Source organism: Dipteris shenzhenensis, chromosome 8 (genome assembly GCF_047967505.1).
Source record: "Dipteris shenzhenensis isolate YYH24624 ecotype China chromosome 8, Dip_SZ_1.0, whole genome shotgun sequence".
NCBI classification, from domain to species: Eukaryota; Viridiplantae; Streptophyta; class Polypodiopsida; order Gleicheniales; family Dipteridaceae; genus Dipteris; species Dipteris shenzhenensis.
Window position 1 is genome coordinate 58,170,260 of NC_141603.1, and position 72,089 is coordinate 58,242,348.

General features: G+C 43.5%; 1 protein-coding gene across 7 annotated transcripts; it reads left to right on the forward strand.

Moving 5' to 3' along the window:
* Nucleotides 1-3,337: 3,337 nt before the first annotated feature.
* Nucleotides 3,338-36,498, forward strand: LOC147899744 (uncharacterized). 7 transcript variants are annotated; one of them, XM_087377815.1, is made up of 4 exons: nucleotides 3,338-3,622; nucleotides 3,802-3,963; nucleotides 4,106-4,178; nucleotides 34,774-36,498. In XM_087377815.1, the coding sequence occupies exons 2-4, from the start codon at nucleotides 3,916-3,918 to the stop codon at nucleotides 35,331-35,333; spliced, it is 681 nt and encodes a 226-aa protein (XP_087233941.1). In that variant the 5' UTR covers nucleotides 3,338-3,622; nucleotides 3,802-3,915; the 3' UTR covers nucleotides 35,334-36,498. The 7 variants fall into 7 exon arrangements, with proteins under 7 accessions (XP_087233941.1, XP_087233940.1, XP_087233938.1 ...); XM_087377814.1 differs by having other exon boundaries at nucleotides 3,339-3,622; nucleotides 3,773-3,974; nucleotides 34,758-36,498; XM_087377812.1 differs by having other exon boundaries at nucleotides 3,339-3,622; nucleotides 3,802-3,974; nucleotides 34,758-36,498.
* The last annotated feature ends 35,591 nt before the right edge of the window (nucleotides 36,499-72,089 follow it).

A 72,089-nucleotide genomic window follows, 5' to 3' on the forward strand; every position in this document is an offset into this window, starting at 1 on the left:
TTGATGGAGAAGGATAGCTTATATAGTTTTCAGTTAGATTTTATCATAGGAACAATCCCAAGAAGTCATAATGAAGAGTGTGGGCAAAAAGCGAGTTTTTTATTCCTGCCACCTAATTGCTAGTCCACTTAGCTCTCTCTCACTCACTCACTCACACTCTCTCTCTCTCTCTCTCTCTCTCTCTCTCTCTCACGTGCATATCCATGTTACTTGGTTTCAAACAAAAAAGTAGTCTTTTGAATCCACGTACAACAAAATTTACATTCATGTTAAAAAAGTTTCAGTATATTTTGTTTATTTCTTCCATGTGTGGCACATGGAAGGGGCTTTGGGATACAAAATCTGAGACGAGTCCTAGATAAAAGTAATTGAATGTATACATTAATCACTATGATTGATCAAAACCCCTTCTTCTACTAAAAATTTGGGATGGTCCTAGATAAAAACAATTAATTGTATACATTAATCAGTATGATTGATCAAAATACCTTCTCCTAGTGAAAACCCACTCCCAAAAATTTAACTTTTACATACTTCACTTTTTGAAAAAACTCACGGTGCAAAAATAAACTTCCTTTTTAAGAGCAAAAATAACTATAAAAGAGTCCTATCATTTTTGTTTGTACAACTTTTTGCCTACTTTTGTCACTTTTTAATGTTAGCTTTTTGTTACTTTTGTTACATGTTAAATACAAGCTTCGAAATACTTCACTCTCAATTTGTAGTCAATTTTGAATATATGTCTCTCTCTTTCTCATTCTCTCTCTCTTTTTGTTGTTATTTTCACTCTCGTTTTCTCCATCTGACAACCTCCCCTTAATGTACTCTCTCTATCTCTCTCACTGTCTCTAACCCATTACCAAATTGTTACATATTGAGAGCTTGCACAGGGCATTTAGAGAAAAACCAGCATGCACAAAATTACATCAAAGATTGAATTTCATAAAAGCTATCACTAGCAATGAGCTCATTTGATATATGCTTATTTGGACATTTCTAGCTAAAGTTGGGATTTTTTCTTCAAAAATTTGGCAAAAAGAGGGGGGCACCGGTGCACACCTTTTTTTGCGAAATCTTTAAAAAATAATTTCTTATTTTCTTAAGAAAATGTAATTTGTACTTCCTTATAAGCATGTTCAGGTCCATACATCATTTTTAAGAGCAGAAACAAGTATGTAAGGGCCCTAGAAAAGCTTCATAACAAAAAGCCATACAACTATCTCATAGGAGTACTTTAAAGATTATATATATATATATACAGAGAGAGAGAGAGAGAGAGAGAGAGAGAGAGAGAGAGAGAGAGATTTAAAAAAATAATCTTTAAAAAAATTTATGGTAAAAAATGGTGCTAAGAAGGGGGGTGCTAGTGCACCCCTTCTTGGTGGTGCCATTTTTGGGGAAAAAAAATGCAACTTTTGGTAGAAGTATCAAAATATGGTCATATTTGGTATATCAAAATGATCAAGATACATCAAATGAGCTCATTTCTATTGATAGTTTTATGAAATTCCATCTCTAGTGTGATTCAGTGCATGCTAGTTTTCCTCTAGATGCCCTATGCATCATTTTTAAGAGCAAAAACAAATATGTAAGGACTCTAGAAAAGCTTAGTTACAAAAAGCCATACGACTATCTCGTGTATAGAGAGAGAGAGAGAGAGAGAGAGAGAGAGAGAGAGAGTGCAATGTATGATCCATTACATATGACATAAATAAATTATTGTTGATCAAGATGATAGATGCTCTTTGGATACTTATATAGAGCAAGAACTAAGAATATATTAAAGAGGAAGTGATATAAAAAAGGCGATGGAAAAGTGTTTTTTAAAATAATATTCAAAAAATTTTATGGCAAAAAATGGCGCCAAGAAGGGGGGGGCCGACGCACCACTTCCTTGCACCATTTTTGGGGAAAAAAACAAAATATGGTAATTTTTGGTATCAAAACGATCGAGATACATCAAATGAGCTCATTTCTATTGATAGCTTTATAAAATTCCAGCTCTAGTTTTCCTTAAGATGCCTTGGGCATCATTTTTAAGAGCAAAAACAAGTATGTAAGGACCCTAGAAAAGCTTAATAACAAAAAGCCATACGACTATCTCGTAGAGAGAGAGAGAGAGAGAGAGAGAGAGAGAGAGAGAGAGAGAGAGAGAGAGAAAGAGAGAGTACAATGTATGATCCATTACATATGACATGAATGAAATAGTGTTGATCAAGATGATAGATGCCTAGATCAAAGTGCTCTTTTGGATACCTATATAGAGCAGGAACTAATGATATTCAAGATAAAATGATATAAAAAAGGGAAGGGGATAATGATTTAAAAACTAGGGAAGGGGAAAAGGGTTAAAAAAGTAAGTATCACTTCCTCTTGACCAATCATACTAATTAATGTATGCATTCAATTATTTTTATCTAAGATTTTCCCAGATTTTGTATCCCAAAGTCCCTTCCATGTGCTACACATGGAAGTATAAACAGAATATACTGAAAGTTTTGAAATGTGAATGTAACGTTTATTGTACGTGGATTCAAAAGACCACTTTTATGTTTTAAACCAAGTAGCATGGATATGTATGCAGTACTTGCAAGTAGAGAGAGAGAGAGAGAGAGAGAGAGAGAGGAATAGCAATTAGGTGGTTGCAAAAAAAAACTCGCCTAAAAGCTGGATCTTTGCCCATCCCCATTAATGCCTCATTTGATGCGATGCAGAAGATTGAACCCACACCCCCAAAAGCGTAAGTCAAAGCATTAACACTTGTCTTGTAATTGATCCACAAAAGTGGCTTTGAGTGGCTTGTGGAGTGTCTTTGGCATTTTCGTAAATTTCATTACTAGATGCTGATATTGTTAAAACTCCATTAAAATTCACAAGATTGAAGTAGACACACTAAAGAAGCTGCACTTAAAGTTTCTAGCCAAAATGTTATTCCATTTGAAAATGGCGAATCTTACAATTCAAGCTAAAATAGAAAGTATGTGGGAAGAATGTTTAGAGAATGTTTGGATTTTGAGGAGGGGAACTTTTACCTTGAAACTAAAAGTTCACATGAAGGGTAGTCTAATCAGCTTAGAGGACAATCTAGGGCGAATCTCACACATTGGGGGACATGTTTGGGAGGGAGTGGCATTAGAGTGCATTCCCCCGGTGTACATCAGGGTGTTTACACACTATGGACACCCAACATGTAATAAATGCATTTGGATCGTGGGCGGGATGTACGGGCAATCTTGCTTGTCCATGAGCCTTGGGCGTGCCCAAGGGCAGGCTGGGGGACATGGTAGAGAGATGGTCAGAATTTAGAAAATGCTTCTTGTTCCCATGCAAGGCTTTTTGACAGCCTTTGTTTTAGCCACGACTAGTTTGTGACAATCGATGGATGCTAAAGACAACTCTGGAAGAACTCAAAACCATAAACTCATTCGTAGAAAATACAAGAGATGCTACTTTTCAGCCGAACGACTACTTTCATCCTGCCAACCTGAAAAGTAGACGCTGCTGATCAGGGTGGAGTTTTCAAACATTAGCACTTTTTAGACAACGTTTGCGAAAACCTAGATTTGCTAAAGATAGTCATCGACCTTCTTTAGCCAAGAGATTCATGGCACCACCATCTAGGGTTTGTACCCTACCCCCTCTATTTCGCTGCATTTTTGTTCCTTTTGCGTCATTTATACACACACACACACACACACACGATCTTGTAGGGAGCTGCAACATTGTTTTATATTGAAGTGATTGCTTGTAGGGCCCTGACTTGTGATTTCAGCAATGATTTGTTGCCTTGTTTTGGATTAGAGAACATCGTCATCTCAACTTTTGTAAGGAACCTGCGACATCCGAACTTTTGTAAGGAACCCTGTGTGCTCACGCAATCAGATGCGTTGTCAAACTTTTCTTTGCAGCTGAAGAATGATGTGTCTGGTGCTTGCGACTATTGTTTTGCGTAGCCTTTGGGAGGTTGGATATTTGTACTGGCCACACATACCTTTCTTCTGTTTGGAATTTTTACCAAGCATTACTCTGAATTAATCAAGAATGGTGTATTTTTGTTGTATATTTGTTGCTGGATGGGTGCTAGATGCTTACAGTGTTGTTGCAGGTTGGACGTGCCTTATCTTGCGAACTCCACCAGAAATCTTGTTGTAGTTCTCTATCTGTTCAAAAACGTGGAGGTATTTCCTTGCTTCTTCTTCTACGATTCTTAGATGATTGGTTTTTGACTCCATTGACAATATGTACAGGCCGTTTATCTACAAAGCAGCAAGATCATTCTATTGTATCTGTAAACTTTCCAAATAACATGATTCAGTTCATGGGATCTTCATGGTCCCGAAAGTAAAACCTTGCTTTAGTTTGGGGCTTTTAGAACTAGTATGCTTGATAGAGCTTGACAGCTTGATATTCAAATGCTCAAGGGATTGAATGGCTATGTTATTATGGGTCCTTCCTGTTTGTTAGCACTTGTATTTTCATGGATATCATTGCAAAGTTGGCCTGTATCTAAAAAGTACCGTTATACAGAAGATTGATCAAACTCTACAAGGCACATTGTGTAAAATGTTTGTTTGTGGCTAGAAAGTGAAATGTTTTGCTAGTACCGTGCCTTGCAAAACGTTTTGTGGCTAGAAAGCAAGAGAAGCACAGTTTGAAACCTTTGTTCAAATGGTTCTTCTTGGATGAGAAAACTATGTGTAGTCATGGTATGTGACTGAACAAGAGTGTAGTTGTTCATTTCATCCCACTATGACGCATATCTAACTAGATCTAGGCACGCATGTGTGTTTAGAAAGAATAGAGAATTGCATGAAGGAAGTTATCAATACTTATACATGCATATTATTCTCATATTAGTGAATTGAAAAAGGTCCATTGGAAGAAATTTCCATGTAAATGTTAAAGGTATTGCTTTATTATTCATTTCATCCTAGTTCAAGATTAGAATTCTAACATAGTAAATGTTGGTAAGTTTGTGTATATGGGGCATGATGATTAGATTATGGATCATACCTTTGACGAGGTTGGCGTGATGGAAGAGTGGTAAGAGGTGGAAGCATGTACAATCAACAATGAGAGGTTGAAGCATGTGGACCATGCAATGTATCTCTTGTATCTCCAACCTATTCAAGATGCATTTTATGACCTCATTTTGTCAACATCCACTCCCTTGATTTCACCTATGTTCATGTTTCATCCTCACTTGTTTTACCTCTCTCCATGTGTCTCTCAATTCTTGCCCATGATCACGTTCTAACATGGAGGTACAATAGAATTTCCCTCTTGTTCATCATCTGCCTCTTGAACTCTTTCTACAAGCTCATTTGGAGATTCGTGGGCATTCTTTGATCGTGTTATCAACGATAAAGGTTGATTGCACCTCACCCCGTCATAATTGCAATGTGAGCCTTTTGGGTCCTAAAAATTTTGGGGGAAAAAAAAACGATTTTCGCTACATCTGGGAAATTGACACATTGATACTCATTTTGACGTTTTCCTTCAATTGAGCTATATCTTGGAAGCAAGTTGAGAAATCCTCTCCCGTGGAATGAGAGAGAGGAGGGGGTAGAAGGAATTCTTATATAGTTTTTTCCAATTTGAATTTCCCACCCTCTTCCTCTTCCTCCTCCTCTACCCTCATCGCTCCACCTCTCCTCCTCCCCCACCTCCATCTCATGCTTCCTCCACCTCCTACTCCTCCACATCGTCCACCTCCATCTCATGCTTTCCTCCACCTCTTTCTCGTTCTCCACATCCTCCACCTCCCACATTTAGTCTTTCTTGATCGCTCCACCAAATTTTTAGAACATATATATAGATTTTTGCTTTTTCAACCAATTAGAGGTCAATAACTTAAGGACTTTCAAAATACATTTCCATATTTACATTTTCTTTGTTTAATACCAAAATTTGAGGTTTAGGGTTTAGATCCTTAACTATTGTTGTTATTTCAATACTAAAATTAGGGTCAATAAATTAGGTTTTTTCATAGCATTTTACCGAATCTATACTTTTTCTTAGTTTGATACTAAGATTTGAGGGTTTATGGTTTAGGGTATTGACCATCAACCATTGTTGTAAATTCAAGCCATTAACAAAGTCGATATCAAAGAAAATAAAATCTTGTTTTTCATTTGGAAATCCTTTTTTATTTCACTCGAAAAGGGAGTTTAGAAAAGGCAGTTGGAAAAGTTAAGGGCTATGTTCATAGTACACATTGTATGCATGAGTCGTCATAATAGCAGTAGTAGCAGCATGGGCCTTGGACCGTTTCAGGCGGTGGTGAGGACAATTACGCCAATAAAGACCTTCGTCACCACAATGATTATAGGTGCCTTTGACAAGATTGGATTCCTTGGAGTCAGGGGAGGGAAACGAGGATTCTTTGGTGTTGGGGGCTCCCTTGGGGCGAGGTTTGGTTTTTTGGGCAGCCAACGATTCAAAGGCCCCAGTAGATGGTTTGAGAAACGGTTCTTCCTGATCTAGGATCATTGGAATCCCAAGTGATGGTGATGAGACATCCTGAAGTGATGAGGGAAGAGTAGAACATAGAGAAACGGGAGTCCGAGATTACCTGATTGATAAGGGTGATGGCCATGTCTTCGGAAGAGATCTCTTTCCCTGCGTGGAGGATATCTTGTTGGAAATTCTGCATTTTGATGATGTGTTCGCGTATGGATGGAGAGGTAGTAGGATCCAGGCGACGAAGTTGGACTTCTAGGGAGATACGCTTCATCAGGGTGACACAGAGATACATCGCATCCAAGAACTCCCAGATAGCACGGGTAGAACTAATCTGCTTGATGTGGTTCATGACGGGGGGCTGACAGTTGAGGAAAATCAAAGAGTAGACCTTGGCATTGAGCTTGTCCCACATAAGGGCTATCATCCTCAGGAATAATTCGTGCCATCAAGTTGGTGAAATTCTGGGAAGGTGGGAAGAGTGGGTGAAACCGGAGTGTGTGTTCGGTTTACAAGAGTATTTTATCCGTAGTAGTCAAATCCTATCTCACTTTCTCACAAATAAAATTCAACCAACAACTTACTCCATAATATCCACAGATTGCATTGAAAACTTAAAAACACAGGTGAGGCTAGATTGCCCCTGCTCAACAAAACACATCACACTAGATTGGCCCCACAATTCCTGTTGGCGCCCCTTTCGGTATTTCTTTTTATTTAATTGGGCAGTTCAATACACAGAACACTACCCGCAGGTAAATTCCAATAACCTCGGATCCAGCCTAGATTCGGAAACAAACTTGTTGCGCGAACTGGGCCCTGTGGGTGCCAAAACTAGTGCAATCAATCAGTCCTCATCATAGGACAGGCCAAGCATAGCCAATACAGCATCCAAGAACCAATTTCCTTGGTTAACAACATGAACCAATCCCAGCACAGGAACAATCCACCTCAACCAGAGGGACAAATCCACAACAGAATCCAATCTGTATCCATGAAATAGCATGCATATACACAATCCACACTGCTAGACCAGCAGCTATGATCACAAACCAGCCCGGCTACCTCTAGAAGTGAACTCAAAATCAATTCTGTAGCCCACAGATGAAATCACCTATTCCAGAGTGCTCCTAGACTGAGAAAATCAGCGTAAATTTGAAGTCGCCCTGCTGAAATCTGCCCAGAAACTCTGCAAGGTGATGTGCCCAGCTGCTTTTTACTGCTACCTGCTCTCCCAGATGCGAAATACAGCAGCACACTGCCCTAGCAACTTGCCCTGCACTCAGAACTGCCTGGGTGTTGACAAATATGCGAAACTCTGCCTGGAAGTGATGAAACACAACAAACAGGGTGCGAATTTCAGCAAAATCACTGTGTGGCAGCCACCAGTAGATGCAATCGAACCTCCCTCAGCCTGTAATCAGCAGCAAACTGGCGTGGAGCAGCCCGGAGAAGCTTTGGGAATGAAATCGCACCTCCTTCCTGCTGAAAACTGACAAAAATCTGCATACTGGCTGGCTGAAAAGCGTGGGCACCTATCTGTAGCACGAGCTCTTCTATTTTGGGTTCCTGACTGCCAATAAATAGCATTTTTAATTCATAGAGAGCAAGTGACATTAAACCACTCTTTTGTGTCACATATTAAATGCTTGGGCCTAGTCCTTGACCCCCAATTAATTGCACTAGCACATGGCACCCTGCACATTTAATTTTCATGCACTTGTTGATGGAATTTCACCACCAAATTTAATTTCCCTATATTAAATGTGATCCTGCTCAGTATTATCACGTCCTTGTGACATACCCCCCTCTTGAAACAGCAAACCACTGGTTGCTGCCTCAAAAGTTCAAAAGAAAAGGAAAATAAACAAAAAGAAAAAGAAACATAAATATTAAACATGTGTATGGCAAAAAACACACCATACTGAATCATATTTATTTAACCAGTTCATGGAAGAACCATGAAGAAACCTGTGTATGGCCAATAACTCACCATACTATAACACATCATGGAAAAAAAAACCATGAATAAACCTGTGTATGGCCTAATACTTACCATACTGTATGGCCTAATACTCACCATACCATACCATACAGACTGAGTAATGGGTAAGGCTGTAGCTCCATCCCCATATCAGAATGTAGAACTCAAGTGGAGCGACCACTCGACATGTGTCAAGAGATCTTATAGGTAGAAGTACTGTCAGCTCAGTATCCCGGATCAAAACCAATCTCATGACTAAAACCTGTGGAAATTGCTTGAACCCAGGGGTATGGAAGAACCCCCCTCTTAAGCATCCAATACTGCTTATGACAGTTTCTCCGCTGAACTGGAACTAGCCTGTGAAGTAGGCTGAAGGTTAAAAGCCTCAAGGTAGAGTTGCAACACCTGTGGAGAGTCTGCCAGCTCTTCCTCTTCCATCCATTGCGCATCAAGAGCTGAATAGTTCTTGAATTTTACCATGTAGCGCCTTTCCACTCTACCTTTAACCTTCCTTTCATGATGTGAAATTATCTGTTCAGGAACAAGGACTTCCTCCTGTTCCTTAACCTCTGGTTGCTCTACATCCTGAAGTTCTTCTGGTACCTCACCATAAAAATGCTTAAGCAAGCTCACATGAAAAGCATTGTGAATAGTCCATGTGGGAACTAGTTTTAACCTGTTAGCAATGCCATTGATCTTTTCCTGTACCTGAAAGGGCCCATAATATCTCATATTCAGCTTGGTATACAAGCGGACCTTGCCCTTTTTCGTACACAGCCTTGCCTTATTAAAACGTAGCAATACCTAGTCTCCTTCCTTAAAGACCAATCCCCGTCTGCGCTGATCAGCTGCTTTCTTTTGCTTTACTTGGCTGCGTTGGAGTGCATACTTAATCTTTTCATATGCTGTTTTCAGATCTTCTACGAAGTGATCAGCCTCAAAAATCTTCTCCTTTGTATGCAAGATTGGTGGTACTTTCTTACCACCTCCTACTATTTCAAAAGGAGCTTTACCTGTAGAAGAGTGTACGGTATTATTGTATGCATACTCCACCAAAGGAAGAAACTTTTCCCATTGTGCCTTATGCTCAGACACATAACATTTCAGCAAATCCAACACTGTGGAATTTACTTGTTCTGACTGCCTGCCTGTTTGTGGATGGTAGGTGGAAGAAAACATCAGTGTTGTACCCAAGTTTTCAAATAGACCCTTCCAGAATAGGCTGGTCATACGAGGGTCTCTGTCACTGACAATAGACTCAGGCATCCCATGGTACTTAAATATATGTTGCAGGAACATTCGTGCCATATGATCTGCTGTAATTTTCTTGTGCACAGGAATAAAGTGTGCCTGCTTACTGAATCTACAGATTATAGTCCATATCCCATCATGCCCTATGGGAGTTCGTGGCAGATTAAACACAAAATCCATGGCTATACTCTGCCAAGGTCTAGGCAAAGGCGGAAGCAACCCTACTGGTTTTTGCCTATCATACTTGGTTTTCTGGCATATCAGACATGTTCTACCGCCTTTACTGTCGAATCAATGCCTCTATGGCCTGCATATGGAGGTGCATGACTCTCGGTCAAAACCTTTTGTCTCAACTATCGAGTAACACATAACCTGTCACGCATCATAAGAAATCCTTGTTTCAAGGTATAGTGCTCATGCTTGTGTCCCTCAATGAGCTGATCATAAATCCTTTCAAAAGCATCATCAGTGGCATACTGATCCTTCACAGCATCCAACGCACTATGATAAGCAATAGAGACAGCATTTACCTGTGGCTTCTTAGACATAGCCTCTGTCTGAGGCTTCCTGGATAAAGCATCAGCCACTACATTTTTCTTTCCTGGCACAGCCACTGTCTGAAAGTGGAACATAGAAAGAAAATTTGCCCATCTCTGAGTGAGAAAATACCTGAGAGATTGATGATCTGTCTGCACGTAGAAATCAGCACCAAGCAAATAGTGTTTCCACACTGTCAAGGCATGAATCACTGATAAGAGCTCTTGCTCATGCACATTCATAGAAATTTCAGCGTTCTGGAGCAATCTGCTCTCAAAGGCAACAACCTTGCCATCTTGCATCAAGACAGCACCAATGTTGTGGCCACTGGCATCACATTGGAGCACAAAAGGCTTCCTCAAATCTGGAAGAATTATTACCAGGTTAGAACACAACTGTTTCTTCAATTCTGCGAAGGCTGCAATTTCTTTTGGTCCCCACTGAAAAGGTACTAACTTTTTCTGTAAGACATGCAAAGGCGAAGCAATCTCTGCAAAGTTACGGATAAACCGTCTGTAATATGAGCAAAGACCCAAGAAGCTTCGTACTTTATGCAAATTCTTCAGGTGTGGCCAGCTTTTGATGGCTTTCAACTTAGCCGGATCCATTCGCACACCATCTTTAGAAATGATGTGATCAAGGAAATGAATTTCCTCCATGAAGAACTCTCTTTTTTCCGTTAACTATCAGCTTGTGTTTTTTCAGCTCGGCAAATACAATGGCCAAATGAGCTTCATGCTCTCTCCTATTCCTTGAATGCACAATGATGTCATCAAAGAATGTTCCAACTGTTATGCTCTAGCCGAGATAGCATAACCTCGGAAAGATCGGTGGGCATTTTCTTTAGATCAGATCTGATTTCACAAATGGCGAAGGCTTCTTCCCACTTGTGTAACCAAACCTCGATCACATCAGAACTGCGCTCGGTCATCCGACCAGCGTACTTCTCTGGTCTATAGTTAGCAATATTAGGCACCTTGACCCTCGCACGCTCTGATGAATGTATACTGGGCTCTGGCTCTACTAGAGCTTTGCCCTTATCAATTCTAGATGGTCTAGCTGACAAGGCTTGCACCATCTCCCTAATCTCATTCTGACCAGTGTTCACCTGAAGCTGCTGGTTCATAATCTGCTGTAAAGCATCTTCTAATACCGAAACCCTACCGACCAAAGTAGGTGTTGTGTGATGTGACATTTGTTGTGTAGACCGTGCTCTAGACTCACTAGGATTCACCCTGGAATCTTGTCCTTCTGCCTCCATAGTTTCAACAGGGAAAATAGTTTTTTTTTTTTTCAGATTTCCCTTTTGTTATGCAGGAAATTAAATGACAGCCTTTGTTGTAGAAAATAAATTGACAGCAGCTCAAAATTTGTATAGTGGAGAAAAAAATGCTTCCTGGAAGCACCATGCAGACTGAATATGCGCGCTTCGCTTTGAGACAAGCTCGAAGGAAAATTTGTGTGCCTCTCGCTTCCTTGTTTTCCCTGTGTTACAAATCTGTCACGTCAACATCGTTCACTGCCAACTGCGCTCAGAATTAACTGGTAGACATATGGCCTGCAACGGCGTCTTCGTTCTGACCCTTCCAATTCGTCACGTCAACTATGATACGTAGGTCTTCGCCCCATCTTGGGTAGCCTCAGTACTAGTCGATGCATCATCAATCGACTCTACCGATGCTATACACAGATATAGAAACTCTTTCGGAGTCCTTCGAATTTCCATGGCTGAAATCAGTGGTCCTCGAGGTAAATCCTTTTCACCTCGCAAAACATCATCTTGAACTGGTAAATATGCTTCTTCCAATCAATGGCTGGATTTTTTCGAAAATGCCAAGCCATGCCTAGGGCTATATCTGCGTGAGCAAGTCTGGTCAATTCAAAGTCCAGCTTCTCAACATAGTCCTGAATTCGAAGTTCCAACTGGGTAACCCTTTGGTCCCATACTTCAGTTGAACTTCCGTCCGCCATCCTAACCGTATAAGCATAGTCAGACGGACTAGTTTTCAACTTGAGCCTCTTAATAAGCTTTGAGTTGATTACATTGTGTGTTGACGCTGAGCCAAACAACACAATCACATCATGACTGGCTACTTGCCCTTTCATTTTAATCAACTCGGGCTCATCGAAACCGTATACCCCGTTGCTGCGGGCTTGGAAAGGATGTTATCAGGCGCACCGCTTACTAACTTAGTAACAGACACACTTAATAACACAGGTACTAACCTCTGAGAAGGTCCCGCCAATTGCATCTGCATATGTTCCACATTGGACTCTCTTGCATTTCCACGTCGCATTCAGATATTATCATATTAGTCGTGCGACAGTCTTTATTCAGTGGACAATCTTTCCACTGATGCCGCTGAAGGCAGCCGAAGCACAATCTTTCTTTTCTAGCTTTCTCTTTTTGTTCAGGGGTCAACGACGACTTTGACCAAGCCCGGGCTGCCATTGGAGTTATTTTCCTTTTCACCCGAACGGTGGTACTTGTTTTTGCTGGTTCCTCAACCGGCTTCACCTGCTTGGTTTGGCCACTTGGCTGCGAGACACTTGTCTTTGAAATCCATTTCCTCTGAAATCCCCCTTTCCTCGGGTACTCATACTGAGTCCTTGCCTGCACAAATCCACCAGATCTGCCTCTGGCATCCTCATAGTTCAGGGCTATATCGGAAAGTTTATAGTACATTTTATTGACGATATTCTGATATTCAGTAAAAGTATTACTGAGCATCGTGAACACTTAAGAGTAGTGTTCAGTACTTTGAGGAAAGCGAGTCTTTATGTAAATAAAAAGAAAACTATACTGTGTATGGTTAGGCTTGAATATTTAGGGTTCATAATTACTCCACAGGGGGTAGAAATGGATCCGAAGAAAGTGGCTGCGATACTAACTTGGCCAATCCCTCAGAGTCTGACCGCGTTGCGATCATTCTTGGGATTTGTCCAGTTTTATAGAAGGCATATCAAAGGATATTCCGGAATAGTATGGCCATTGATTGATCTGACCTCAGATAAAGTACCTTTTATTTGGGGACAGAATTAATAAGAAAGTTTTAACACCATAAAACAAGCTGTGGTCACAGGACCGGTGTTAAAAATAGTTGATCCCCAGAAACCATTGTTCCTAGAAAACGATGCAAGTGGCATTGCGGTAGGAGCAGTCCTCCTTCAAGAGGGAAGGCCAGTAGCCTTTGAAAGCAAGAAGCTTTCTCCCTCTCAAAGGAATTGGCCAACTCATGAATTGGAGTTGTATGCTGTTATCCATGCTCTGAAAACATGGAGGGATTATTTGTATGGTTTAGAGTTTTATGTGGATGTGGATCATGATACTCTGAAACATTTCTGTAAACAGCCTGACTTGAGGGGCCGCCGAGCTAGGTGGGCAGAGCTCATGCAGGAGTTTAATTTAACGATTCGGTACCGAAGAGGAAAAGATAATAAGGTGGCTGATGTGTTGTCTCGCATTATGCACAACCTGAGTTTCACGGTATTAGAGAGTGCTCTAATGACCGAGATCAGAGAAACTCAAAAAGTGGACAAGTTTGTCTAGAGCTTGTGGCCTAAGGCTCATGTGTTAAAACCCGGGGAAAATGAAAAGGATGACCTGGCATCCAGAAAAGGCCAAACTTATGCAAGATATACCATAAGGGATGGTATGCTAGTTAGAAATGGCAAGGTTGTAGTACCTAGTCAGAATGATCTCAGGCAGAGAGTCATTCGACAGTGCCATGATAGCCCATGTGCGGGACACCCAGGAGTCGAGAAGACATATGTCTCGTGAAGCGAGATTTCTTTTGGCCAAAGATGAAAAAGCATATTCATGAATATGTGACACGGTGTTTCTCGTGTCAGGTAAGCAAGGCCGAACGAGTAAAGCCACTCGGACTTTTACAGCCCTTGGAAGTACCACTAAGTAAGTGGGAGAGCATTTCCATGGATTTTATTGTAGGGCTACCTACGACACAAGGAGGGTATGATTCTATCCTTGTGGTGGTTGATCGTCTAACCAAGATGGCTCACTTCATTCCGACTAGAGAGTTTGTTAATGCCCCGCAAGTGGCGGATTTGTTTATTAGACATATATTTTGTCTGCATGGATTGCCTAGATCCTTAGTGTCAGACAGAGATGTCAGATTTACCGGTCATTTTTGGACAGCGGTATTTGAGACACTAAGGACTGAGTTGGGAATGAGTAGTGGGGATCATCCTGAGACGGATGGTCAGACGGAGAGAGTTAACCAGACTTTAGAGGATATACTGAGAGCATATGTGTCATTGAGGCAACATACGTGGGACAAGTGGTTGCCATTGTTGGAGTTTGCCTACAATGATAGAAAACATTCATCTACCGGGTTCAGTCCATTTGAGCTGAACTATGGTTATAGACCAACCAATCCAACTATAGTTGGAGTACCTCAGAAAGTGCCTAGTGCCGCGAACTTTGTGGTTCAGATGCGGGAGATGCTAGCACTTGCGAGAGCTAATATCCGCCAGGCTATGGATAGAGCCAAGGTGTATGCGGATGAGAATCGGTCTATAAGAGTATTAAGGAAGGAGAAAAAGTTCTTCTCAGAGTTCCTTCGCACTTGAAGTCATTGACTTCAGGAGAGTGTGCTAAGTTATCACCTCGATACTGTGGGCCGTTGTTAATTCTGAAAAGAATAGGCAAGGTAGTCTATAAATTAGAATTGCCACCGGGGTGTAAGGTACACCTAGTGTTTCATGTTTCTCGTTTAAAGAAATTTTTGCATATTGGTGACTCACTAATCGAAGGTGTGGTTTTGTTTCAGGAGATAGAGGATAATGCAAGACGCAAACCAACAAGAATCCTGGACCAAGGAACAATGCAAATACGAAATCGGAAGATACCCACGGTGTTGGTTGCATGGCATGGTCAGCCTCTATCGGAAGCTACCTGGGAATCCGTATACCAGTTACGGAGAGTGTTCCCAGATTTCATAATCGAGGACGCTGATGCTTGAAGAGGGAAGGAATGCTATGCTCTAGCCGAGATAGCATGACCTCGGAAAGATCGGTGGGCATTTTCTCTTAGATGACCAACTTTTGTAATAATTAATGTGTGTAAATGAAATGGTCAAGAGAAGTAACTGCCAAGGTCCTAGGTGAGGGTGAAATGGCATTGACTAGGTGGTTCTGAGTGCTAAGGCCTAGGTGCACCTAAATGTGCAATAATGCCAAGGGGCAAAAGGTTTAAATTTGCCCCAAGAGAGGGGTAAATGGTGCACCAAGTGAAAAGGCTAAAATGATGACATGTGGCAAGGGGAACCATCTAGGGAGATGAGGGTCTCGTGGATATGCATGAGGAAGACTAAAAAAAGAAGTATTTATTGAAAAATGCGATCCACGAGAGTATGGCTGGGTGGAACAATTGAGATGCCATGGCCCGTGATCTGAGTGAGAGTTAGAACATAGATTGTGTCACCAACAAACTTGTGATGCTCCCTAAAAATCCTGTCCATCATCCGATTGAACGTGGTAGGAGCATTAGTCAGACCAAACGACAACCAAAAAATTCATACAATCCAAAAGTGGTTCTGAACGCCGTCTTATGTACATCCTCTGTCTGTATTCGTATCTGATGATACCCACTCTTCAAGTCAATGCGACTGAAGATGGTCGATCCCTCAAGACGGTCTAGTACGTCATCAATCCATGGAATCAGGAATCGATTCGTAATGACTGGGCTGAATGAGTCCTTTCTCAAATAATTCTTTTAAGTGGCTCATGATTTCCTCTTGTTGTGCTAAACTAACACGCTATGGAGGCCTATTTGGAGGGGAACTGCCTGGGATGATGTCTATGGCATGATCCTCAGGCCGTTCAGGCGGTAATGTGTCTGGCAAAGACTCAGAAAAACAGTCTGGTAATGTGCAGACTGCTCTTTTTCAAGTGCGGTGAGTTGTACTACTCTCAACATCATGCATTTTGTCCTTAACAAAAATCAAGTACGCTGAAATATGATTTTTCATTATTGAACGAATAGTCGAAGCTGATACAACAGGAATAGACTCAGCTTTGGATGAGACTTTCAGCGTCTTGGTTTTACCCCTATGGGTAATAGTAATGGTTTTAGCAAAAGTGTCTATCACCGCTTTGTGGTCATAATGCCACGGTACTCCCAAAAGAACATCACAATTAGGTAGAGACATGATATAAAACTCTTTTGTGTTCTCAAAATCTTGAATGTGAATTCGCAGCTTGCCAATAATTGGAGTGACCGGTGTGGAAAGCTCAGGGTTAGCCATATTGGCCTCACAAATAGGGCCCATCTTCTCTGGTTTGATACCAAGCTTGGCTGCCAGCTCAGGAGAAATAAAATTAGCCTTGGCTCCATCGTCAAAGAAGAACAAACAATGCTCCTCTCTGACCTTACCCCATGCTCCGCATAGTTCAGTCCTCTTTTCATCCTTGGCATCTCCAATTATATCGCGTACTAGCCCTGCACTGGGTCTAGTCTTCTTGCCTGCAGCATCATCTCTTTTGTCCCCTTTTCCAGCATCAATTCCCTTGCTGGCTGAAATGTCAGCCCTCTTCCTGTTAGAACAATCATAAAATTTATGCCCTTCTTCCTTGCATAAATAACAGGTACCTTCCTTGAAGAGCTGTTTTCTTTCCTTCTCCTTGGCTTTAGCTTGGCCAACATCTCTCCTCTTTGCTGCACCAAATCTGCCCGGTCTATTAAAACTCTTAAAACCACCACCACTAGATTTATCAGTCACATCTTTTGCTGCCCTATTGAAGTCTTCTCCGGCTGGCTTTTTATACTCTTCCTTCCTGTTGCCCTTGAAGCCAGATACTCTTCCCTACATCAATTGATAGGCAGTGTTGGCAACCTCAATAAGATGTGACATGTTGGTAACTTCGGTCTTGATACAATAGTCATGCAACTCAGACGGCAAACCACAGCAATACTTTTCCACTTGCACCTTGAGAGAAACAGTCCTGTAAGACTCAACAGGTAACAAGGCATTCCAAAATTTAGTGGTATACTCATCCAAATTGCGGCATCCTTCCACATTCAACTTATGCCACTGGGTCATTACTTCAACTTCAAAAGTTGAAGTTAACCAATGGGCTGCAAATAACCTTTTGAAGCCAACCCAAGTAGTTGGTGCTTTCCCCTGCATCACAATGTTAGACCACCACTGCAAAGCATTTCCTTTCAAGAATGTGGCAGCTTTTCGGATCTTTGAAGATTCATAAAAGATCCCTCCCATAAATGCAGTATCAAACTGCTGAATGAATGTCAAGGCTTTGGACCTATCACTGTGCCCATGAAAAGGTTCAAATTTCACAGATGAGCCACCTTCTTTATAATCTTTTATGCAGGTACGGGCATCCAAACCATCATATACAGGGGCCTGCAAGAAAGGAACCTGATGTCCCTGAGGCATTACTCCTGAAGGATGTGCACTACCACCGGTAGGAAGAAGAAGGGCTTGCTGCCCTTGCTGCATTAACATGGCATTATTAATCATTCCAGGGGCTGCCATCAATCCTCCCTACATCCCTGGCTGCATACCAAGGTTCCCATACATGGGGTTCTGCAGGGCAAACATGTCAACATCCATATTCTCCTCAGCTTCTGCCACCATAGCATGAAAAATTGACCCACCACCAAAGAAAGATGGTTGTGCCAATTGAGGGCCTACATCTGCCTGCATCTATGTAACATTTTGGGAATTGTTCCCATTATTTCCGTTGTTTCCTTGCACCACAGGTGCAAGCGGCACTGGCTCCAAAGGTAAAGGAGGTGGCATGGGTGGTAGCTCCTGTGGCAAAGGTGGCTGAAATTCAGATGCTACCTGTGGCATCTGAGTCTGCACCTGCATCGTAGTCAACTGTACCATCTGGGCCATATTCTGTGTCAACTGATTTAACACGTGCATCATATTATTCATCTGGGCCTGCATACCTGCTAGGCCATCATCTGGATAAGGCATAAAATCATTATGTTGCTCAGCAACATCTTGGTACCCATCCTCGGGCTACATGCTACCTTGTGGATCCTGATTATTCTGGTCCATGTTATCCAAAAGACTAGAGCTATACTATAAGTTTCTAGCAATTAGGCTTCTCTGCCCAAGCTCAGCCAAGGCTCTCCTCAACAGTATGATGGAGATGTCCCGGCAACGGAACCCTGAAACCGGAGTGCTTGTTCGGTTTACAAGGGTATTTTATCCGTAGTAGTCAAATCCTATCTCACTTTCTCACAAATAAAATTCAACCACCAACTTACTCCATAATATCCATAGATTGCACTGAAAACTTAAAAACACAGGTGAGGCTAGATTGCCCTTGCTCAACAACACACAGCACACCAGATTGGCCCCAAAATCCTTGTTGGCGTCCCTTTCGGTATTTCTTTTTATTTAATTGGACAGTTCAATACATAGAACACTACCCGCAGGTAAATTCCAATAACCTCAGATCCAGCCTAGACCCGCAAACAAACTTGTTGCCCGAATTGGGCCCTGTGGGTGCCAAAACTAGAGCAATCAATCAGTCCTCATCATAGGACAGGCCAAGCATAGCCAATACAGCATCCAAAAACCAATTTCCTGGTTAGCAACATAACCAATCCCAGCACAAGAACAATCCACCTCAACCTGAGGGACAAATCCACAACAGAATCCAATCTGTATCGACGAAATAGCATGCATATACACAATCCACACTGCTAGACCAGCATCTATGATCACAAACCAGCCCGGTTACCTCCAGAAGTGAACTTGAAATCAATCTTGTAGCCCACAGATGAAATCGTCTATACCAAAGTGCTCCCAAACTGAGAAAATTAGCGTAAATTTGAAGTTGCCCTGCTGAAATCTGCCCAAAAACTCTGCAAGATGATGCACCCAGCTTCTTTTTATTGCTACCTGCTCTCCTAGATGCGAAATACAGCAGCACACAACTTGCACACTGCCCTGGCAAATCGCCCTGCACTCAGAACTGCCTGGGTGCTGACAAATATGCGAAACTCTGCTTGGAAGTGATGAAACACAGCAAACAGGGTGCGAATTCCAGCAAAATCACTGCATGGCAGCCACCAGTAGATGCAATCGAACCTCCCCCAGCCTGTAGTCCCCCAGCCTGTAGTCAGCAGCAAACCGGTGTGGAGCAGCCCGGAGAAGTTCTGGGAATGAAATCGCACGTCCTTCCTGCTGAAAACTGACAAAAATCTGCATACTGGCTGGCTGAAGAGCGTGGGCACCTATCCGTAGCACGAGCTCTTCTATTTCGGGTTCCTGACTGCCAATTATGTGCCTCTGCTGAAAATAGTATTTATAATTCATAGAAAGCAAGTGACATTAAACCACTCTTTTGTGTCACATATTAAATGCTTGGGCCTAGTCCTTGACCCACAATTAATTTTACTAGCACATGGCACCTTGCACATTTAATTTTCATGCACTTGTTGATGGAATTTCACCACCAAATTTAATTTCCCTATATTAAATGTGATCCTGCTCAGTATTATCACGTCCTTGTGACACTGGGCATGCGAACTTGCCTGTCATCGGCATCCAAGAAGTGGGATAAGAGGGAGGGTGAAGCGTCTTCATAATCGCAGGTGTGGTTGGCGGCTTTCTTACTGGCATCCATTGCAGGAAGATGAGGAAAAGAAGGGGATGGGGGGGGAGGGAAAAAAAGGCTGCTGGTAACGCTTGATCAAAGATCCTGAGGCACACAGAGAGCAGCTTGCTGTCCCACCTTAGATGATCCCTCTGTTTCTTCAATCAGAGAACACCTAATGCTCTGATACCAGGTAAACAAAGGACGTGCGAAAGCGAAGTAATGAACACCAGATAAAAGAGAGTCAGTGCACAGAGAGGGCCTGAAATACTGCTGTTATAACCAGCCCCAATCAGCTTGTGAATGAAGCATCATATGCAAAAAGCGACACTGGATTTGGAATTAGCACATCGAAACTAGTCTAGGGGGACTATCTCCTTAAAACGCGGAACAGACTGCTTTTTGCTTTTCGTGGCTTTTGTGATTTTTGTGCTTTTTGTGCTTTTTGGTCTCAGCGAAAAAGCACACTATTTTTAGCATGATTGCTTTTTGGGTGGACACTATTCTGGGAACTCGAATCTATAAATAAAGACATTAATTTTGGAGCAATTAAAAGCAAGAAAGCTATGAAAAGGTCACGTATATTTACTTTACTCTATTTCCAGGAAAAGCGAAGCTTGCAAAAGTAGCCTTGGGTTATTTATGGCAAAAGGAACACTCTATTCTCGGTAAAAGCAGAGCCAGATATCCATTATTTAAGAAGCCAGGGCGCCCTCACTCTTAGCAAAGAGCCAGTTGCCTCTTTCAGTTCACATATTCTCAGCCTCCCTGCCATCGCCTTGCTCAGTTGTGCCGGTGCTGCCATCACCTGCCAACATAGATTTGCATCTCTCCCTGCTTTGCCTTGCTTTGCTCAACCCAGTGCAGCCTTGAAGAAATTCACATATCTTTCCTATATCCTTCCTCTGCCCAGTTCGCACCTCTTTCCTGCGTCTCTTGCCCTCTTGATGAGTAGATAGGATCTCTTGTATCGGTATCTGTCGAGTAGAGGTATGACGTGGGGGTGGACCAGGTCTATGTGTGCGGTGGATCGTGAGAGACATATCAGTAGTACGACTAGAGCGATGTCCCTCAAGAAGGGAGATCGGTCGAGCCTGGATAGTATGGGCAACAGGCCTCTAATGTCATCTCTAGTCAGCATGGAGCTCAAAGATCACCGCAACAACTGGGTTAGAGTGACCCGGTACGACCTCAAGTGTGAAGACGTCAGTAACATGTCACTGTCTCCTATCTGTTTGATCTGCTGTGGTCGCTCCCTGCTGTTGTCTCGTATGTCGTAGGAGCATGTCTCTATGTCTCCTCATCTCTAGGAGATAGAGACCAATATTGACCTGGTCATAGAAATGGATCAAATGTGTGAGTGGGCCAAAACCAGAGCCCTCTAGAAAGAGGCAATGATATTATCCATGTATCTCATAGTAGACTGGGCAAATGCTCCTCTGTCTTGATCATCCCTGTGGTACATAGTCTACAGAGCCGTCTCTCTCTGGGGATTGTTGTTGCTCTCCTTGCCTCACTCTCAAGCTGGTGTGATGAGACCCGCATTTGTCCGATGGCAGTCCTCAAGGCATGTGATACCCGCCGATCCTCAAGGTACTGTGGTCTGGTGATGAAACCGTCCTCACATATCCTCAGGAAGTGATCACGATAGAAGCGAGTTTTGGTAGGAAGCTCTTGGGCTTCGATCCAGACTCAGGATATGTGTAGCTGGAGGAGATCTAACCGTATGATACGGTTAATCTCATCTCGTGAAGGGAGTAGTGAAGGAGGGGCATCTAGATTGTACTGAAAAGAAGGCAGTCGATCAATATGTATACCATGTCTAGTAAGCCAAAGGGATACTCGTGCATACCATCTTGTGGTGTCACCATGCTCTGCTAGTTGCATGGAGGAGACTAGTGCTCTGCTCAGGAGTTGCCATCTAGGTAGACTGTGAACTTTGTGAAGGAAGGTAACAATCTAAAAGAGGGCATCTATCTGTAACGGTGCCATAGCAAACTCGGCCTGAATGATCTGGTGGGGAACTGAGGGCTTACTCCGAATCATCCTCGAGCCCATGATGGCCTGAAGTCGCTCAAATCTGGTCCACTCTGCCGCTGAAATATCACACGCCCAGAAAGGTGCTGCATACATGGCAATCGGTCTGACTAGGGTATCAAAAAGCCAGCCCTTCGTAGGTGGGTCCTGGAAATGTGCCTGGAAACATCGTCTCTCTAGTCGTGCCAGAGCTCCGTGTTCTCGAGTGAGCCGAGCTCTAGTGGCTTGAGTCATCTTGAAAAGTGGTCCTATGAACACTGCTCTGAGATATGTATAGGAATGTACTCTCTCAACTGGTTGTCCTTGGTATAGGAAGGGGCTGGTGGGCTGTGACAATCTCAATAGTGCAACAGGGGAGGTATTGAAGACCATAATCTTGGTCTTCGCAAGATTAACAGATAGATCCCGCTCGAGGCAAAACTCCTCTAGTGCATCCAGGTGTCTCTGTAAGCCCTCTGCTGAAGATGATATGCATATAACATGATCTGTATCATCAGGTTAGCCAAAGGTGATCCCACGCTGCCAAATTGGTCAATGAAAGAAGTGATCTCGTCGATGTAGAGGCCAAAGAGAGTCGATGAGAGTGGGCAGCCCTGCTTAACTCCGATAGTACTTTCTATCTACCTTGTCAAACGTCATGGGGCGCGAACTCTACCTCAAACAGACTCATACAGGCTCATGACCCCCCAAATAATACTCTCTAGTATCTGCATCTCCTGCAATCGTCTAATCAAATGAGAGCGTGGGACGGTGTCAAAAGCCTTCCTGAAATCCACAAAGCAAGCATAGACCTTCTGACGTCGTGATCTCGCCTCCTGAATGACTGCTCTAAAAGTGAAAATGTGATCTAGGGTCGAATGCTGTCTACGCAAGCCAGCGTGTCTGATGGCTCGTAGACCGTGTGCCTCAGTGTAGGTGCTGAGTTGTCTCTCTAGAACCGACCCATATATTTTGGCCAAGGTATGGCCGGTAGTTCTCTGGGGCCATGGGGTCTCTTGCCTTGTGTATGGGCACAATGGTGGTGCTCCAATTGGGTGGGAAACCATTGCATACAGCATGGTTAAACATCTGTGCTAGAATCGGTGCTAGTACTACATGTCCATGTGCAAAGTGCTCTGTCCGCAGCCCGTCATGATCCTGTGCTCTCTGGTTATGAAGCCGGCCAAGTGCTTCACATACATTCTTTGTAGTGAACAACTGACAGATGGTGGGGCGAGGAATGGACAACATATCAGGTGGAGCTTGATGCAGTATGTCATATAGTGAACATGCATATGTATGCCAAGTCTCTAGATCTGTGAAAGGGATAGGTAACTTTCCCTCAGACAATAAGCTCCACCCAAATTGGGATCACCTCCACGAAAAGAACATATCACCTCCTCTAGTCTGTGTGCCGTAAAGGTCCGCCGCTTATGACGGGTCATGCATCGCGGAGTCTGCTGTGCCTCCGGTGTCGACATGTGGCCTAGGGCACGTTGGTGTATCAAATGAGAACTCAGCTCTTTGCACTCATCATCAAACCAGGGGTGCTGCAGCGTAGTCCCAGTACGAGCATGTGTAAGTGTAAAAGATCTGGTGGTGGGAAAGGAGCTAGTGGCAGCCTCATGTATCATTGTGACAAGGGCATTTGATGCGCGGCCAAGGTCTGTCACTGTACAGAGCATATCAAATCCTTGGATGAGGTGGCTGTCATAGACATGGTCAAGTGCATGATCAAATTGGACATGTGTATGGGGCTGTATGTGCGGGGCTGCTTGTGGGGTTGGTGTGGTACCAAAGACAGTAAAAGATAAATAGGAATGGTCAACACATAAAAGTCCTGAACTTGTGACATAATTGAGAGAGGTCCCATCAAGTAGTCAACTATACTACTCCCCCCACCATGTGGGAAGCATGTAAGTCCTCTAGATTGTGGCCAACGGGTGATCCCATTATAAATGGTGAGATCATGTATTGCCCCCATGTCCAGAAGGTGGTGACCATACCCTGTGACAGGTGCATGTGCATCATCTGATTGTCTCAGCCTCCCAAGTTCAGCCATATAAGGCTCAGGTACAATGACAAAGTCATTGTCAAAGTCTAACAGTCCCACTTGCCTGTCAGTAGTGCGGGCATTGAAATCCCCCTAGAGTAGGACATCACCTTGTTTGGAAAACTCCACAATATCGGCATATAGTGTCTCGTATGGGCTATGGTCCTCTGTAGTAACCTGACATGCGTAGGACGATGTATCTGGTTGGGAAGTAGCACACCACAATGAAAAGCTGGCAAGTACTCAGCAGGCTGATTCTGATTCACATGACGGGGATATTCTTGTCCTAATAGGTATGATTGGACTTATTCTAGTCTTACAAAGGTATATTCTTGTCCTAATAGGTGACGGGCTTGTGCAAATGGGCATGTTTGCATGGAGGTGTTGAGCCCATCAGCAAGCTAGGCTCACAGGCCAGACAACACAGGCGCGGCAGCACAGAGTAGCATGCGCGCAAGTGTTAGCTCGCGAGACACAGGTGAGTGGTCGTGCAGGTGTAGGGTCGTGAGGCCAAGGGCCAGCTCCAGCCAGATAGTCGTGCTGGTGCCTGAGAGAGAGAGGGTGGTCGCGCAGGTGTGAGAGAGAGAGAGAGAGAGAGAGAGAGAGAGAGAGAGAGAGAGAGAGAGGGAGAGAGAGTTTATTAAAGTCTATGGAAGACCATAAAAGGCCTATGAGACTGAAGTGAATCCAGTACAATGCACTAGGCGGGTGTGGTCTCAAAACGGACCAACAATCCCACAACATAACAGAACAGAAAAAATAATAATATCACAAAGGATAGAACTATCCATGTACATCCATATGTCTCGGATATCAATGATCCTGAGGGGTCGGACGGTAGTGCAGAAAGGCCGTGATGGAGGGCTGTCCTCTAGCAGTCTGTCGTCGCTAAAGTCGGTGGGAGATGACTCGGCGTCGAGCTAGTGCCACGGTGACCCCAGTCGGGCGGGTCTCAGAACTAGGGAAGAGGGAAGGTATGTCCCAGGCGCAGAAACGTAAATCAGTCCGTTGTCTCGTTTGGCGAGGCTCTGGCTCTCGATCACGTCCATGACGCTTGATCGACTGGGGTGCCGGATCTGGTAGCTGGAAGAAATCGATGATGGGCCTCTGAAGAGGGTCCGTCTGGGACAGTTGGTCACGCAACTGAGCACGCAGGAGTGTGTCCCGATATCGGGTCATTTGATGTAGGAAGGTGGCGAGACATTGCTGGTCTGGGTAAAGTAGGAGCTGAGTAAGAGGTCCAAACCTGTCGCGGAAGAGGCAGTGGTATCGACCTCGAATGGCGTAGTAGATGGGGCATTTGGTAGTGAAATGCTCCTCTAAATCTCGTGTAGGTCACATAAGGTACAGATGCGACTCTCTCGTGGAATGCCCTCTGCTTGTCCGCTCTCGATGTGTAGTCAGTGTGAGGAAACCCTGAATTGACTAAGAGAAATCCGTAGTGCATGAGGCAGATGTAGCTGTATGTATCCTGGTGGAATGATGAATCCCTCTGGTGAGATCTGGAGGCAATGTTTGCAGTAAAACTCGAGCTTCATTGGAAGCTCAGGGGGGGCCAACCATGTCCTAAAGGTGTGTAGCTGTAGTAGATCCTGACAGATGATCTGGTTGACCTCTTGGTCAGTGGGGGAGGCACGAGTGGATGGGGCATCGAGGTTGTACTGGAAAGGAGGCAATCGGTCGATGTCGAGGCCTAAATGTGAGAACCACTTGCAAACCCGGCTATACCAACCCCTCTGGTCTCCCTCAGAAGATAGAGCCATAGAGGAGGATAGTGCCAGCCAGGGTATTCGGAGGCGACCATCGGATGACAAGCCATACTCTCTGATCCTGTGAAGATATGTGATAATCTGGAAGGCGGCGTCAAGTTGTAAAGGTGAAGCACCGAGCTTAGCTTGGATAATCTAATGAGGAACATATGGTTTACTGCGGATCATTCGAGCAATCAGGAGTATTTGAAGGCGCTCTACGCTCGTCCGCTCCGTGTTTGAGAGATCAGGGCCCCAAAATGGGCTACCATATATGCTTGCTGGGCGGACCAAGGAGTCGAAAAGAAGAGCCTTGGTTCGTAGATCCTGAAAATGTGAATGATAGCACTGCCTCTCTAGTCGGGCAAGTGAGGCATATCCTCTGCTAAGGCGGGCTTGCATAGTTGGACGCATAGTGAAAATAGGACCTGAAAAAATGACACCCAGGTAAGTATAGGAGCTGACAATCTCTACCAAATCCCCATCGAAGAAGAATAGCTCCTTGTCCATAGCAGCCCGTGAGGTATTGAAGATCATAACCTTGGTTTTCCCAAGGTTGACCTTCAAATCATGAGTATCACAAAAGCTCTGGAGTAGCATCTAGGTGCTGTTGAAGACGAGAACAAGACGATGTCATCGGCATATAAGAGGATCTGAATGGTAGCCTCTGCAAGGGAGCACCCTGTGCCGCCTAGTGTCCTGATGGTAGTCTCGAGCTCATCAATGTAGAGGCCAAATAGGGTTGGTGATAGAGGACAACCTTGTTTGACCCCTATGGTGCTCGTGATCTCCTTTGTCCAGCTGGAACCAATGCGGACATGTCCTGTCACCCTCTTGCCTCCTGTGTCTGCCCTCCTCGATGATGCCTCTAAGTGTGAGGATATGGTCATATGTTGAGATCCATCCTGAAACCTGCCTGTCCAGTAGCTCGGAATCTCAGTGCCTCTGCAATGGCTCTGACCTCTCCATCTAGAACCGATGCGTAGATCTTGGACATAACATGTCCAATCATGATAGTCCTGTAATCCCCTGGGTCCATGGGATCTCCTGCTTTATGGATAGGTGTAATAGTATGAAGGGTCTAGGCCTTAGGGAAACCTTTGCAGATTGCTTCATTAAATAGCTTTGCAAGGATCGGAGCGAGAGTTTTAATGCCATAGGCAATAAACTCAGTGCAAAGCCCCTCGTGGTCCTTAGCTCGGCCATTATGAAGTTTGAGTGCTACATGGGTAACCCCTTTGGGTGAGAAGAGGGTGCACGAGGTGGGGCGGGGAGTGGTGGAGAGGTCTGGGGATGGTTGATTGGGAATGTCATAGAGTGTGTGGGCGTATGAGTGCCAAAGGGAGGTGTCTCTGAGAGGTGTGGAGGAGCGATGCTCTAAAAACTTCCTCCAGAAATCCTTGGAGTTACTACTAAATAGAGTGTTCAGTAGTGCTTTCTCATTCTGGCAAAGGAAAGCTTGCTTTTTACGGCGAACTAAGCGACGATACTCCCTGGTCAAGTTAGGGTCGGTGCGAGTATTCGGTTGGGTCGTGAGTTTGAGTGTGTGGCGTAAAGCCCTGCACTCATTGTCATACCAACTGTTACAAGGTACCGAACCAACGGGAGGGGGACGTGTGGATCGTGTGGTGTATGGAAAAATGTGGTGGGCTGCATCCTGGAGAGAGCTAGTGATGAAAGTGGCTCGATGATCTAAGGAGGGTATGGTATCTATGTGGCGAAGGAGGGAGGATAGGTGTGTGGTGTAATCGGATGAGAGCCGAGTTGACATTCAGGGATGGGTCAGAGATTACATCCCAATGTGAAACGAGTACTTTCAAAAAGTTTATCAAAAAAGAATGGGGACATGTGTGTACTATTGATAACGATTTGGTGAGTGAGAATACATTTAAAGAATATATCCAGAAAGGTTTGGGACACATTCTTAGGAAACACTTGAGTATTGAGGGGACATTGGATGCATTACTTATGATTTGGAACCAATTAACTACATTGAGTCCATTAGTATGTGAAACTCTTAGACCAATGGAGAGAGATTTTAGAATGTTTTGCAGAAATTACTTGCAGAAATTACTTGCAGAGACTGACTAAGAAAAAGAAACTACAAATTAAAGTGGTCAAAGTGGATGTCGGAGTAGGTAGTATAGATGAGTGTGTGGCGAGTGGTGGCTCTGGAGGTAAGAAGCTGAAAGAAGAGATAGGTGTGGTCAGCCCACGGCAGGGTTGGTGGGATACAAAAGTCAGTGATCTGTGAGGCTAAAGCAGGAGATCCCATGATATAATCAACAATGTTGGCGCCTCCTCCATGTGGAAAGCAGGTGAAGCTACTGGACATTGGCCATCTATCCATCCCATTGTAGATGATCAACTCATGTATGCGTCCCAGGTCTAGGAAGGCATGACCATATGCAGTAATGGGAGCTCGTCCATCTGCTGAGGAACGGGATAGCCTCGAGTCCTCAGTATCCAACTCAGGTAGCATGATAGAGTTGGAGTGAAAATCCAAAAATGATGTCTGTCGAATCCCTGTCTTGGCGTTGAAGTTCCCTACAAGGAGGACCTCTCCGTGTCTAGAAAAATCCAGGATGTCTGGGTACAATATTGAGTATGGAGATGCCTCTGCCTCCTCGCGTACCATGCATGCAAAGTGTGACGTCTCTGGGGGGAAGTAGTAGACTGCTATAAAGAGGTCACAAGCTGACTGATGCCGCAGGCGAAGCCAAAGGAAACGTGCATGGGGATCACGTCGGATGATAGAAATGGAGCTGAGTAGTACTGAACGGAAAAGGACAGCAACCTCGCCTGAGCCACGTACACCTCCCGTATCTCTAGTCTCCTTGCGGTATGCTGATTCCCAAGTATATCTGCTGATGGGTGGTAAAGGACGCTCTAGACTCTGGTTGTGTCTCGGTGTAAAATATGATATCTTGTCCCGTGTAAGACTCTGAAAAGTTCCCCAGCTCTGACCATAAGGTACCATTACAGCTCCATATAGTGCATGCCAAGGGTACTATGTACTGAGTCTCATAGGCCATGTATCCCTATTTGGTATCTCAGTCAGGTAGCTCTGTCGGTGCTGTAGGGGGTTGGCGGCAAGGGCCAACTAACAATCTGCCATCATGAACAACTGCCCATTTCCCCTCCTTGTGGGTCTCATCCCGCTGTTGCTGGAGGAGGGTATGTCTCTCTGCAACCTGTAGTGGGGTGAGATCCTCATCCATGAATATTGTAGGGTGATCCCGGAGAGTAGACCGCTGTTGCCGAGCGGCTAAACGGGCCTGCGTATCGTGAAATCGAATAAGCAGAGGCTGAGGGCGTGTAAGGTCTCTCCCTGTACGCCATGCATGCTCGATACCATGGTCAGCGATCCCTAGAGTGGAGGTCAAATAGGTGATGGCATCCGCCAGTGGTGTGGAATCTGTACGCAGAATCCCACATACTCAAATATTGAGGGCCTTACTAGCCCTCTGCTGCTGCTCTGCGATGGTTGCTGAGACAGTGACCTTTGGTGATTTCTTCACCACATCAACCCAACATGATGTCCTCAATAGCAGTCTGGATAGTAGCAATCTGCTCCATCTCGGGTGAAGGACGTGGGGTGGCAGTAACTGTAGCTGTGAGGGATGTAACCTCGTGGCGTAACTGTAGGATCTCCTAGCTCATGTGCTGGATGATCTGCGTCTGCTCCTGGTCCCGGTCTCGTAATCGGTGAAGCTCCATGAAGATGTAATCTATGATCTCCTGCGAGATCCTGGGAGATGCGAATTGTGGTATGGCATAAGACTAGGGGAGAGCTGGTGGCTGGAATTGGGATCCCATATTGGTAGCATATGCCGATGGAGTGGAGAAGGGCTGTTGGGTAAGAGGCGGGGGGGACATGAGAGCTGTCTGGAATGGTGGGGACTGTGCAGAGAGAGGTGAACTAAGAATCTCATTGGTATAGGATGTACCGGAGCTAGCAGTAGGTGGGGTGTTAATATCCATAGGCTGAGGCTTAATGGGTTTGCTGTCCACCTCAAGGCCGCTACAGGAAGTCCTCTTTGTAATTTCCCCTATCACTGGTTTCGGGGAGGGTTAAGCAGGCTCCTTGCCTTTGTCTTTTGTCATTCCACTCTTAATTTTTATCCATTTCCAATGCCAATGTAAACATCCAATGTGGAGGGATCGAAGGTAGTCAACAGTAGAGCATAGGCGCAGGCAGCAAATGGATGCGAACTGTAAGCAGCAATAGCACGAGGCAGCGACAGGCAGCTGTGCGATGGCGAGGCCAGGCAGCAAGCACGTCAAGGGTGAGCAGTACTGAGTGCAGCTGAATGGCGGGGCAGCTGAATGACAGGGCAGGGCGGCAGCTGAATGGTTGGGTGGCGGCGAGGGTGGCAGCTGAATGGCTGGGTGGCAGCAAGGGCGACAGCTTGGCGGAGCAGGACGGCAACTGATGGGCCCAAGGCGGCAGCTGAATGGTGGGGGCGGAGCAGGGAGGGTGGCGCGAGCAGCAGGGTGGCGAGGGCAGCTGAATGGCGGGGGCGGAGCAGGGAGGGGCGAAGCAGCAGGGTGGCGAGCAGCAGGGGGTGGGGAGCAGCAAAGAGAGAGAGATCTGATACAATGGGCATTATGATGGTGGTCTCAAAGCGGACCATCCCAACCGTGTCTACCGAAAAGAAAAGGACGGCGTGTCTAGTCCTGATACAAAAAACCCATGTGTCTATCCTCAGATGATACAAAAATGGCACAGAGTGGCATCAAAAAAGGAACGATGGTGATACAAAAGGCGGTCGTTAGAGGCCAATCATCGAGGGGCTGTTAGGTGGGATGCTGAAAAAAGTCCTGCAATAGATGATTGGCTTTTGACGTTGCGCTGCTTGGTGGTGATCAAGCATCGAGGGCGGCGGGGGGCTCTGTGGTGATTGATCGCAATAGTGACCCTCGTAGGGTAAGCTGAGAGCATGGAAGGGAGGTCGTGGACCCAAATGTGGGAGTTTGGCCACTGGGCGTAGCTGCCTTAACGTGGGCTTGCACTCATGTCCGTGTTGTCCGCTCGACTGAAGAGGGAGAGTGTCGTGCAACTTAAGGAAATTAGTGATCATCTGCTGAGTGGCGTCGGGTTGTGTGGACTTGGCTCGTTGCCATGCTCGGAGTAATGCATCTCGGTGTTGGGTCATCTCATGGAGGAAGGTTGCGAGGCATCTCTAGCCTGGGAACTGTAGGGTGTGTGAGAGGGGGCCAAAACCATCATGGAGGAGGGAGTGGTATCGGCCTCTGATGGCATAGTATATAGGGCAATGGAGGGTAAAATGCTCCTCCGACTCGATCTCCTTTAAATCGCAGAGTACACATATGCGGCTCTCTCGTGGGATACCCTTTGTGCACCCGCTCTCAATCCGTAGTCTGTGTGTTGAGACCCTGAACTGGCCTTAGAGTTTCAGAGCGCATGCGGTAGATGGATCTGTGTGTAGCCCGATGGGACAATGAAGCCCTCTTGTGAGATTTGAAGGCAGTGTTGGCGGTAGAAATCAAGCTTCACAGGGAGCTCATCGGGAAACCATATTCTGAGAAAGTGGAGCAGGTTCTCCCTGATGATCTGGTGGACTTCCTGGTCAGTGGGAGAGGAATGGGATGGTGGAGCATCGAGACTGCACTGAAAAGGAGGCAACCTGTCCATGTCGAGGCCTAGCTGGGTGAGCTAGTCGAGGCGGCTGTACCAACACCATTGATCTCCATTGGCGGATAATGCCATGGATGAGGAAAGGGCTAGCCAAGGTTGTCGGAGACGGCTGTCAGAGGAGACAAAGTTCCTGACCCTTTGGAGATATGTGATAACCTGGAAGGTTGCGTCTAGCTGCAACAGTGAGGCGCCGAACTCCGCCAATATGATTTGATGAGGTACAGATGGTTTGCTGCGGATCATCCGAGCAAACATCAATATTTGGAGGTGCTCAACCTGTGCTCACTCTGCATTAGAGAGGTATGGCCCCCAACATGGGCTGCTATACATGCTTGTTGGGCGGACCAGAGTCTCAAAGAGAAGAGACTTGGTTTGTGGATCGTGAAAGTGGGAGTGGTAGCACTCTCTCTCTAGCCTGGCAAGTGCTACATAGCCTCTTCTGATCTGAGCCTCCATGAGCGGGCGCATTGTGAAGATCGGTTTGGAGAAAAGGACTCCTAGATAGGTGTAGGATCCCACTATCTCAACTGGATTGCTGGTGGAGAGGAATTGCTCGCAATGCATGGCAGGTCGAGAGGTGTTGAGGATCATTACCTTGGTTTTCCCAAGGTTGACCTTCAAATCATGGATATCACAAAAGACCCGAAGCGCATCCAGGTGTCATTGAAGGACAACAGTGGATGATGAGAGCAGCACTATGTTGTCCGCGTACAAAAGAATTTGGATGGTGGCCTCAACAAGAGAGCAGCTTGTACCTCCGGGTGTCTTGATGGTGGACTCGAGCTCGTCAATGTAGAGATCGAACAAGGTCGGTGACAAGGGGCAGCCCTATTTCACTCCTATTGTGCTCGTGATTTCCATGGTCCACCTAGTGTCGATCCGAACCTGGCTCGTCACACTCTCATAGAGAGCCAGTACTGCCCAAATGATCTCCTGGTCATAGCCCAACTATTGTAACTGTCTGATGAGGCGAGCACTGGAAACCGTGTCGAATGCTTTGTGGAAGTCCACAAAGTAGCAATATACCCTCTGCTTTCTGTGTTTGGCCTCTCAATAATGCCCTGGAGTGTAAGGATATGATTGAGTGTCGAGTGGTCTGTCTTGAAGTTGGCTTGTCCAATTGCACTGAGCTATCTTGCCTGGCGCTGACCTCGCCGTCCAAAACCGATGCACAGATCTTGGACATAACATGTCCAATCATGATGGTCCTGTAGTTCCTGGGGTCCATGGGATCTCTTGCTTTGTGGATGGGTGTAATGGTGTTCATGGTCCTGGCACACAACTTCATTAAATAGCTTTGCCAAGATGGGGGCTAGAGTTTTGATGCCATAGGCAATAAAGTAGAGAAGGGCTCCAATCGCTCTAATGGTCGCTCACCTCTTGTCGGAAGCCCCATGAGAACTTCAAACTATCAGGCAATTGCTTGAATGTTGCGTCCAACAGCTCTCCACACATTCTATAGTGAAGAGAAAGGCCTTCGAAGCTACCTATGGAACTCTCTACTACGCTCATGCTAGTCATCTAGAGTCTCCAATTTGTTAAACCCACCCCCCACCCCCCCCCCCCCCCCCCCCCCCCCCCGACCCAAGACTCCATCGGTAGAACGGATTGAGCAACTGCGCGGCAGAAGGATGCTCTCGGTCTCACCTCGGTGGGATTAAGGATCCCTAGCGTTGAACCCCTAATGTCGAGACATACCCATAGAGCTCACCTAGGGACCAGGGAGCCATGCAAAGTCACACTGGACAACAAATAGGTTTCAAATGATGTGCACTCATCACTTATGCCACCATGCTTAGCAATCGAAGGTTCCCAATCGATGAGAAAATGGCTTGGGAGAACCTGCCCACATTTGGCTATTTGTTGTACGAATAGCTTGTGCTTCTACAATAGAAGTCCATCCATTTGACCTAGCAAAGTTGGTTGTAACTTGTCAAAGAACAGACTTCCTGGGACCATAGGCTTGTGAGCCATGGAACGTGTACTTGTTCCAAGAAATGAGGTGTAAACTCATGATGAAGTGAAGTGTGATCTGATAGTTGCTTGCTTGGGGTTGAGGAAGATGCAGAAGGCTAACAATTGGCATCCTTGCGGAAGTGTTTGTTTGTGGGTTTAGAGGGTGATGTGGTATTATAATTGCGATCCCGAATCAACTGATTTAGGCTGCTGCTGCTAGAGGAAGTCAAGGCTCTCATCAGCCACCATCCTGTTGTCTCAACCTACAAAAGCCTGCAGTACACTAATGTCTCCGCTTTGCCAAGCATGCTATGACATCCCAAGGAAGCTCCCAACAAGGTGGAGACTACAAGATAAGTGGAAAGGGGAACTTTTGGGAGGACCTCCGCCATTGCTTTGTAAAAGGCTGTAGATTCTCATGCTTTAGATGCTAATGGTGCATTCCGTGATCAACTAGGACTAGATATCTCCACGATGCTTGATAAACTATGGGTTCATCTTCTAGAGTATGTGAGCAACATTGCTTTCATTGTCGGACCCATCAATTAATTCAGCATTCCTTTTTGTCATCAATGACATTGTCAATCAACACCATATCAAATTGCACGCATGTTCTCTCTTCATCATCTGTGCTAAAATGTCATCATCAAAGCAATTGTTTGTTGGAAAACACAACACCACTCGTGTAGAATATAGCGCAGCTAATGCAACATATATTAACTGAGAAAACAAGACATAAACGCGGTAGGTTTTGCCAAAGCACATCACTCACATCTTGCTTCAGAGTGGGCATGTAGATGATTGAGGTAAGGTCCACCATGCATCCATATGCTGCACCTTCTGGCTGAGGATCTCCTCCAAACTTACACTTGCCTCTTGTCGGGCTTCAGTAGCTGCTCATGGGAGCCCTGCTACTCACTATGCACAGGGAATCATGTTTCTCTTCATTCTGATTATGATCTGCTCACATGAGAGCTCCAACCAGTCAGTGCACGAGACTGATCTTACTGCCCACAAATGGGCAGATTGACAGACTCGGCCTATCCAGTCTGTGTATTTAATGGACAGTAGAGCTGACTGAACTGCCTCTGTCAACCTGTCCCAGGCCAATTAAAGGCCCTACAAAGCAGGCACCTTTGTGCTGGTCCTATTCCAGCTCATCTGCTCTATACCAGGGCCTTTGGTGAGGCCTGTTTCAGCCCCGAGCCAGCCCCAGATCTAGACATGAAGTCATCCCAATGTACTGACCAGGTTGGCCCGATGGGTTGCCCTAAAACGAACTCAAGAAGGATGTACTGTTGCTGATTGTCCATTTTTAAAACTTGATTGCTTGTAGCTTTGAAACTGCCAGTGTAATGATTTTGCTTATGATTATATATTTTTGTGTGCCTAAATTAGAGGTGTTTAAACCCTTTTTTCATTTCTGGGCTTGCTTCAAATTCTTGTTATACTATTTCTTTTGCCCAATGCTACTTTTTTTGCCCAATGCAGAACATGAATTGTGCAGAACTGATGGAGCAAACCCTTCGAAGGGAGAAGGCTTATATGCCTGAGAAGCAGAGAAGGAGCAAGTCAAAGACAAGGCCGCTTGGGGATGGAAAAACGCCTGACATATTTGAGGAATGGGTTTCGTTCGACTCAGAAGTGGAGATGTTTTGGTCTCAAGTTGGACCAAAGCTTGCGCAGGTTGAGTGCAAAAGTTATCCAAGAAGAGGTGTGGTCCATTGCGTGATCACTGAAGAGACAGACATAAGGTCCTGTTTTGCTTCATGCATAGCCGAGCCAGTTACATTTGCTGTTAGATGTGGGCTCCAAGAGCAGCTGGCCTTATGTTCAGCGTCTTCTGTAGGCACAAGCAATGCAGATGTGGGGGGTTTTACCACAGTACATTGTCCATCACTAGAAGAGGAAGATGTGCACAGCTCTGATGGAGAGAGTTCTAGTGGGAACAGTACTGATGGAGATGATTGCCCTCATGATTATGAACTGAAGGACGAAGTGATTCCAGTGGAGGTGAAGACTCCTTGGCAGGTGTATCTGTGCAGGAATACTAGTGTGTGCAAATGATGTCCTCTCAGCGGAAGGCTAAAGTTCGCAATGCTTTGTCGCAGACATACTTGTATATGGTGTTGGAGGAATCACAGTACGGTATCTTGACAACCAAAAATAGGTCGGTATTCTTAAGGCAAAGTTTTGATGGAACATTGAAGCGATTGGAAGCTTCGCGCACGATCTGTTATGATGATTCCATTGGGATTAGGAAATGTTTTTTATTCATGCTGATGAAGGCCAAGGAGGCTGATGTATGCCCACTTTCTCAAACGTGGACAACCCAAGAGGGTGAAAAGTGGGTTCCCCCACAGAGGGGCAAAAGACAATCTCCCTTTACAAGAGAAAAAATGCAGGAGGTAGCAAAGAAGAGGAAGCAACACCGGTCATCAAGAGGAAGGACAACAGGTAGAGGTGAAACCAGTGGGAGGACAACAAGAGAGGATCTTCAGATTTTTTTGGATGAGAACATTGTACGGCTAATAGATGAAGATGCCGTTGAGCATGTAAGTTCAAAAGTCAATACATCAGAAGAAGAAGAATGGCTTGTTTGGGCAAAGTCTCTCAAACAAGTTGATTTGGGATACTTGCACTTACACAAGGTAGTAAAAAAATCAAAAAGGTGCACTGTCTGGAAAGGAGAAGTCCAAGGTTTGAAAGCTGCTATTAAAATATATGATTTAAGTGAGAGTTTAGATGAACTGCCAACTTTCTATAGGGAATTTTGCATGTATGAGAAGTTGGACAGCCTTCAAGGGTCGACGATCCCTTATCTTATTGACCATGGCTTAGTTTGGGAGGGATTTCTAGGATTTTTGGCAATGTCATGGGTGGGACTGGAGGTAGTAGTAGAAAAGCTGTCCAAAAAGGAGAAAGGACGTTTGGTGTCAGGATTGGCATGCCTCCATGGCTTGGGAGTTGTACATGGAGATTTGTGTCGCTCAAATGTGCTTCGTGTAGTAGACGAGGCAATTTTGTTTTCATTGACTTTGAAAATAGTAGGGTTGCTGATTCAAAAGAAGAAATGGAGGAGGAGTTGCAAGAGCTCCAAGCTATGTTAGGCTTGTAGTGCTTGGATTTTCATATGTATAGAATAGAGACATGTTTACAGCTAGTAGATACTTGAAGAATGTAATAGTTTGAAACATTTGAAACATATAGCATTTTAAGATACAATTGAAGGGTGGCTTTACAAAATTTAAATATTGCCAATGGATGCCCAATAATCTACTTCTGTTTATATTGTAGTGTGCTTTTAATTTGAACTGTTTGTCATGTGATGAAGGATGAAAGATAAGATATGGTGATTTGGCTCCCAAGAAAATGTTTTTTGGGTTGCTTTTTTCTAATGAAATTAAGCCATGCTAAAAAAACAAAAAGTTTTATAAAAAGCCAGTGATCTTTGCCTATGTAGCAGAATTACAATCCCTAACCATGAGAGGAGTTAGCTTTTCCTTTTAAGTGTGAGAATCTCCAGCTCGAGCCTTTCTTCTCCCAAGCATTTTTCTTCATTCTCTTCAGCTACTCGTGCAAGCTTCACTTTTCCCTCACCATACCCTTATGGTGGCACATTGATACCCTCCATTGCTTCCGTGAAGAAGGCCATGCCTTTGTTGTGGCTGGCTTCCCTACCCACCCCCTCTCTAGCTCTTAGCCAAAATCGCCTCTCACTTTTCCTTCCATGACTCTCGTCCTTCCTACAATTGCCCTCGTTGCATATCCCATCGCCATCACACGCTCGACGGAAGGCATGCACACGCTCTTCTCTGATACACGTCTACCATTGTTCTGCAGCAAGCTCTCTACTCCACCACACGATTGGGGTCCTAAGAAAGAGAAATGAAGCAAACTGCTTGTCGAAGGAGGCTTCGGCAGTGGCCTTGAATCGGATTGATGTTATTAAGATACGATCATGAACATGAAGACAGAGGCAAGGCAAGAAGCTTAATGCTGGCTTTATGCCCAACTGATGCATTTGCCATCCAAAACATGCAGCCATACTAACCAAACTTCTAACAATGGTCATCCGAGATGTGGAAGCAAAGGTCTCGTCATAATCAATTCCTTTCTGTTGTGCATAACCCTTTGCAACCAAAAGCGCCTTGTACCTATCATTGGTACCATCTGCCTTCCGCTTAAGCTTGAAGACCCACTTGGTGCCAATGGCCTTCTTACCTGCAGGCAAATCCACCACATCCCAAGTATTATGTTGCTCAATGGAGGTGAGCTCCTCCTGCATGGCCTGCATCCAATGCACATTAGCTTGTGCATCCTCAACACAATCAAGCTCCTCCTGCGTACCCAACCAAGCTAACTGAACAAAGTGTCACTCCCTTGTCTCATGTGAACTAGGACGAGTTCTACTAGGTAATGGTGCAGAGAGCTTACTCTCCTAGAGTGTAGTATGCAGCCAACGAGGCACTTGACGTGCTTCTTGCAAATCTAAAAGTTCTTGATCAACTGCATACTCCACTTCCTGTGCATCAAGAGGCTTAGGAAGTAGGCTGAATGGAGGCATCTGGCCCATTAATATGCGGCTACAAACTCTGATTTTGAGCATGTATGTTAGCATCATCAACTATAATGGGTAAGAGACCCTCAAATACATCATGAGATTCTTTGGCCTGCTGTATTTCAAATTCAGCAAGGGGCTGAACTGAGTGTTCATATAAAATGACATCTCTACTGACAAAAATCCTGTGTGTCGCAGAATTATAGAGATGGTAACCCTTCCTCTCTTTGCTGTAGCCCACAGAAATGCATCTGACCGCCTTAGCATCCAACTTGCCTCTCAATTCTTACGGCACATGTGCATAGGCCAAGCAACCAAAGACACGAAAATAATCCACTGTGGGCTTCCTGCTATGCCATGTCTGAAACAGTGTCATATTCTTTAAGGCTTTAGTGGAGCATCTATTTAGAACATGTGTGGAGCACATGATAGCCTCCACCCGAAACTTATGAGGCAGCTATTTCGCTTTTAACATACACCGTGCCATCTCCATGAGTGTTCTATTCTTGCGCTCACCCATCCCATTTTGATGAGGAGTGTATAGTGTTGCATACTGCTTGAACAATGCCATGATCCAATGAAATCGCAGCAAGTGCTTTTGACATATACTCCCCTCCCCTATCAAATCTAAGAGTCGGCAACTTGCAACCACATTCATTTTCGACCATGAGAACAAAATGTCGAAACTTGGTAAAAACATCGGACTTGGCCTTCAAAACGTAGATCCAGGCATGTCTTGAGAAGTCATCAATAAACATGACAAAGAACCAATGGCCTCGCAATGCTTGTGTCCTCATAGGCCCACAAACATCACTATGAACAAGCTGCAATTTTCGAACAGCCTGAATAGCCCCATCCTTTTTAAAGGCTTGCTTGTGGATCTTACCAAGTATGCAACCCTCACACATATGCTTTGGGGGAGTCTCTAAATTAAGGCAAGGCATCCCCCAATTTCAACTTACTAAGTGCCAAGAGGTTGCCAAGAGGTTTTTGATCTGCACTTGCTTTGCCACTTGTTGATGGCTACTTTGAATGAGCCCTTGCTTGAAAACCACCAACGTTAGCATTCCCTTTAGGCTTAAACTTGGAAATAAAAGCCTTTTTACCACCACGTTGCGCCATGTTCTTGCACGTATGCTCCTACCCATTGTTCCTACTGCACATTCGCCACTGCCTTATACATTAATAATTCTAACAAGGGGGAGCAAGAAGGTGGTGGAGAGGGGTAGGCAAGCAAGGCGGGGGACTGGTCAGCAATGAGGAGCAGCTGCAACAACATCGAGATTTAAATTACACTTACGTGTTTAAGACGTTAAGCTTAATTCTCACACAAGGGTGGTATGAAAAATAAGAAGGTTCAAAGGTTACTTTGCTTCGTTCGCATGTATGAAATAAATAATTGAAAATGCATTTAGAGAGTCTTACCAAATGTAATTAGGAAACTTAGACAATCGCCCCAAGTTGCTCTAGAGTCAAGAAAATTGGTTCAAATTGAGAGATGTAAGCTTAGAAATCTTGGATTGGCTTATTTGAAAGAGCATTGAGTTACATATATAAATATAAGGGTTTCAAATCTTCATGCAAATCATTCCTTTTGCGTAAATTTCTAGCTCTCATGTGTTCTTGAAAACGAACGAAAGTTGTTTAGTAAGTTTGCCCTACGTGAAGCATATTGCTACTATGGAAACCTGTAAATAATGTAAACTACTTGGGTTGTATGAATATGACTACGAGGCTGCAAGCTATGGAGAGGTTTCTTTCTGAGATGCCTAAACCATGTTTACTAATAAGGCTTTAAATTAGACCATCTATTAGGACCTTTCTAAAATCACAAAGATTATTCAAATTTGATATTGCCATAAAATCCAATCTATCTCTGAAACTATCTTCTACTTTTAGCAGCTATTTGTGACTTCACTCAGTCCATCAGTTTGTGGATAAAAGGAAGAAGAAAAACTCAAGTCAGTGCCGTTTTCAAATAGATCGTGCCAGAAATTGCTAGTAAACTTGGACTCTCTATCTAACACAATTGACTTGGGCATACCATGCAGCCTAAGGATGTCAGTGGGCTGCCTCTTGTGCTTTTAGTTGCTTCCTGCAGGGGATGAGATGAGCTTGCTTGCTGAATCGGTCAACCACCATCCATATCATATCATGACTGGTGTTGGTGTGGGGAATCCTTGCGATGAAGTCCATGGCAATATGTTCCCAAGGCCGATCTGGAATAGGTAAAGGCTGAAGTAAACCTCTGGACTTTCCTCTATCATACTCTACTTTTTGGCAAGACAGGCAAGTAGAGATATAAGGAGTCATATCTTTTTCATGTGAGACCAACATAATTACTTTCCCATGGCTTAAAAAGTGGCAATTACACCTCTATGACCAGCATATATCCATCACGGATTTGATACTCTAGGTGAATGTCTCTGCCTATTAATGAAGCCCAGATGTGAGAGAAGTTTGGATCATCCTCATAGAACTCTTTGAGCAATGTAAGCAAGTCACGGTAAGTGGTAAACATATGATGAACCCTAGGTCTATGAGAAAGCGCATCAACTATTACATTCCCCGTTCCTAGTGTATACTGAACTTGGAAATGGAAGGATTGCAAGAAGTTTGACGAACGCATACGTTTATCTCTTACCAAAGGCTGCTTGACAAAATACTGGAGACTTTGATGGTCAGTTTTCACCAGAAAGTCTACTCCCAATAGATAATACTTCCAAAGTTTTAGGGCTAGGAGCTCCTTCTCATAGATGTCAAAGTGTAACTCAACATCCTTCAGCCTCAGTGCTTTTCGATAATCTATTTTTGGGAATTTTGGTTCACAAGCTTTGTGAGATTGTAATTTTTCGAAATATTTATTTTGAATCAAGAGAACTTAACCATATGAAAGATTGCACGAATTTGAGGGGCGAAGATGCCCCCCCTCCCATGGAGTCCATGATAATATGTTCCCAAGGCCAGTTTGGAATTGGTAAAGGCTGAACTAATTCTATGGACTTTCCTCTATCATACTTTACTTATTGGCAAGACTGGCAAGTAGATATATAAGGAGTTGCATCTTTTTCATGTTAGACCAACATGAAAAATAACTTTCCCATGGCTGAAAAAGTGGCCATAACACCTCTATGACCAGCATAAGGAGGATTGTGACATTCGTCTAGAACTTTGCGTTTAAGTTACCTAGTGATACACAGTTTGTCCATCATGGATTTGATACTCTAGGTGAATGTCTGTGCCTATTAACTAAGCCGAGATGTGAGAGAAGTTTGGATCATCCTCATAGAACTCTTTGAGTGTTGTAAGCAATTCATGGTAAGTGGTAAACATCTGATTAACCCTAGGTCTACAAGAAAATGCATCAGTGACTACATTCTCCTTTCCCGGTGTATACTGAATTTCGAAATGGAAGGTTTGCAAGAAGTTTGGCCAATTGAGCATATGTTGATCTCTTTTCAAAGGTTGCTTGACAAAATGATGGAGACTTTGATGGTCGGTTTTCACGAGAAAGTCTACTTCCAATAGATAATGCTTCCAAATTTTTAGGTCATGCAGTAATGCTAGGAGTTCTTTCTCATAGATGTCATAGTGTAACTCAACATCCTTCAGCCTCAACGCTTTTCGACAAACTTTTTTTTCGGAATTTTGGTTCACAATCTTAGCGAGATTGTAATATTTCAAAATATTCATTTTGAATCAAGAGCCATTCATAAAATTCAAGAGAACATAACCATATAAAAGATTGCACAAATTTGAGGGGCAAAGACCCCCCCCCCCCCCCCCCCCCCCTCCTTCCAAAAGGCCATGCTAATATGTTCCCAAGGCTGATATGGAATAGGTAAAGGCTGAAGTAAAGCTCTAGACTTTCCTCTATCATACATTACTTTTTGGCAAGACAGGCAAGTAGAGATATAAGGAGTTGCAACTTTTTCTTGTCAGACTAATAAAATAACTTTCCTATGGCTGAAAATGTGGCCATAACACCTCTATGACCAGCATTAGAAGATTGTGACATTCTTCTAGAACTTTGGGTCTAAGTTGCCTAGTCACACAATTTGTCTTGCATGAAAAGATATCCATCACGGATTTGATACTCTAGGTGAATGTCAGTGCCTATTAACGAAGCCCATATGTGAGAAGTTTGGATCATCCTCATAGAACTCTTTGAGCGCTATAAGCAGTTCATGGTAAGTGGTACCCTAGGTCTATGAGAAAGCGCATGAGTGACTACAATTCCCTTTCTCGGTGTGCAATGAATTTTGAAATGGAAGGATTTCAAGAAGTTTGACGAATGCATATGTTTCTCTCTTATCAAAGGCTACTTGACAAAATATTGGAGACTTTGATGGTGTGTTTTTACTAGAAAGTCTACTCCCAACAGATAATGCTTCCAAAATTTTAGGGCATGGACTAATGCTAGGAGTTCTTTCTCATAGTTGTCATAGTGTAACTCAACATCCATGAGCCTCAGTGCCTCTTTTTGGGAATTTTAGCTCACAAGCTTTGCGATATTTTAATATTTTGAAACATTCATTTTGAATCAAGATCCATTCATAAAATTCAAAAGAACATAACCATATAAAAGATTGCACCAATTTGAGGGGCAAAGATGCCCCCACCCTTCCCACCTCAACTTCTTTGTGCTCCAACCCAGGTTGAACCTTCGTTCCGTGCCTCTCTTCTCCTACTAGGACAGCCCCTTCCTCTCCTAAGCGAGATTCCTCGATTTGTTTTATTGGTATGGCGGCTTCATGCCTGGAACAAGAGGCCCCTCAAGACGCCCCACTTCCGCAAGCCTACCAAATAAACTTGACAGAGCAATAGATAGCAATAGTGAAGGAGCTCGCACAACCGACTACTCCCCGCTTCATAGTTTATGGCCGTGTGGTTGGGTTCTCCCCTTCGCGAGAGAGATCAAGGACTAGCTTCAGGCTACCCTTTGCCTGAAGGACAACCATATCATAGAGGTGGCCCTCATGGGCAGAGGTATCTTCATGCTCAATCTCTCCACCGTGGAGTGGTGAGCGGTGCTCTCCCTTGTGCCTTGGTTTCCCAGCGACACTTCTATTCCTAGGATTGGCAGTAGAGATGAGGCTTTGTGTCTTGGATTTTTTGGCTCACTTTGAATGGGTCATGCAGGACACCTTTGCAGATGTAGTTGCAAGTGCAGAGGTCCTGCGAGTTGTGTTACAGTGCATGACCCTTCCTTGATTCTAGGGTTGCTTGAGATTGTGACAAATGTGGGGATCGTGTCCGAAAGGGTGGTGGTCTTAGGGCAGCCCAATCGTCGTTTCGGTAGTGTGCCACCTCCATCGGCTTAGGTGCCAACATCTAGGGTAGGAAAGGTAGCACCAGTGGAAGGGAGTTGGACAAAAGAAAAAAAAAAAAGGCAAAGAAACAGAAGAGCAAGAAAGGAAGTGGAAGGAGAGGGAAAAAGTCAATGCGCACCAAAAGAGAAGATCTAACAAAAGGCAAAGAAAGGGAGGGAGGTGGTGGACACAGTCATGACAAAGGCCACCACCGAGGAGTCGGCCCCTTAGGTAGTTTCTCCTAGTCCTTAGCCTCCTATGTCCCCACCCCATGTAGTTGACACTTTGACCCTTCAAAGTTGTCAGATCCCCACCCCCTATAGTTGGCACTTCAGTCCCACAGGTCTCATAAGACTATCACCCCACCTCGGCTCCTACCTCAACAACTCCCTCTTGAGTTCTGCCGTGTTGGACCGTGGGATTAGCTACACGTAGGAGGGAAGGGAACCTTCCCCTGGTGTCTATACATTTCAATCTTCATTCTCCATAAGGGGACGGACTATAGGATCACTCCTTTGGCCCCTCTTGATGGCCCATCCTCATCATTCACTTTCCCTCAGCAAGGGGAATGAGAAGTGGTTAGGGGACCTCGTTTGGGACATCATCGAAGAGCAAACAAAGTCCCATATGGAGGCCTCGATTGGTCTAACACGTTTGGAGCTTTTGTCACATCTCTAGACTCATAGGACGGTGCAAATCAGGTGTTGATGGTCCACGAAGAGGTTCCATGTGCAGCTCATTTTACATGCTCGTCTCCAATGGGTGTACCCCCTAGATGTGAAGGCTTGGACACCAACAACTGCAAGGTACCTTGGAAAGGACAAATCCACTCTGTCGTACGCCTTCTCAAAATCCAGAAGGAACCCAAGGTGCTGCCCACTCCTAGAGCAATGGATCTCTAGGGTTTCAGCCTTCTACAGGACCGCCGCCACCAACATTGTCATCATAAGAGGGAGGTTGGGGAGCGGTTCAACATTGAGCATTCAATTAGGCAAGGATGTCCTCTTGCCCCCTTCTTGCTCCGCAGTCGGGCTACATGGTTGCAGGGAGTTGGCCTTTTGCTTCAGGATGCGGCAAAGCTACTTGATTGGGAGTATGTAGATGACACAACGCTTTGAGTGCAGGACAACGAATGCAGATGACACAACGCTCTGTGAGCAGGACAATGACATTATGCTCGAGAGGGTGCGGCTGGCCCTGGATACTTTTTGGCTGCACAACAGGTGCCAGCATAAGTCGGTTGCTTCTCTCATGGACTTGAGTAGTGGGAAGTCCACTTACACTTCACGTGGATTCCCAAGGGACCAATGTTCTGGTACTTAGGGTTCCACATGGGTCTGGACATCACCCCAGCTTAGCAATTCTTGCCGATCTCCTTGAATCCATCCGTAGGAAGCTGGCATTCTGAAGTAGTGCCAAGCTCTCCCTTGTTGGAGGCGCCTTGATAGTGAACCAGACCCTTCTCGCTACGGCACGGTATGTAGCCTTGTGCTAGTGTGTCTCGCGGGCCTATGTAGCATAGTTATGAAGGCTGTTGTAACTTTCTTTGGGCAGGGAACAATGGCACGTGTGATACCAAGGCCCGAGTCGCTTTGCAGGCTAGATATCATTGATCTAGAGCTTCATGTCAAGCCTTATTGGCAAATTGGTTATTCGTGGCCTCACTCCAGGGAGGCAGACATGGAAGGTTCTCATGTAGGAGGAGCTCAGTAATTGCACATCGAGGGGAGGCAATGAGTGGGTGCCCTCTCTTTGGTGGATCTTCAAATAAGCACCTACGATGCAGCCTCGCTCGTCCTTTATGTGGAGCCTTCTCTTGGTTTGGCAGCCATTTACGGCATAGTCTCTCACAGGTTCCTCCCTGCAGCCATGCTAAGATCGATATACAGCCCCTCATCTGGAACAACTAAGTCCTAGATGAGGAGGGACAGCAACTAGGCGAATAGTCCCATATCCCTTGTGCAACTTGGGCAGCTGGACCTGCTCATTCTTTGCATACTTGGCGAGATATATTTAGGCAACTTGATGCGGCAACCCTTCCTATTGTGGTAGGTGGGAGACGTGGCACAAGTGACGTGGCTGATGACGTGTCCTGATGACGTGGCCTGGTGGAGCAAGTGCAATCATGGAGGCTATGGTTGTGGGAGGGCAGCACCCTTGCAGAGCTTGATTGGGATCTAAGGGAGTGGAGTTGGCTCCCTACAAAGGAGTCGCAGTGTCTGGTTCATTTCTTTGCCTACAATGTCAGAATTGGCAGGAGGGTGCTGCGGAGACTACAGGAGTGAGTTCCCACTCAGGCTCAGAGCTGGTATGGAAAGGGCATCTCCCTCATCTTCCTCAATTCGTTTTGGCACACTCTTTGCAGTAGTTGGAAGCCCTGCTGTATCTCTTTCTTCATGTGGCTCCTAGCACACGGCAGGCTACTAGTGGGCAATTGGCTCATGCAAATGGACCATGATGGGGACTGCCAAATTTGCTTGAGACACATCATTGAGACCCCAAAACATTGCCTTTGGGGGTGTACCCGAGCCCTACATCATCGAGATCTCAAAGCATTGCCTTTAGGGGTGTACCCGAGCTCAAGAGGTCTTAGTGTGGCGCTTTCAGCACACTGGCGAGAGTTGTCCCAGAGTTAGGGTTGGTCACTTTGGGAGCTTTTCGTTGGCACAGTACCACATGAGGCAGGCACATAGCCTACGAATATGAGCCTCACGACTCTGTCTACCTCATCACCCAGGGCACCTAGGGACGTGAGGCTGGTATTCCACTACAGTTAGGGGATTCAGATGCTGGCACATAAGCTCGTCATCCCGTATGGGAGATCATTGGCAACATAGTGGGCTGGCATATCTGGAAGGCCCGTTGCCCACAGGTGCTAGGGGAGGAAACCCCATGAGTGGCTCGCATCCTAGCTGATATTTGGAGCGGGATTGTTCACTTTCTCAGAGGTCAATGGGACCAAATCCAAGGAGATTCCAAAGCAGGCAAAGAGAAGAGGGATCGGTTTCTTCACAATTGGGATCATCTCTCCTGCATGTCCTGCATCCCATGAACATCGTCTTGTGCATCAAACTGTTGGAGAATGGTTAAAGCCTTCAATTTATCATGTGTGCCACTATAACTGTTAAATTCAACCGCAACCCCACCTTCCTTATAATCTTTATCCTTACACTAGGTGTCAAATCCAAAAATACATGTGGTTGCAAAAAATGAGCATTCATACCACTGCCAACACCAAGGCCTCCACCAACATTAGGCATAATTAAATTAGTTGGGTCAACCCCATTTCCTTGCACAACATGTGTTCTTACAGGAACACCCATATTATCAACCATTTCTTTTTGCATTCCTAGCACATACAAATAATTGCATGCATCAAAATTATCATACTAGCTTGGTAACCCCCAATCATAGGTGTTGAAGCATCTTGAAAACACTTGGGCTCATCCTAATCCATGAGGGTACCCAATCAAGCTGATCCCACAAAGTGTGATCCCCCGCCTTAAGTGTCTCTTTACGTGGTCTGCGTAGCAAGAGTTTGTTTGCCTTGAGCATCCAACAAGGCATATTATGTGCTTCCTACAAAACCGATTGCTCCTGAGTGACTGGATTATCCACTTCTTACTCGTAGCCTACGAGTATGAGCCTCACGACTCCATCTACCTCATCACCCAAGGCACCTAGGGACATGAGGCTGGTATTCCGGTACAGTTAGTGGATTCAGATGCTGGCACGTAAGCTTGTCATCTGGGATGGGAGATCATTGGCAACATAGTGGGCTGGCATATCTTGAAGGCCTATTGCCCACAGGTGCTAGGGGAGGAAACCCATGAGTGGCTCGCATCCTAGCTGATATTTGGAGCGGGATTGTTCACTTTCTCAGAGGTCAGTGGGACCAAATCCAAGGAGATTCCAAAGCAGGCAAAGAGAAGAGGGATCGGTTTCTTTGCAATTGGGATCATCTCTCCTGCATGTCCTGCATCCCATGAACATCATCTTGTGCATCCTGAAAACACTTGGGCTCATCCTAATCCTTGAGGGTACCCACCCAAGCTGACTCCACAAAGTGTGACCCCCTGCCCTAAGCGTCTCTCTATGTGGTTTGCGTGGCAAAAACCAGTTGCTCCTGAGTGACTACATTATCCACTTCTAACTCGTAGCCTACGAGTACGGCCTCATGACTCCGTCTACCTCATCACCCAAGGCACCTAGGGACGTGAGGCTGGTATTTAGGCACAGTTAGTGGATTCAGATGCTGGCACATAAGCTCGTCATCCGGTATGGGAGATCATTGGCAACATAGTGGGCTGGCATATCTGGAAGGCCCGTTGCCCACAGGTGTTAGGGGAGGAACCCCATGAGTGGCTCGCATCCTAGCTAATATTTGGAGCAGGATTGTTCACTTTCTCACAGGTCAGTGGAACCAAATCCAAGGAGATTCCAAAGCAGGCAGAGAGAAGAGGGATCGGTTTCTTTGCAATTGGGATCATGTCTCCTGCTTGTCTTGCATCCCATGAACATCGTCTTGTGCATCCTGAAAACACTTGGGCTCATCCTAATCCATGAGGGTACCCAACCAAGCTGATTCCACAAAGTGTGACCCCCTGCCTTAAGCATCTATCTACGTGGTCTGCATAGCAAGAGTTTGTTTGCCTTGAGCATCCAACAAGGCATATTATGTGCTTCCTACAAAACTGGTTGCTCCTGAGTGATTGCATAATTAGTGTCCAGAAATGGCCGTTTCTGGCCCACGGAAACCGAAACGGCCGTTTCCAGAAACGGCATTTCCGGCTGGTCAATTTTCTGAGGCACATGTTCTTAAGCTGAAACAGCCCCTTATTTTCAGCTATTTTCAGCTATAAATCACTACCACTAGGATTTCGTTAGATTTTAGGAGCAGGCTTTGCACTTACCACTAGGATTTTGTTAGATCTTTGGATCTGATATGGATTACGTTTTGTATTGACTACAGACTACACTCTACACTTGATTGATCGGGATTTGGCTATCGTACTTATGTGACAGCATTTGATAGCCGATTGTGGAAGTTTTGAGGTTCAACGCTAGAGTTTCACCAAGATGTAAATATCCATAAGATTAATAAATTTGAGTAGCTTTGGTCAAGGTACAATTGACTTTGGCCAAAGTATTGACTAAGTCAAAGAGACATGATGAATGGGTCTCGGTCGAAGAAGGTTGGATTTGGTCAAAGAGACTTGCCCACGATGAAGAGCTTTGACTTTGGTCTAAGGGTCTCAAAAGGGTTGACCTTGTAAGAATTTAAACTTCCATTTTTTAAGATAAGCCATATGTATACACATTCTTCTTGTCTTTGACATGAACACTTTGAAATTAAACATAGACAAAAAGTTTTTGCACCACATATGCTTCTCAAATAGCTTAGATTGTGTATGAAAATAACGCAATGATTCGAGATTTGTCTACACTATAAATTAGATCCCAACAAATAATGCTTCCAAGTGGTGAGAGCATGAATTGCAATAGGCAATTTAATGTCGTTGTCAATAAATGCTTTTCCACAGGATGTAATATGTGACTACCACATGCTTCTCAAATAGCCTAGATTGTGTAAGAAAATAACACAATGAGTCGAGATTTCTCTATACTATGAACTAGATCCCAACCAATAAAGCTTCAAGTAGTGAGAGCATGAATTGTAGCAAGCAATTTAGTTTATAAGTCAATAAATGCTTTTCCATAGGATGTAATACGTGACTTTCATAGGTCAGGGCTCGGTCCATGCATAATAACTGCTTGAATACCACTGTTGCCATAAGATTCCACTTGAACATGAGCAATTTCCTACAAAATAGGCAAAATCAACATCGGATCTAAAGTAAGCTTCTCCTTCAGTGTCTTAAAAGAAGCTGCCTTTTCTTTCTCTATCCAAATAGGCATCATTCCTTTCTTTTGCAACGCATGCATGGGTGCAGCAATCTCTACTAAACTGTAGATGAAGCGTTGATAATATGAGCATAATCCAAAGAAACTATAGACTACATGCAAATTCTCAACTCTTAAAAGCTTCCACTTTTGGTAGGATCCATACGACCTCCCGCCTTTGAAACAATATGCCCTAGAAAATGAATTTCATTCGTGAAAAATTCTCTTCATAAAACAACTTTTCCCTTTTTAGTTGAGAAAAAGTAGTAGCCAAATAATATATATGCTCCTCCTCAACACAATCGTTATCATCGAAGAATATACAAGCAAGACCTCTATAGTTTCAAAAGATTATGTCCATCAAATAGTTGAATGTAGCATGAGCATTCATAAGTTTAAACGACATCATAGATCTCATATAAACCAAAATAAGTCTCGAATGCTATTTTATGCACATCTTTAATTGAATCTCATGATAGCCACTTTTCAAGTTCATGTAGTTGTATACTTCACATCCCTTCAACTAATCTATGATATCATCAATCTTGGGAATCAGGAGGTAATTTTGATGTTTTTCTTATTCAACATGATATTCAATACACATATGCTAGGAACCATCATTTTTCTAAACACATATGCAATAGTCAATACACACACGCCAAGAACCATCCTTTTTCTATACAAGCAGGATGGATAGCAATATGGAGACGATCTACTCTAAATTAGTGCAAGTCAATAACTTGATTGATAATTTGTTCCTCTTGCACCACACTCGCCCTAGAAGGTGGCTTATTAGGTGGGATACTGCCAGGCATCATGTCTATACCATGATCTTCTAGCCTCTCAGGCATAAGCTTGCTAAGCAAAGAGCTAGAAAAACAATTAGCAAATTGATTTAGAAATGCTTCCCTTTCTTTTTCTAACTTAGAAATAATAGTGTACTCAATACAAATACCATGAGTCTTCCATCTATATGTAACAATAATTCTTCTCTTACGACCTTTGGTAGTAGCATCCTACCGATGTATCCATGTCATTCCTAAAAAACTATTGCAACCATCCAATGGCATAATATTAAAGTCCTCGTATAACAAGAGTTTGAATGTGCAACCAAAGCTTCCCAATTATCAAAGTGGGAGTGCATAATTTAGGATTTGCCATATTAGCTTAGTGGTCCCATTTCATTTGCAATTTAGGGGAAATAAAAGTAGCTTTAAGTCATGGGTCAAACAGAATTAGAGTTGTATTATCTCTCACCTTGCTCCAAGCTTTATCAATTATGTCTCCTTAGTGTAAGATTTCTCATTGATCACATCTGACATCAATCCTCGATTGGCTTCAGGCTCTTGCCTTTTTGCTCACCTTTCTCATCAGTGTGAATTTCCTCTTTCTGCTTTGGATAGTCCCAAGACACATGTGTGTCTTCCCTACAATGAAAACATTTATTCTTAGGCATAAGAGTTTTTCTTTCTTCTCGAGACAAATAATTAGAATATGTCTTGTTTTGCCTCTAGGTCGCTACACAAATGCAACCTTAAAAGGAATCTTAGACTTCTTGTCCTTATTGAATTTTTATTTCTTCTTGAGACAAATAATTAGAATACGTCTTGTTTTGTCTCTAGGTCATTACACAAATGCAGCCTTAAAAGGAATCTTAGACTTCTTGTCCTTATTGAATTTTTGCTTCTTAGTGCCTTTGAAACTAGTGGTCTTACCTTAGAGTAAAGCATAGGCTATGTTTGCATTCTCTATCAACTGTGACATATTCAACACCTATGTTTTAGTGCAATAGTCTCTGATATCTTTGGGCAATCTGCACCGAAATTTTCTCAGCTACTATGAGAGTGGTACTCATCTCGATAGGAACAAATTGGAAACAATGCCTCCCAAAACTTCTTATTATAGTGCTTCCAATCTCTATAGTTGGCTGAATCTAACTTGTGCGATGTGGTCTTAACATCTACCTCAAATGTGGTGGTGAGCCATGCGGTTGAAACTCTTGCTTGAATTCCACCCAAAGTGGTGGGTGTTTTACTATGCAACAACAAAGCAGTCCACCACTGCAAGTCATTACCCTTCAAGAAAGTGGATGCCCTTCAAATCTTAGAATATTCATATAATTTCCTCCAGAGTATGTGGCATCAAACTGTTGGAGAATGGTTAAAGCCTTCAATTTATCATGTGTGCCACTATAACTGTTAAATTCAACCGCAACCCCACCTTCCTTATAATCTTTATCCTTACACTAGGTGTCAAATCCAAAAATACATGTGGTTGCAAAAAATGAGCATTCATACCACTGCCAACACCAAGGCCTCCACCAACATTAGGCATAATTAAATTAGTTGGGTCAACCCCATTTCCTTGCACAACATGTGTTCTTACAGGAACACCCATATTATCAACCATTTCTTTTTGCATTCCTAGCACATACAAATAATTGCATGCATCAAAATTATCATACTAGCTTGGTAACCCCCAATCATAGGTGTTGAAGTACCCTCCATACATGCATACCTATGTGTTGTACGTGTGGGGTGACCATGGCATGAAACACTGACCCTCCTGCAAAGTATCCTTGTTGCACTAGAGGTTGGGGTACATATTGTCGTCTTGGACAGATAGTTTGAAAATAACTTCCTTGAAGTGCACCTGGAGTAGCAATTGTTTGTCACACAAGAAGACTTTGCCCATTGGGCAATATTGGTGCTGATACTTGAGTAGCCATCCTGTTGCCTCTTATTGGCATCAAACTCTTTATTATTGGCATCATACTCCTTACTTCTTGAAAAATACTTCATGTTTCTGGGTTGATGAGTAGAATTCAAGAGTGTAGCAAACCATGGATCCTAGAGTAAAAGTACTCAATGTGACATTGAACAACCATGAATTAAACATACCATCCACTGCCACTACATCACTACCCACTCGATTTCAGAGACCAACTTGAGCATTACCCTACAAATCATCATTCTATTGAACACTATGCTTTGGCTCTTCAAAAGAAGCTTTTGAGAGTGTCTTCATCTTCTTCATGTGTAAATGACTAAGAGCTTTCATGATGTGACATCCTTGATGTTATGAACTTCTTGTACTACACCTCCAACTAATAGTACTTGCAAAAGAGACAACCACATGATCACCTCTTTAGAAAAAGGTGGTATCCAAGCAATGGTACCATCAAAACTGGCCTTCCATTGACTAAAGGGTAGTAAAACTAGATCTTAAGTGATAGGAAGTTGTGGATGCGTATAAAATTTCCACCAAAAGATGTAGCAAAGGCCCAAGGAAATCTAAAATTGGCGAGTGGGAGGCATATATGTAATGTAACAACATCATACAAGCCTTACACATGGTGTTTAATAAATACCACAAATATATGTATTATCAACCTTAAACTGTGGACACATATTCATAGATTTAAAAACTCCACCAAAATGAGATTTGCACATTCTACCAATATCTAATATTTCATGGTATTCTTGTATGTGTGTACCCTATTTGCACAACCATGAATGTTATTTTATTAGTTGTGGTGCCACTACGCTATAACAACATGCCTACATGTACACATCTTGATTTTACATGGCTCCATAATATGTGTTCTTTCATAGAGAGGTAAAATTGCACTAGCACAATGCCATTTGAGAAATTTGTTGAGGAATTCTATGACTAAGTGAAAGGCCCTCATACTTAGATGTAAACTAAAACAATGTACAAAAATTGTCCACCTATTTTAGGGATTTTGAGTGATATGAAGGATGATGTACTTAAATTATTTTGTATTGGATGATTTTACTTGGAATGTGGTCCCATATCTTGAGGAGGTTTCAAGTTACTCTATCTAGGGATCCTTGAGCAAGGTGCAAGCACATGAGCACTAGTTTTGAGTGGTGGAAGCATGATTGAAGAACCACTGAAAGTTAGTCATATCGTATGTTGCTTTTTTGGGTGAGAAAGTTTGGAGTTCAAACTCGATTTCAAGTCTAATTCTTGAAGTGAGTAGTGACCTATGGAATTCAAAGTCACCAAAATGAGATATATATGATTCTCTTTCAACATTGACATGTACACGAAGCTTTGATGGATTGACATATTGTTTCCCATAATGAAAAGATAATGGATTGACATGAATCATGACTTTATGTTTGGATTCTTAAACAAGGTGCAAGTGTACGAGCAGTAGTTTTAGTGGTGGAGGCTTGTAAGAGCCAATGAAAGCTAGTCATCTTTTATGTCAAATTATGTGTGAAGGTCTAGTGTCTTAAGTAGTTTTCAAGGCTATATCATGACCTGAGTGGGAATAGTAGACAAGAGTAGCTAGTGGGCTAGTCTATAACTATTGAGAAGACAACACATCATTGAAAAAGCAACATATGGTCAAAAAAATGAATCATATCGTAAAGTATACATAAATTCAATACTTTCAAGTAGCATTTCCAAATCCTTTTGTCTTTGGACTTCTATGTCTATGTCTTGCATGTGCATTCGTATACAATTATTCTATGTTTCCACATGATAAGTATAGGTAGATATATAATTGTAGTTGGTGTTTCCACATCCTATTGTGTTTAAGATTTTTTGTCTATGTTTTATATGGGCTTGCATTGAAATTCAACGTACCATTGTGTTTGGCATACCACATATCAAGTCCTATTTATAATCCAATCATTAATCATGATCGTGCCCCAAAGATCTTGCCAAAATGTATTGCTAAATAGGGAGCATTCGAGGCACTTGTGATAGAGCACTTGGGTGAAGTGCAAGTCAATGTAGTGAAGAGTCATAGGGAAAGGGTTATGAGAAGCTACACATAAGTATTTAACAGAGAGAATATTGAATGCTTAAGCATCTTAGATCAAAAGATCCCTTAAAAAATCCCATTCTTGACATTTTAGATGGATACACAGAATTTAAAGATGATAGTCTTCCTTTGTTGATGGAATCACTTGGATGAATGCAAGTGGCATTTAGATTGGGTATTTTGTTTTCCAGTAGACTTTTTTTTTGGCTCCCCACATCAACCCTATGTGTCAAATGGGCTAGATTATTCTATTTACAAGGGAAATGACATGGCATTTTTGAAACCCACATAACAAAGATATAATGAGATAATGGGAACAATGCTTGATAGTGCAAATTCACAAATGTCTAAACCACATATTTTCTTTGTGGCAAATGAAGGATCTATGGCTTTTATCCCTCCTAGGTCAGCCACATGTGGTTTTTATGAGAACCCATTGTAGCGGTCTTTGTGGCTCTATGATGATCACTTTAGAAATTCTTTTTCACATAACCTAAGTTTAGGATGAGCTTATAAGAATATCTCCAGAGGACAATATGCCATCATGGAGGCATGTGAAGCACATTAGTAGTACTCTACATGGATGGACCATCTCATAGCTAAGTGATTACATTATAAAATGATGGAAGATATGATAAAAAATGGTGGTGATGATTCAAATACAATTAGCAATTTGAGTACAAGGAGAGGTCAAAAGGCAAGGAGAAAAAATTTTGGATATAGATGTACTTCAAACTTTGAAAAAAGACCATGAGGTGCTAAACATTATGTAGACCTAGAGCATGATCCCACATTGCCTTGGAATTGTAGGATAAAATTTTTATCGTATTCATATAACTCAAAGGCTCTTCATATTTGTAATGCATGCTATCATAGATTTATTGAGAAGGTTTTCCACAAGCCTTGATTATTGCTTCATACTCTATTGTTAAGTTTTTTGTCACTCTACCTCATGCTTAACGTGTCATGGGGAATGGAATGATGTGCCAATGAGGTAGCTTAAGCCCTATTCTCACCATAGATCAATGAGAGCCTCCATTTGATGCCGATCTTTGGGTGTCACTCCTCCAAACCTACATAAATCTTCTCTATATGTTTCTAAATGACAAGGGGGTAAAGGGGATGAGAGGATGAGAGGATTTTGAGCATGGCGAAAGGGGGAAGCATCAATGTAGCAACAACAAAAAGGAAAAGGAAGCAAGAACAACCATCCACAAGATAAGGGAGTGGAGAGAACATAGCGTGTATTTCTTGCAATGAAAATTGAAGATACATACACAATACCTTTTTAGGATGTAAGTCTAACCCCAAGAGCCTTCTAGACCTAATTCTACTAGACTACTCATATGGTGTCCGAATTACATTCTGACTAAAGCAGTGTATAGATCCAACCATTATGTTCATTTCATTGTCACTTGTACCCAAAGAAGAGAGAACACAGAATCCTTTTGGATTCTTTTTTTTTGGAACCCTCTCCTTTCCTTGCAATGGAGAAATGTATTCAATAATATAAATTTGACCTTACTCTCGAATAGATCGCTAATGATAGTATGTCAGAGGAGATGAAAAAATCTGTCTATTATTGAAATGTTGACCCTCTTCGGCATAGCTCACTGGCAAGCTATGTCTGGAGGAGGCAATTTTTTAAAAGGAGTGGAAATTTTTAAATGTGAAATTTTTTTAAATAAGCTACACCCTAAGTTGTGGGGAATGTGGGAATGGAAGTTCAAACTTATTAATTTGCATTATCTTCATAATTAAGGAGAATTAGAAAGAGAGGGAGAGAAGAGAAAGCTGTTTTCAGCCTCCACCTTTGTGTGTATTCCCCCATTGTGTATGTGAGAAAGCTGCAAGTGAGACTCTTAGAGAATGGAGAGAGGTTAGTAAATTTAAAGGCTTCTTTGCTATTGTATATGGAACTGGTCTTACTCATAGACTGGAAATGTCTTTTTTAATTGGCCCAGAGATGCTTCCAAAATTTGTTATCTTTAAATTTAATTCAAGCAAGAAATTAAGAGTTTGATTTGGATTGTTATTGTGGCAAGTCAAAATCACTAAAATGATGCATTTCAACAGGGCACTGAATTGAGGCTAATCCAGTGGCTGCTAGATTAAATCTATAAGACCAAAATCACCCAAGCGTTGAATTATCATTTTTAACTGAATTCTATTAAAATTTCCAATGACCCCCAGCATCCTAAAACTGCCAAAATCACCCTAAAAACAACTCTTAGTTCATCTAAAAACAACCATTAATTAAAAAAAAAAGGCTTATGATTCTGAGGAAACCATTGACGAGCTTTACAAGTATGCCAAGTAGTTTGTCGATTCTAATGAAGAAGAAGGTCTTGAAATCGCAACAAAACCTTCCATCCACCTACCAGGTTCTATTGATCTTGAAGAGCTTCTCGAGCAAGCCTTTGATTAGGATGTAGGTGTAGAAGCCTCGTCATTGAAACCCACCCACAAAAGATCTATCTCTGAGTCCTCAGCACTAGTCTTCAATTGATGTTGTATATATGAGTAGGCCGTGGGCCAAGGGAGTAAAAGTTTAGAAGGCTAGAGGAGAGGACTAAGAGGATTAGGATCCTCCCTTCAAAAGGTGCATGTATAAAAGCCAAGTCGTTTGACTTTGGTCTCCATTCTTCCATGTAAATTTTGAGTAATAAAGAACTTGGAGCTTCCTTCACTTGTGTAGTGTTTCCATTGTCTCTTCTTCCCTCTTACTACTTTGTTGCATTGCTATGATTACGTTTTCCCTTTCACTATGCTCACAATTTCCTTTCTCTGCTCTCATTTTCCCTCCCTCCCCCTTGAGTGGAATGCACAAGAGAATAATCTGAGGATGATGGAGTGACGATGTTGTGAGATCATGTGAATGATGGCTCTCACAAGGAGGTAGCGATGGTTGAGCTCTTCATAGCGGCTTGTTTGGATGATCCCCATGACACATTAGTTCACTGATCGAGCTTAACAAAGATGGATGACCCTAGTCCACCCAACAACCCCATAGAGATGATAGAGGACCATGAGCATCAACAAGCACATTTGGTTGCTAAAAATAAAGAATTGTGCCAAAAGATAAGAGATGCTTGCAATCACATCATGAATAAGACAGATTCATTGGATTCCTTAAAGACAACTTACCTCGCAAGGGTCATCTCAGAGCTTACAAACTACCACTACTACCATTGAGGAGAAAGACACGTGTATAGTTAAGGCCACGTACATGTTTCTAGAAAACCACATTGATTTTGAAAATGCTCTACTTTTAAGGTGAGCTTACCCTAGAGGAGCCCTAGGATATCTATTGCGCCTAAGTAACCAGCATCCCCTCATTTGTAATCTTCAAGCATGGTGCTATACTTTGACCAATAGCCACCTTGTGGATGAGGAGGATATCATAAACCTCTCTGTGCCAGATGATCTTACTATATTTCCCTTTGATCTTGTAACTATAACAAGAGGGTTACTATGGCCAGAACGGCCTCAAACTAAGATGGTCTTTGCAACCCAAAAATACCTTGAATCTATAGACTCAAAAATATATGATCCCTTGGGAATAGTATACCTTCATAACAAATAGAAACTCTATTCCAAGGACATACATCAAATGATTCAATGATGTTTGATGATATCTATGTACAATACCTCATAGGTTGTCCTATGGATACTACTACCGATCATAAGCCCAAACACTTTGATAAAGATGTAGTCCTTGACCCCAACAATGATATGAATGTTGATCCAAGAACTTTCACACACTAATGCACCCATTGATACCACCAAACCATCCACTTCTACACAACCGAATCCACCAACCATGAACACATCCTCCACCTCACAAAATCCACCACTTACAAATAGTAACACCGCATTCACTTCTAAAATGCCACTGTTACCACCCTTGGTACTTAATGCACAAGCCTCACATGCACATCCACTTAACCCACAACCACCACCAATTTTGGATCCTATTAATAGCCACGATGGGGGCTTATGGGCATACTCTGTCCTAATGACAATCTTCTAGCTGAGTTGCCATATCATGAATTGGACCAAGATAAGAATCCACCACCACCATTTCACTTCATGGAAGAACCCTTCTCATTACACAAAAATCCCAATAAAAGAATGAAGCATAACACTAAGATACCTAGATCATACGATAAACAATAGGAATACTATGAAATGGACACTCCACACGATGCTTACTCTATGGTCCTCATTATAAATAGAAAGTATAAAGCATTATGTGAGATAACAACAAGAGGAGGTGTAGGGCACTTAGATGAAAATATGTTGTCGAGACAAAGTAGAACAGAGGCATGCAATCACATTGGACAATTAAGTTCCTAAAGAAATAATATTTCTTGATAATATATATACATGCCCAGACATCAATCAGATTAGATCCTTAGTACATGCCTTATAAGAGGAATTGGTCCTGGGCTACCTTCAAAATGTTGCAGCAGAATGATTCAGACTATCAATATAATTTTTTGCTTCTTTCAAAATGGAATGTAGCCACGTCTCTTGGGCTCTCTACAAATCTACAAGAATGGGCTGATCATTGGAGTAAGGTCTTTGATCTTGATTTTATTGCCACTTGTAAATATCTTCAGTTGATAGTCACTCTTCTATGGAACTACCCACCCTCAAAAGAGGAAGAATGACAAAGGATCAAATCAAAGATTGTATTCAACATCAACTGTGGCCTGATACTTAAAAAAATGGTCCTCCTATACTATAGAGTCCAAAACCTTCATGCATATCATATTGCCATTTTTGAAAATTTTTGGAGGCCATACTGTACATTTTGCAGTAAAGACTACCAACTCAGTCGCTACAACCCACTGCACTAGATCAAGAAGGAGCACCTTTATAGCTCATAAGAGATTTTGAGGACGGAATCTACATCAAAAAGGGGGGCATGTTACACCTCTGACCTTCCCACATCTACTCCAATATTACAATGTAAATAGAGCAAAATACCGCGTGTTTAGGGAGCCATCATTTTGTTCCCAACACTACAAGTAGACCAAGATGGAAAATGCTTGCCATTTTGGCCATGGAAATGTAAAGGGAAGCATGGAAAAGGAGTGCTCTAATGTGCTAGGGTTAGGGATTAACCCTAAGAAGCTTTGGTTGCATTCTCACTATTGGCAATCAAAGAGCAAGAAGCTTCCATTCACGTGTGTCTCCACCTTGTGGTGTACTCTCTTATTGCTTCTACTCCCTCTCGTGTGTGTTGTGATTATGATTTCCCCTTCACCACACTCACAAATTGATTCCTCTCTCTCTCTCTCTCTCTCTTTGAGAGTGCTCTCATCAGAAGCAAGAACGGAAGAGGGAGAGAGAGAGACAAAGAGCCACACAAGTTTTAGTGGGTGCAGAACCACCCTAATCTTCTTTTTCATTCATTTATATGTGTTTGAGTATTGTACATAACCGGGGTAAAGGCACAGTGACCTTTAACCCCCACAACCTCCCACTTAAAGGACAATGTCCCTTTAAGGGAGAACAACCAGTGAGCATACTATCCAATGCACATCAATACACGACAATACTCAAACCGCTGACTAGGTAGACTCTTCGTCAGCATATCTGCAGGGTTATCATCTGTATGAACCTTGACAAGCTCTATGCGCTTGTCCTCAAATACCTCCCTGATGAAATGGTACCTGACCTCAATGTGTTTGGTCTTTGCATGAAAGACCGGATTCCGTGCTAGCTGAATAGCACTCATGGAATCACTATGCAATCTCGGTACACCTGTATAAATCCCCAAATCTCCCACTAGCCGATCAAGCCATATAGCCTCCTTGCAACCCTCTGTGGCTGCAACATACTTAGCCTCTGTGGTAGACAAAACAATGCACTTCTGTGTGTGAGACATCCACGACACTGCACCACCTGCAAAGGTGAACACATAACCAGAAGTGAATCTCCTACTATCCGCATGCCCTGCATAGTTTGAATCTGTGTACCCAAGTACACGCATGTCTCCTCTACCAAAGCAGATGCACATCTCCTTGGTACCCTTCATGTACTTCATGATGCACTTAACTGCCTCCCAATGCCTCTTTCCTGGATTAGCCATACACCGGCTAACAACTCCCACTGCAAATGCAATGTCTGGTCTAGTAGCTATCATAGCATACATAAGACTCCCAACTGCTGATGCATAAGGGAACTTGGCCATCATGGCCCTTTCCTCATCTGATTTGGGACTATCTGTATGACTCAGTTTCACATATGGAGGCAATGGAGTACTCACTGCCTTCCCTCCCTCCATATTGAAACGCTGCAATACTTTTGTAACATACTCTTTTTGTGAAAGCCAACGGAGTTTCCTCCTCCGATCACGCGTGATGCGCATACCAAGAATATGACTTGCAAGTCCCAAATCCTTCATATCAAAGGCCTCATGCAACTTGGCCTTTAATGCATCTAGCTCATAAGTATTCTTGCTAGCCAATAGCATATCATCCACATATAGTGCCAAGATTATCATTATCCTTAGCCCTTTTAGTGTAGAGGCAGTGATCAATTTCACTTCTCCTAAAACCCTGGGACCGAATGAAAGCATCAAACTTTTGATACCATTCTCTAGGCGCTTGCTTAAGACCATAGAGACTCTTCTTCAGCTTGCAAACTAAATGTTCTTTGCCCTTTTCTTCAAAGCCTTCCGGTTGTACCATGTAAATTTCCTCATGCAAATCCCCATGCAAGAAAGCTGTCTTGACATCCATCTACATAAGCTCCATATCCTCTGATGTCACTAGTCCAAGCATGCATCTAAGTGTGGTCATCTTCATAATCAGAGAGAATATCTCATCAAAGTCCACACCCTTCTCTTGCTTGAACCCTTTAGCGACCAAACGGCCTTGTACCTAGGCACATCATCACCTGTGACCTTCATTTTGTAGACCCATTTACATGGCAACGCTTTCTTTCCATGTGGCAAAGAAACCAAGTCCCAAGTCTTATTCTTCATAAGTGAACTCATCTCTGATTGCATAGCGCACTCCCACTTGCGTTGATCCTCGTGCATCATAGCCTCTCTGTAGTAAGAAGGCTCCCCGCAATCAGTAAGCATCACATAGTCTACCCCTAGAACAAACCTATTAGGTGGTCTAGACACTCTAGATGATCTTCTCAAGGGCATTTCAGCTTGCTGTCCCACCTGCATATCAGCACATTTGACTCATCATTTCCACCAATAGATGATCCATTATCTACCCTTGATTGTATACCTATGGGAGTACTTGGTGGTACCATTTCTTGCACATTTGGTGCATGGACAGCTTGTTGTCTATCAATATATGTAGGTGGATTCACATCCTGGAAAGTGATTCTCCTCATTTCCACATCCCTCATGGGTGCCTTATGCATCTTCTTCTCATTGAAGACTACATCATGGCTGTGTATGATCTTCTTTGGTTTCGGATCCCAGAGACGATAGCCCATCTCTCCACTTTCACCATAACCCAGAAAGATGCATTTCCTAGACTTAGGATCTAGCTTCTTTCGAAGCTCTTTTGGCACATGTGCATATGCCTCACACCCAAATATACGCAAATGAGAGTAAGAGGGCTTCTTGCCACTCCATGCCTCTTTAGGAATACCACCATCCAAACTTTCCTAGGTGATCTATTGATCACATGCCCTGCAGTCTTCATTACCTCAGCCCAAAAACCACCAGAAAGACTTGCATTGGAAAGCATGCATTGCAACCTTTCTTGAATGGTACAGTTCATCTATTTTGCAACTGGATTTTGCTCTGGAGTACGAGGGGATGTGAGCTCCCTCTTAATCCCACGTGTATCATAGAAATGCTAAAAGTCATGAGAGAGATACTCTCCACCATTGTCAGTCCGTAGGCATTTAAGCGTTCTACCTGACTGATTCTTAACCAAGGCCAGCCATTTCTGAAATGCCTGGAACACATCACTCTTCTGAGCTATAGCATAAGCCCACACTTTCCTAGTTGCATCATCAATGAATGTCACATAGTATTCAGCCCCGCCTAATGACCATGTAGGCATGGGACCACATACGTATGAATGCACCCAATCAAGCTTTTCAAACTCTTTCTTTCCCCTTCTTTTATGGGCTGATTTAGTCTGCTTCCCATAGAGACAATGTTCACAAAATTCAAAATCAGAGAAACTCAAATGCGGTACATAACCCAAATGGCATAAGAGTTTCATTCCACTCTGGCTCATGTGCCCCAACCTACAATGCCACAAAGAAGTGCTTGGCTGCTCGGTTATTGCAACAACATGATCAAATACCCCTGATACATGTAAGGGATACAAAGTCCCACACTTGGCACCCCTGGCCAAAAGCATAGAGCCCTTCTAGATTTTCCAACTCTGAAAGCCAAAAGTGGTGTGAAAACTAGCATCATCTAGCTGACCCACTAAAATAAGACTCTTGGTCAACTTAGGCACATGTCTCACATGTTTCAAAATAAATGTAGACCCATTTCCAAAAGAAAATTATGTCACCTACTCCCACTATGTCACATGCATAGTTATTTCCAAGATGCACACAACCTGTCTTCCCACTGTCATAAGTGGAGAACCATTCCCTATGGGGAGTAACATGGAATGAAGCACTAGAATCCAAATCCAATCTTGGGAATATGCATCATCTGAAGTGGTAAGCAACTCTGCAGATAAACTAGACATGAAGAGAATGTCATTGTCACTATCATGTGTGACTACATTGATCTCCTCGATCTTCACTTTTCCTTTGTCCTCCCTTGGACTCTCTTCCTTCTAATTTGCACCCCAATTTTCATTCTTTTTCTTATCCTTTTGCTCTCTTTTCAGCTTATAGCAATCCTTTTTCATATGGCCCTTCTTGCCACAATGGTAACACTCAATGTTCCATGCCTTGGATTTGCTATGAGACTTCCCTCTTTCTTGGGACTTCCCCCTGAATTGTGATCTACCTCTTTGCACATTTAGGGCTGCATCATGCTTGTTGCCATCCATAGACTTCCGTCTAATCTCCTCGGCCAACAAGCTACCCACAACATCATCAAATTTTAGTACTCCACTAGGTGCAGAGTTACTGATAGCTGTACAGAAGGTATCCCATGAGGATGGCAATGAACATAAGAGAAATATTGCCTGAGTCTCCGCATCAAAATTCATCTTTTGAGCCTAAAGCTGGCTGGTGCAGAGTTACTGATAGCTGTACAGAAGGTATCCCATGAGGATGGCAATGAACATAAGAGAAATATTGCCTGAGTCTCCGCATCAAAATTCATCTTTTGAGCCTAAAGCTGGCTGAAAATAATATTGAATTCATTCAAGTGAGAAGCAATGGAGACCCCTTCCTTCATCTGTAGCTTAAACAACCTCTTCATGAGGTAAGCTTTATTAGAGGCAGTTTCCTTTACATAAGTGGCACATAGTTTCTTTCACAAATCTTCCGTAGTCTGCTCATTTACTACTGTGAAATAAACTGACTCTGCAAGATGAAGTCTACTAGTAGATTTTGCTAATGCATCCAACTCATTCTAATCATCCTCAGACATATTTGTAGGCTTAGCTTCAATCCCTGCCAAGGGTTTAATTTGCTTCTTTTGAATAAGCACATCCCTTATTTGTTCTTTCCACAAAGAAAAGTTTTTCCCATCAAACTTTTTAATGCTAAAAAACTCCTTTTCAGACATGGAAGAGGATGCCATGATGCAAATGAAGTAAAAATCCCAAATGCTAGTGCCTACAAGAGAGAATCACACCAAATACCAAGTGCACCCAAATGTGTGCCACAATAGAGTGAAATATCACCAAAACTCATGTCTCAAAGCATCTGACTCATGTGCATATACTATGCATCCATATGAGCAAATCTGGCCCAAAAGAAAATGCCAACTGCAATGGCAATCCAAAATGCCAACAAGTGCCAAATGACTCAAGCATAAACACCGTCCACTGGCATATGCATTAATGATATCTCATCCAAGAGCGCATAGCACTATCAGTGCATCACCTGCAATGTGTCAAAGCTGTCCCTCAGCATAAAATAGCATCCATGTGCAAAGCGTCCATAAAAATAGCATCCCACAAGGCTATTTGGGCCTATTAGCGCATCCAATAAGGACCGCAATGCATCCAAATGGCCTATAAATCATCCACTATAACCCAATGCACACCATGAATGAGCGCACACTACTCAAACTACAACCAGAGTGATCTGCATAAGGTATGCTCAAGAAATCATAGTCCCACGGTAATGACCACTACTGAAAATAGAACCTAAGATGCCTCAAAACATGGGTACCATTGCATAATCGGACTCATCAAGAAAATCTACAAATATCTCTCTTCTACTGGAACTCCAAAATCCCAACCGATGAGTGAGAAATGGGAGTCAACACTTATCCACTGCCATGTGGCATAAATCTAAGGTTTCAAAACCTTAGAATGAAAAATGCATAACAGAGAGATGAAATCGAATACACAGAGATCTATAACTCTGAAAATCCTCCATCGGATCGCATAAGAACTGACAGGTAGGGGTTTTTGGGCATCCGGAATGCAATGGGACAGGCGGTTTTGGAAACCGTGGTCTCAATCACTGGGTCCAACACACGGACTAAAAAACGTTCTTGGAAACAGAGCTGTTTGTAAACTCCACCGGAGTGTGAATGATGAGCAACATAGAAGTTTTAGGACTCCTGAGTCCACCAGAACTGACAGATCTGCAAATGGTTGCTCCAAACTTGAGTTCCAACACCCGGGCAAAAAAACGCAGAAACTGACACAGTGAGTCAGAAATCCAATGAAATGATCCCAGATTCAAGAATGAAGGTGTTTCCAAGCTCTTGAAGTGAAGTGGGGACCAAAAGCAAAGAATAGTTGCCTCTATAAATCAATACGGAGTCTATGTCATCGAACGGAACAGGGAAAAGCTCAAAAAATGACATTTTCTTTGAAAACACTTAACAGGCTCTCAAAACCACTTCGCAAAACCAAAGTGACTTTTCCAAAGGTTCCTCCAAGGTCTCTACACACTCGGATGCAAGTAAAGTCACCCACAAAACTTCCCATAGAGCTTCTCCTTCCTCCCATAGAGCTGCTGAGCTTCAAGCATTCACGCATGCTCAGCTAGATCACCCGGGCTCTAATACCAGTTGAGAGTGCTCTCAATGGAAGCAAGAATGGAAGAGGGAGAGAGAGAGAGATAGAAAGCCACACAAGTTTTAGCGGGTGCAGAACCACCCTAATCTTCTTTTTCATTCATTTATACATGTGTTTGAGTATTGTACATAACTGGGGTAAAGGCACAGTGACCTTTAACCCCCACACTCTTCTCTTTTTTCTCCATTTGCAAATGTTGATTGAGTGAGATCAAGAGTGGGATTGACACTCTCACCGATGGGATTGTTGTGGTTGCTTTCGAACAGAGCTTGTGTGAAGGATAAGCTCTTCACTAGCTCCTAGCAAGATCCCTATGATAGTTGAGTGGGAAAACCTTAACATGGAGGCAAGGCCTCATTGGATTCCTAACAAGTTGAGACTAGTTACCACTACAGGTGTTGGTGTAGGTATGTTGGGACATCCTTGTAGAGATGGTCCACACCACATTTGTTACAACTAGGTGTAGGTGTTGCACTTGGTGGTGGGGCTGAGGAAGATGTTTGTTTGGGCAATGTGGTATCCTATGATTCTTTTGGCAATGGTAGCATCCGATAAGAATCGCCTAGTCTTTGTAGGGGCACTTAGACTACTTATCCATGCCTCTACTGAGATAAGGCTATAAGGATTGGTGCTTAGAGAGATCTTCACAATCCGCGATAGCAACTATCTCCTTATACTCCTCCATTCTTCTCTCCTGTGATCCCACCACTCACCCCAGTCCACCTTCCCCTACCACACATTGTTCACCACCCCCTGTACAGTTACCCCCTACCTCGCAACCCCATGATGATGCCCATGAATAGTTAGATCTCCCCCCTCTCTTCAATTTTGCCTATACAAATTGGAGTACTAGCATCATCACTCACTACATGAAGATGGACTTGGAAGGCTTTGAACACCTCAAGACAACATGGGATCATGCCTTGTCCAACCAAACCACAAGCCTACGAAACCATAGCCCACAACACCCATAAGTTCACTTGCAAATGGATCGCAACTAATCCTTGGAATACACGCGCTGGTCTCCTCCACCCCGATCCTAAATCTTGGCCCCTTGATGTTGGGGTCATGGGAAATCCCCTAGCTCAAACACAACAAGACAAGTGGATCATCCATTGCAACCAACCAACCTCCATGCGGATCAACCCTAACTACATGCTCCATACAGGACGCCCTTGGTTCTACTTCAAGAAACTTTAGGGGCAATACCCTGATGGTCACCTCCACCAAAATGTATACATACATCACCAACTTTTGTAATGCTTACCACAAAGTACAGAAACCAACATTCATAGCCGCAAGCACCTTTTTGAAGATGATCAGCTTCCTCATGTGCGAATACAAGGGATGGGGTCTCAAATCGGTTCAAGGGCATGTTAACTTCATCCAGATGGGTCAACCTAGGAACATGCTTTCCCTACACTTTTTAAATCCATGTTTGTACACCTACCATAAGTGCACCAATTGTTGCAATTAGCGGAAGTCTATTTAATTGAAAGAGAGAGAAGAGAAGAATGTGCATTTATGGTTAAAAACATTGCTTCCTTAATAAGTAAGTAAATGTTGGGGCTTGCTCCTTGTTGCATAATAACGGTTGTTCAATGTGTGTCACTGTGATCCTATGATCATGTTCCAACCAATCTTGAGGCATCTCTTCTACCATCACTTGTTTCATCGGAGTGATTCTTGGTGGAGGTGGTTGAGCCCTAAAACTGGTGATGGTAATGGCACATTTTGTGCTTGGTATGGTGTTGGATTGGAGTTTGTAACTCCTTGCATCGTATGAGTTGATTGCATTGATGGAGCTGGTAGTGCTAATTGTTGTGGGTCTCGGTTGATATGCTTATGTATGCACTAGGGACAACATTCTAGGATACCTGCATTGTGATGTTTTGTGATTTTCCCATCTAACACAATGTCCACACCACAAGGCTTGCTGGCTCGCACAAAGCCTTGGACATTTATTGGATGGATGATTTCCTATGCAAACTCCACACCAAACCATGTCTCTCATCTTGGGTACAAATGTGGATTACCTTGGGTATCTCTCTGAGCTGCACCTTTGGCTAGAGGATTCAACCTTGCCACGATAAGATCTACGAGCTCGTCTATATTCATACCCTTCATGTCTTAGGATGTTTCCTTAGAAATTCGAGATGAATCCACATCACAGTATTTGGATCCCACGATCAAGGGTATTGATGTTACGTTGGTCTCGTTGTCCTCTCTCATGTTATCTCCCAACCTAATTACCTCCTTGCTACATGCTTCGAATGACGTAATATTCAACACTGTAATTTGGTCATGCAGGTTAGGACTTCTTGATACCAATAAGAATCGAGGTAAGAGTTGTTCATCGCTGAGCCTTTCATGGGCTCACATCTTGCATTCAATTGTTTGGTTTTTGCTATGTAATCTCACAAGGAAATTTTATCCTATTTTATTTGATTCAACTGATTAATAGGACTCCATTTTGGTCCAATTGGAGAATAGTCTAAATTAAACGCTCCTTTTAGGGTGGCATACATATCTTTCTCTTCAGGCTTGCGAGCTTAATACTAAGCCCCTAACTTGCCATCTAGTTGTTTTCTGAACCCTCCTATTTTGTCACCATCAGAGACATCTCCAAAGGAGGCATACACTTGTTCAAAGTGCTCGATGTAGGTGATAGGATCACCTTTGCCCTAGAATTTAAAGATCAATTTTGCTATGGCTATGGACCTATTTACGGACCCATGATTGTCTCTAATTGCAGGTGCTACAGCTTGCGTTGGAGCCCCCCTTCCTATAGCCTACACTAATGCTCTCAATGCTTCATCTCAAAAAACCATATGATGAATAGGAGGTGGCTGTGGATATGGCATTTGCGATTGACCATAGTATGGACATGATGGTTGTTGTGGCCTATGTGGTTTTTGAGGTGGAATTGGCATTGCGTATTGTCCCACATTAGGATCCACAAAGAATGATGCACTTGGCACATCAGTCAATGGGTTTATCGTTGGATATTGAGGTAAACACAGGACCCAATGTTACCGATTAAACCTCAGCGTTGGCTTTTGATATGCCATTATTGTGGTTGGGGGTCTTGGGATTTGTGGTCCACCTTGGGTTGATGGTCTTGGTCTAATTGGTAGTGGTGAGAACCTTGAGGCAAATCCCTCAAGTTGTTGCATATCTTGGTATTGTTGAAAGTCTCTCTGAGGTTCGGATGGTCTAGCTTCCGAATCAAATCGAAAGGTAGTCCCTTCCCTAGAGTAGATTTTGAGACCATAAATTTGTTTCAGAGGGCGGGTACTCAGCCTCGGTAGAAGAAAGAGCAACTGTGGGTTCCTTCTTGCTGACCCATGACACAACTCTAGATCCAAGTGAGAAACAGTACCCTATCACTGATCTCCTATTGTCCACGTCTCCTGCCCCCAATCCGAGTCATAGAATCCAGTCAAGATGTTGCCCTTGGTATAGGTGATGCCATAATCAAGTGTGTATTTCAGCACTCACATTCCTGCCCTCCAATGGTTCTCCTGGGGCTTATTGGAAAACTTGCTAACTCCTTGCTAAGCACACCAGTCGCAAAGCTGATGTCTGGCCATGTGTTGCACAGGTAGATCAAGCTGCCCACAAGCCTTTTGTACTTCGCTTCGTCCACCAGTGGTGATGAATCCTCATTTGAGAGCTTCGCATCCACCTCCATAGGGGTACCAACTGTTTTGCACTTAGCCATGCCAAATGCTTTTAGTATCTCTCTAGCATATTTTAGTTGTGAAATGAAGATCTATTTTGGCTCCTGCCAAACTTCAATCCCCAAATAGAAATGCATCAATTCGAGGTCTATCATTTCAAACTCTCTTCCTAGCAAATGCTTCGTATGTGAGATCTTCTCTTCATGGTTCCCTGTTATGACAAGGTCGTCCACATAAAGGACCACAATCATACACCTGCCTCCTTCTCTGAAGATATACAAATTTGCATCAGATGGCTTCTCTTGAACCCATTTTGCAGAAAGTAGGCATCAATTCACTGGTACCACGCTCGTGGGGCCTGTTTCAGCCTGTAAAGTGCCTTCTTTAGTTTGGTGACTTTATCTTTTGAACTGGGGATCTCAAAACCTGGTGGTTGTTCCAGTATACCTCCTCCTTGAGATCTCCATTCAAAAAGGCAGATTTCACATCCATCTGAAACACGGGCCAACTTCCCTGGGCAGCTAAAGCCAAAAAACTACAAATTGTGGTTAGTCGAGTTGTGGGAGCAAAAGTATCTTGATAATCAAAACCATGTACCTGTGCAAATCCTTTTGCCATGAGCCGAGCCTTGTACTTATCCAACGTGCCATCGGACTTGTACTTGATCTTGTACACCCACTTGGTTCCAATTACCTTGCGCTTTGGTGGTCGATCCACAAGGTCCCAAGTGTTTTCTTCATTATGGAGCCATACTCCGACTGCATAGCCTCCATCCACCTATCATCGCCTTGTGCCTCTTCAAGACACTTGGGTTCATCAGCACAGATCACTTCTGTCATCAAAGCATAGTTGACTAAGTGTTCCTGTGCCCTTCTTTGCTCCTCTAATCTCTTGGACCGGCGGTGTTCGGATGGTTCCTCCTCAATTTCTGGAGGTTCTCTACTGTCCAAAAGCTGCTTTACCCACTTCAAGAATGGTCGTTGCTATTGTGGTTCTGGAGGCTCTTCTTCATCTTCTTTGTGTTGAATCCTCCCAAGCACCGTTGGGGGAGTTCAGTCTATTGTTGGTGGTGGTACTGGATGGATATCCTGGTCCTAGTTGTCTAGGAAGGAAGCATCCTCCTCTAATTGATGCGGTTGTTCTGAGAAGACTACATTGTGACTTACAATTACCTTCTTGGTAACATGGTTATAGAGACGGTAACCCTTCGCCTCTTCATTGTAGCCCAAGAAAATACACTTCTGGCTCTTCGATTCCCATTTGGTTCTGGTAGCATCAGGGACATGCACAAAACAGTCACATCCAAAAACTCTGAAATGTGTAGCTGAAGGTTTCTTACTAGAAAAGGCTTGCACTGGAGTCATCCCGTTCACAGCCTTCGTGTAGCTACGATTGAGGCTGTAAACTGCAGTGTTACATGCTTCAGCCCAGAAAGTCTTTGGCAAATCTCTCCCTTTCATCATACTCCAGCCCATTTCATAGATGACACGCATCTTGCGTTCTGCTACTCCATTTTGCTGTGATGTATGTGGCGGGGGTTTTGCCTCTTGATTCTGTGACTTTTGCAGTAACTTTTGAATTCAGTTGATGTGAACTCTCCACCTCTGTCTGATCTCAGCTTCTTCACCTTCCTCCCTGATTCTTTCTCAACCATTACATGCCATTCCTTGAACCTACTGAAAGCCTCGTCTTTCATCTTTAGGAAGTATATCCATATCCTTCTACTGTAGTAGTCGATCAGTGTCATGAAAAAGAAGGAACCACCCAAAGCTTGTGTCTCCATATTTTCGCAGAGGTCCATGTGAATGAGCTCTAGAGGAGCCTTTGCTCTGCTGGCCTCTTTAGGAAAGGGCTGCCAATGCTGCTTGCCCATCATGCAAGCTTCACATACATCGGGCACATCAAAAATTTCTGGTAGGTTTGAAATGATTCCACTTTTATGCATCTCCTTCAAAGAACTAAGGTTTAGATGACCAAACCTCTCATGCCACAGCTTAGTGTTCTTCACATCCGCTCGAGCATTGAAAGCTAAGAGTTCATAAATGTTGTTGCACTGTGTACCTTTACCAATGACCTTTCCTTGAAGATCTAGGATTTGTGCACCATTCTTATCGAATTGAACTTTGAGGTCCCGATCCATGATCGCAGAAACGGACAACAAGTTCCTCTTGATATCTGGCACATAAAGAACATCGGACAACTGTTTTACAACTCCATCTGACTTGAGAGCAATCGTACCTTTTCCTTTTGTTAGACATTTTGCATCATTGCCGACTGCTACCATGATGTCATTCCCTACCGGCTATAGAGAGGTATACCAATCCTTCTGACTGGTCATGTGGCGCAATGCACCATTGTCAATGATCCAAGGTTCATCTGCAGGTACATGAATTGCCTCTGTGCAAATCTTCTCAATTGCGATGAATAGCTCTATGGGTACTGCCTGCACACTATTGCTGTACTCTTTCTTCACTCCGTTCTTCTCATCTGCAATCTTCTTGCGGCACTCATTCTGCTTGTGCCCTGCCTTGTTGCAATAGAAGCACTTGATCTTCTTCTTTCTCTTTTTATCATGAGAAGAAGATGGGTTACCAGAGTCCTTACCCTTACCTTTCTTTGATCCAGTCCAGAAAGCTGAATCTTCTCCAGTCCTCATCTGATGCATCTCCTCCTCCAGAAGCATTTCGCTAAAATCCTCAAAGTTGAGGGGTAGATTTCTGTTCTGCGTATTCAGCGCCGTAACAAGACCATCATACTTTGGTGGGAGAATCCGTATGCACCTTCATGCTAGATTCTTGCTGCTGATGGTGATGCCAATCGTAGTCATCTGATCGCGCAGATTCTTCACCCTGGTGATGAACTTCTTTGCCGCTTTAGACTCAGACAACTTTTCATTCGCGAGTTGAGTCTCCAGATTCTGAATCCGTATCTGATTCATGGTCTCGTACTGATTTTTCAAGACCGTCCATGCCTCCTCCGCTACAGTGACATGTTGAATTAACGCCATGATGGAATCACTAACACTACAGACAATAGAATACAGTGCATCTGCATTTCTTCTTGTCCACGTGAGAATCTCATCTATAGTTGGTACTATCTGATGTCCTGCATTGGCTGGATTCTGCTTGGTTGGCCTCACGTCCACCCTAATAGCAGTGTCCCAAAGCTCATATGCGCTTAGGATGGTCTTCATCTTGAACTTCCAAAGAGGATAGTTAGAGCCGTCCAAGTTTCTGCTTTCACCAAACAGTGGGATTCGCAGTCTTGTGGGCTGGGCCATCTCTCACAATTTGCTCGCAAATAGAAACACACTACCAAATCTCCTTGCTAGAGTCTAGGCTCTGATACCATGTAAAAAAATAATACAACGTCTGTGCTCAACAGATAACAGGAT

What these genes read in the sequence shown, in the direction of transcription:
- LOC147899744 (XM_087377814.1), top strand. Translation starts at nt 3,916, where the DNA reads ATGATGTGTCTGGTGCTTGCGACTATTGTTTTGCGTAGCCTTTGGGAG. An exon ending in CTTTGGGAGGTTGGATATTT is followed by an intron (nt 3,975 to 4,105) that starts GTACTGGCCACA and finishes GTGTTGTTGCAG; the next exon opens with GTTGGACGTGCCTTATCTTG. An exon ending in ATCTGTTCAAAAACGTGGAG is followed by an intron (nt 4,179 to 34,757) that starts GTATTTCCTTGC and finishes TGCCCAATGCAG; the next exon opens with AACATGAATTGTGCAGAACT.